Source organism: Rattus rattus, chromosome 15 (genome assembly GCF_011064425.1).
Source record: "Rattus rattus isolate New Zealand chromosome 15, Rrattus_CSIRO_v1, whole genome shotgun sequence".
NCBI lineage: Eukaryota > Metazoa > Chordata > Mammalia > Rodentia > Muridae > Rattus > Rattus rattus.
The window spans coordinates 5171258-5243346 of record NC_046168.1 but is presented as its reverse complement, the minus strand read 5'-3'; positions in this window follow the sequence as shown (position 1 = coordinate 5243346).

Here is a 72089-nt window from a genome sequence, read left to right as displayed (position 1 = left end):
CTGGAGGTTACTGACTGGCTAGACTAGCTGGTCTGTAAGTCCCACTGAGTTCTTGTCTGTTTCCCCTCTCCATGCTAAGGCTGCAGGCATACGCTGCCATGTTGGCTTTTTATGTGGCTGTTAGAGAGCCAGACTCAGGTCCAATGCTTGAACATCACCTCCCTGAACCATCTCTGTGGTCACCAACTGTCCTTCACTTAGGTATGTGTATGTCGTCTATCTCTCCTAGAGGACTTAGCTCTGGGAGGACATAGCCTTTATCATGTCTCTGTCTCTGGTGTTATAAAGTGACTAATGTCAGGCGAAGTTTAGTAAAAGCTGGCTGAATGAATGATTATAAATCCTGGGAATGAAGATGCCCAGAGATTCTGGCTGCCCCCAATTCCCGTCTTTCTTCCACCCTGGATTCCTTTTCTCTGATGACAAATGAGCTTTGTAAGTGAGCTGGGGATATATGACAACAAGTAAAAAAAATTATTCAACAAAAATAGTTGTTGGTAAATAGAGGAAGAAAGTAAAAATTTTCTCATTGTCTTTCACATAGCAGATCACACCAGTTTAATATATTATAATTGTTACACATATTACTCTTATATTACAATTCAAAAAGGGAAAGTGATGCTAGGTATCCTTCAATAATACTACCAATGGAGCTGGGAAACTTTTGGAGAACTTTTTCATGCTTTAGGGTATCTGTTTTCACAGAGGTCAACTGTTCCTATGAGACTTTCTTCCAAAAAGGACTCAATAAAGCAAGGTATTCCCAGAAAGATGAAAACTGTATATGTGTATATACAGAACAAACTATGTAGCCTTTATTAAGTGGACTGTTGAATGTCAAGGTAACTTAACTGTATTAAAGCATAGAAGTCACAGAATTGTTTTCCCTCTGCTGCTAGGCCGATACGGTCTTACCCACCAATGGGCACTGTCCTTTCTCCTAAATGCTATCTGGAACACGAGTACCCAACTGCTCAATACATTTAGATGAGCAACAGGCACCTCCCCTTGTGTTCATGTAAAGCCCTTTTCATGAATCTTTTAGGGTTGAGACAAAGTCTGCTTTCCTTAAGGAGAAACCAACATGATAATGAAGGCTGTAAGGACCATAAGAAGGTCAGATAGCCGCTCCCTAGATGTAATCTTCTTTGAGCTATTTTATAAAGATGATTAATTATAGCATGTGCTTAATCACATGAGTATCAGAGCCAGCTGTCTGGGAATGAGAGCTAGCGGGATATTAGTCAAGCTCTGAATGGAATCTGATAGCTCGGACAAGACTTACGCTCTGGCCTCTCCACTCATCCTTCCACCTGTGCTTTCTGTCCAGCCTCCTGATGAGTCTTGCTTTCCAGTGTGGTCAGCTCTTCGTGCTCTTGGAATCTTTCCCTCTACTGAGCAGTGAACTCAAATCCCTCTTCAGTGGGATTGAGAAGACAAGGCTTTCATACAGTAATTAATTTAACAAATGGCTATTAAGCAGAAGTAAGGGTCTAGGTATTTTAGATATAGGGTGGATAGTGCAGCCAAGATTATTGTTCTCAGGGAATTTATACTTGGGGGAGAAGGAGGCTGATGTGGGACTTGTGCAGGTACAGCAGTCCAATCATAGGTGCATGAACAAGATGTTGTCTGCAGTGTCTAGAACTTTTTAGAAAATAAAAGAGATGATGAGATTGGTAATGATTGGTGAAGTGTGGGCAACTCCTCCCACTTAGTCTAGAGCTCTGCCTCCCACCTCCCATTTGGTCAAGCTTGATCCATTTGGGTCAAAGTTCCAGGAAGTGTGACTTGGTCCACTGGATCCTGAATCCTTCCTACACATTTCTTCCTTTCATGGTTAGTTTGTCACCATGGAAACAACTCCAAGCTTTCATCCTCAGCAGACCTTTGAGGGTCAACACTATTTATGTACCATCTTCACAAAACATGCACAGTAAGCTAACAAGGCAGGTGCTAATCCCCTTCCGCTCTCCTCCTACATCTCTGACTGACATGTTTTTTGACAGGATCATTGCCTTTCTCCCACTGCCCCCTTACCTGGGAATGAGAGCTAGCGGGATATTAGACACCTTACCTGGTGTCTACGTACCGAGCCCCTCAAATCTCTATTCTAATCCCTGGCCATTTTCTAACGCAGTTGTGAGAATACTACTCCAGAATGGTAGGATTTCCAAAGATTTATAATCTGAGGACTGAAAGAAACAGTCAAGCCTTAGGCAGTTTAGCTGGAGCCACAGTCTAGAGTGCTACCTAAACATTACAGGGTAGGGCTGAACCATTTTTTGGGTCTATAGGGCATTAAAACAAACTCTAAACACTTGTCTATCCACATAATCCCATGCATTGCATGTATAGGATTTCCAAATAGGGGAGAGCAAAGACTGCTGTGTGTTTCACTGCTCTCACCTCCCATGGCAGCCATGGGTCTCATCAATCCCATCATCCCTCCTACCCAGCACTTGCAGAGACTCTCCTGAAGCACCCTTGCTATCCTTTGGTTGTGTTTTGTCTCTTCGGGGTTTATAAATCACAAGGTTAATCCATAGTGAGGTGATGTTAAAAGATGATGTGGAGCTTCAGATGGGTCTGGTGGGTGCCTATGCATCACCGAAGGCCGGGCCCTTAGCAGGCAGGCAGGAAGTTCCTCATAGATTCCTGTTCTGTTGAGAGCAGGTCATTACAAGAACAATCCCCATTCTGGAATCCTATTTTAAGAAGCAGTCTTTTCTTTCAGACACGCTCCCACTGTTAGGATTTCATCACAGTGATGTTCTCAGCAGACCTGAGCCAGTGCTTGCCTTGTCTTAGATTTCCAGAACTGCCAGCTAATTAATCACATTTCTTTATACTAGTAACCAGCCTCGCATGTTTTGTTACAGCAATGAAAAACAAACTAATATAACCCTCAACGTAGCCGGTGTTCCTGGGAGGAATTACTGCCAACTGATCAAAATTAATGTAAGAGAAGGAAATCATTCACCATCTTGAGCTGACCATTCCACTCTGTAACTGACTTATTGGATGTGAACTTTAAATTTTAGCATCTTAAGCGTGGCCCAACTTTAACTTACGATTGTAACAAGCCATTCTGAGGCAGATTTCACTAGACTATGTACAGGAATGCCTGCGCCAAATACAAGGGAACGCAATAAAACTATTTTTCTTGCCACACAGAGGAATAAATCATAACATTAACTGCCAGAGATGTCCTAGGCACTGGGAACAAAAAAATCAGTAAGATTGGGACCCCACCACCAAGGAGTATTAGGAAGAGAGCCAATGGAGGCAGAGAGGAGAAAGGCCAGATACGAATGTCTAGAAAGGGGGTTACATGGGGAATGGTGAGGTTCAGGATGCAGTTTTCCTAGAGTAACTGGAAACCAATGTGTGGTATCAGGAAAGACCACAGACAGATCTACTGCTTGCTGGAGAGAAGGGTGGCTTACTTAGTACCTTGGCTTTCAGTTTTCTTGTTTATAGAATGAAAGGGCGACATGGCTCCTCTTCTTATTAGCTGTGGAACTGAGCCAGTATCTCTGAGTCTACACCCTTATCTGTAAAATAAGTTAGCAATGGCGCTTTTACCTCACAAGGCTACCATGAAGACTGAGACAGTCTGGGGAAAGTGCTTATAGATAGTGGGTCACTTACCCTTCCTGTAGCATCTTAATTCAGATTCAAAGTATTGTATGTAGTGAAAGGTAGTTTTTTAAGTGTACACATAAAGTTTCCATTCTTATAGAAGCATCAGTTAATTATGAAAAATAAGGCCTTTTAAATAATTCTCTACCATCACTCTTTACTATGTTATGTTCAATTAGACTATCTTTGTATTGTATTATGTTAAAATACTTGATTTTTAAAATTCGCAGTTTGTAAATGGAGAGAAACTTAAAGCATTTCCACTAAAATCTGAGACAAGACAAGGCTGCCCACTCTCTCCCTCTCTATTCAATATAGTCCTTGAAGTTCTATCCAAGCAGTAAGACAACTGAAGGAGATCAAGGGGATATAAATTGGAGAGGAGGAAGTCAAAATATCTCTATTCTCGGATGTTATGACACTATACGTAAGCAATACAAAGCATTCAACCAGAGAGCTCCTAAAGCTGATAAACACCTTCAACAAAGTGGCTAGATACAAAATTAACTCAAAGAAATCAGTATCCCCCTTTATACAAATGATAAATGGGCCAATAAAGAAATTAGGGAAACAATACTCTTTATAATAGCACAAATAGTATAAAATATCTTGCTGTAACTCTAACTAAGCAAGTGAAAGATCTGTATGACAAGAACTTCAAGTCCCCGAAGAAAGAAAGAAATTTCGAAGATATCAGAAGATGGAAAGATATCCCATGTTCATGGATAGCATAATGAAAATGTCCATCTTACCAAAAGCAATTTACAGATTTCATGCAATCCCCATCAAAATTTCAACACATTTTTTATAGACTTTGAAAGAGCAATTCTCAGTTTTATATGGAAAAACAACAACAACAACAACAACAACAACTACTACTACTACTACTACTACTACTATTACTACTATTACTATTACCACCACCACCACCACCACCACCACCACCACCACCACCACCACCACCACCAAGGATAGCTAAAACAATCCTGAACAAGAAATGAACTTCAGGAGAAATCACCATTCCTGATCTCAAGCTGTACTACAGAGGAATAGTGATAAAAACTGTGTGGTATTGGTACAGAAACCAACACATTGCTCAACAGAATAAAATCAAATACCCTTACACCCAAATCAACCCCCACACACCTATGGGCACTTGATTTTTTGACAAAGAATCCAAAACCATACAGTATAAAAAGGAAAGCATCATCAACAAGTAGTGCTGGACTTACTGGATATCTACGTGTAGAAGAATAAGAATAGATCCACACTTATCACCCTGCACAAAACCCAAGTCCTAGTGAATCAAAGACCTCAACGTAAATCCAGATGCACTAAACCACATAGGAGAGAAAGTGAGAAATACCCTTGAACATATTGGTTCAGGAGACAGTTTCCTGAACAGAACACTGATAGCTCAGGCTCTAAGACCAAAAATTGATAAATGGGACCTCATGAAACTACAAAGCAAAGACACTGTCAATGGGACAAATCAGCAACCTACAGATTGGGAAAGGATATTCATCAACCCTATATCTTGCAGAGGGCTAATATCCAAAATTTACAAAGAACTCAAGGAGTTAGACACCAGCAATGCAAATAACCCAATTAAAAATGGGGGTATGGACATACACAGAGAATTCTCAACAGAGAAATCTCAAATGGCCAAGAAGCACTTAAAAAGATGTTTAAAGTTCTTAGTCATCAGGGAAATGCAAATCAAAACAACTCTGAGGTTCCAGCTTACACCCATAAGAATGGCTAAGATCAAAAACTCAAAAGATAGCACATTCTGGAATGGATGTGAAGAAAGGGGAACACCCCTCCATTGCTGGTGGGAGTGCAAACTTGTACAATCACTTTGGAAATCAATTTGGCACTTTCTCAGAAAACTGTGAATAACAGTTCTACCTCAGCACCCAGCTATACCACTCCTGGGCATAGATCCAAAAGATGCTCCAATACCCCACAAAGACACTTGCTCAACTATGCTCATAGCAGCTTTATTCAAAATAGTTAGAAACTGGAAACAACCCAGATGTCCCTCACCTGAAGAATGGATAAAGAAAATGTGATACTTCTCTACACAATGGAATACTATTCAGCTATTAAAAACTGAGACATCTAGAATTTTGCAGGCAAACGGATAGAACTTGAGAATATCATCCTGAGTGAGATAACCTATGGTATGTACTCACTTATAAATGAATATTAGCCTTAAAAAAGGATACCCATGCTACACTCCACAGACTCAAACAAGATAAACAAGAAGGAAGGCACAAGCAAAGATGCTCGAATCTCACTTAGGGGGAACAATGAAATAGTCATAAGAGGCAGATGGAGGGAGGGAACTGGGAGGGATGGGGTGGGGGTGGGGAGGAGAATGGGGGGTTCAGGATCAGGTGTGGGTAATGACAGAAGAAATGACTTGATGGTCATGAAAATGAATGGAAATCTTCAACTGAGCAAGGTGAAGAGGTGAGTGGCATCTCCTGGACCAGACAGAGACCTTGGATAAAAGAGGCACCCAAGAATCAATGGGGGTGACCATAGCTGTGACTTAACTGCTTTGAGGATGTAGAACCTGAAGAGGCCACCTCCTATAGGCAGGCAGGAACCCCAGTGGGGCAATAGAGACACCAACCCACCCACAAAACTTTCAACCCAAAATTTATCCTGTCTACAAGAAATGCAGGTATGGGGAATGGAGCAGAGACTGAGGGAATGGGCAACCAGTAACTAACCCAACAGGGACCCATCCCAAGGGCAAGCCCCAATCCCTGACACGATTGATATGGGGACTCTTACAGAAGAATAGGAGGAAGGATTTTAGGCCCAAAGGGATAGGAAATCCACAGGAAGACCAACAGAATAACTAACCTGGATCCTTAGTGCTCTCAGAGTCTGAACCACCAGCCAAAGGACATACATGGGTTGGACGTAGGTCTCCCTGCACATATGTAGCAGATGTGCAGCTTGGTCTTTGTGTGGGTCCTGAACAACTAGAATAGGGCTATCCTAAAAGCACTTGCCTGTATGTGGCATATGTTCTTCTAGCTGAGTTGCCTTGTCTAGACCTAGAGGCAGAGGAAGCGCCTTGCCATGTAGAGACTTGAAGTGTCAGGATAGGGGCATATCCATGGGCCCCACCTGCTCAGAGGAGAAGAGGGGGATGAGGAAGGATTGTAGGAGGAGGGACCAACCGGGAGGAGCGGGGAGTGAGCAGGGTGTAAAGTGAATAAGTAAAAGCAATTTTTTTTTAAATTTAGAAAAGTTGCAGTTTTGGTTACTGACTTGATTTTCACACACACACACACACACACACACACACACACACTCACATGCACACACACATGTGCACGTGATACACACACACACTCACATGCACACACACACTCACATGCACACACACACATGCACACACATACCATTGTATGAATTTTGACTTGGAATTAGGACATTTTTGACAATTTCAAAAATGGGCTTACACATATACCTGCCATTTTATACTACACATTTATGCAAAGAGGTGTTCTCATCCTTGACAATTATAAAGTCAACATATCCATGAACTCTGAAGACCCTGAAGACAGTTTACTTCCTGCAGTTTCAATCCCTCAGCCAAGAGTGAACTCCTTTTCTTTTAAAAAATGTATTCATTTTTATTTTGTACGTGTGTATTTCCTGGGTGCATGCATGTATACCATATACATTCATAATATTTAGATGGTTATGAGCACCCAGGTAGGTGTTGGGAACTGAACCAGGTCCTCTGCAAGAGCAACAAGTGACCTTAGCACTGAGTCAGCTTTCTACTCCAAGACTAATTTCTTTATATAAAAATAAGGAAGCATGCTTGCCTCATTAGTATACACATTTACTTTCATGTTTCCTAAATGGCCAAACTACATATCAATTGTTTTAAAATGTATTTCTTTATGATTTATTAGTAGTTCATATTTAATTTGCTCAGCAATTTTCTACACAGTATACCCAAGGTAGTATAAAACTCTCTTGCATGAAATGGGCAGTGAGTATAGGTCTAAGCAACCTGTCTTTGAGTATGTAGCTCATATAAGCCACTCATTAGTCAGGGATATGATCTCTCAAGTCTCAGGCCCCGAGTCTAAAGGTCCAACTTCAGAGATATTTGGATTAAAGGTTTTGGGGATGCTAACAGTTTGAACAAGAAACAAAGTTTTGATTGGGACAAGTGACCTTATCAAGCTTTATGCAGATGATGCACCTCTGTGAGTCTTCACACCACACACTGGTGCCCCCCTCTCCCCTTCTTTCCGGTGTAGCTGTTGCAGGGGTGCTAGCTGCTAATCAATGGTACAGCAGGAGGCAGGCTTCAAAGGAAAACATTCAACTCACTTGTTTTGGGGTGGGGGGAGGTGAATCTGTGGCTATGTATGAACATGGAGCAGAGAGAAAAAGAGTCAGTAAGATGGTGTTACTGACCTAATTATGCCATGTGTAGGGCACTGCAGTACAGAACATATTACTAAAAGGAAGGTATAGGAGAAAAGCCAAAGCTTAGGAAAAAGGAAAATCCACTACGCATAGGTTATAGAGGGTCAATTGAGGCTCAACATTTCCCTCTAAGACAACACCCTGAAGACAGCTTGGGCCGAAAGACAAAACAGATGTCCAGCAGGAAGCTGCCCCACTGATCTGAGCATAATCCTTATTTTACTATTAATGGAGAAACTGCATTATCTTCTTAATTGGGTGGTAAGTGGAGGTGTGAATGAATGATGTGTCTACAACAGGGTGTGTGTGTATGTGTGTGTGTGTGTGTGTGTGTGTGTGTGTGTGTGTGTGTGCACGTGTACGCATGTGTGTGTTAGGGTGGCAAACAGAGGAAATTCATTTAACAGGAGCAGTCCAATGAATCCCAACCTGTTTTGAGGCCCCGGGCAGAGCAAGAGGAGCCCTTAGACAAAAATCATGGCAGAAATCACCCTAAGAAGGCAGATGGCAGAAACTGAAGTTCGTGCTGTGATATCAACTCATCCACCCACATTCAGAGTAAAGTTTTCTTTTGAAATGTCTATTGTTTCTGTCCTGGGTGAGCAAACAGGAGTGTCCCCAGAGCACAGGGAAAGTCACCTATGCTATGGGACTAGTCAGAGTTTGCATTCTGCTCTCTTGCCCCTCTCCTTGAAGGCACCTGTTTGGAGATGCAGGAGAGTGCTCATCGTCGGTGGCTGCCATGAGGACACACATTCCATCTTTTATTGTGTGCCTTCGGGTCTGATGTTATACCTGTGGGTTGAAAGCAGAGATTGTCCCTGAGTCAGAATTAAGAACACATTAACATGTACAGAAGGAAAGGACAAGGGATTCCATTGGGTTAATGTATGTTAAGTCACATCAATATGTATTGTAATTTAAAAAATATTTGTTTTTAGTTTCTGTGTATGAACATTTGCCTGCATGTATGTGTGCAGACCACCTGTTGTACATGACGCTCTCATAGGCCACAAAAGGGCTTCTAATCGCCTGACCGGGGGTTATAGATGCTTGTAAGTTGCCACCTGTGTGCTGAAAACTGTCCTCTGCAAGAACAGTGAGTGCTCCGAGCCTCTGAGCCATCTCTCCAGCCCCGCACTGGGATTTTATTTAACTTCATTCCCCCCGGACATCTCTAACAATGTTGATGCATGCTGAGAGTGGGTTGCCTGGCCCTATGGGTGTCCTCAAGTATTAGTTGCTCATTCAGCGGCCACACTAGAAAAGCATTGCTATTAGTTGTTTTGACAGACTAAGAAACTGAGGCACAACACGATCAACCACCTAGCTATCAATTGAAGAGGGGAGGCCCCTGTTCAGGCCTTCATGTGCTCTGGTCTTAATCTTTGGGGTTAACTTCCAACTTCTTTCTTTTGTTTCATTACCACATAGATTTACACAATGCTGAGCTACCCCTTAGAGAGTCTCTCTTAGTGTTTGCTCAGAGAGCCTAAGGCCTGACACATCTCAGTGACAGAGCTCCATGGCTACTTTTCAAACCAAGAGGATTTTTTTTAGATTTCTGCTAGAGCCATTTCTCCAAGGGATCCAAGAAGTTATTTACCTTTAACCACACTAATTATGAAGATGATTCAAATTCATGATAAGAAATATAAACATCAAAGAGAAAAATCAAACAAAACAAATTCCTTCTCTCTTGTGACATTTTCCCAGAAGTTTTCATATCTGTCTAGAAAGTCTCCACGCATGGCTTGTGCATTCTCACACAGGTAAGGACACACGTCTTTTTGTGTTCATTCAAAGTTATCCACTGAGATCTACTAAGTGCTAGGCATTGGGGGACAGTTGGAGAAATATAAACAAAGATCTCTCTGTGGTCATGAAGCTCGCGTTCCTGAGGGTAAAATGGACAAGAAAGAAATGAATGGATAAGCCAGAGATGAACTAGAAAGGAGGGAAGGAGCCTAGAGAATTTGATATTTATAAATGAGACAGGTCCTTCCAAAACAGAAAATACTGGAGCTGAAAGAAGTGGTTCATAAGACCATTTGCTGCGACTCTTCCAGTGGACCTGAGTTAGGTTCCCACACCCATATCAGGTGGCTCACAACTGCCTGTAACTACAGCTTCAGGGGATCTGTCACTTCACGTGTCACCTGCACATATGTGGCACATACTCACACAGACACAGATGTCTACACATAAAAATTATTTTAAATATAAAAGGCAGTTCTTTACTGATCCTGAGTTAAATTGCAAGATTTTGCTATTATACATAGAATTAGATATCCCTTGTCTGTACAGATGAACAACTTTGGAGGGTATACTGCAGAGTACGTTCCCAAGGGTGATATTGTCAAATCAAAGGCATATTTGGAAAGCCCTCTTCAAAGAAGTGTCCCCTTAAACACGTATATGGGATGATGCTCCCCAATGGCTTATATGGGGTATCTATTTCACACATTCTGATTAGGACTGTAGCTTCTAGTTTTAAATCCTATATTACCTCACCAAGTTATTAAGTTATTTTAATTTTCCATTTTCTTGATGATGATATTTAATGTTTTCTCTTATGTTCATGACTCATTTACATTTGATCATGTACTTTGCTCATTTAAATTTTGAATCTGTCTTTTATTGATTTGTAAGAACTACTCAAATTTTAAGAAACTGGTCCATATTTTTTATTATTTATTTTATTTATTTACATCTGAAATGTTGCCCTGCTCTCCCTTCCAGACTTCTTCTCCATCTCCCATCCCCTATCCCCTTTGTCACTGAGAGGGTTTCCCTACTCCCCTGCATCCCTCTTCTCTGGGGTATCAAGTCTCTACAGGATTGGGCACAACCATTCTCAAAGAGGCCAGACAAGGCAGTCCTCTGCTACATATGTGCCAGGAGCCTCAGACCAGTCCACGTATGCTCTTTGGTTGGTGGCTTAGTGTCTGGGAGCTCCTAGATTGTACAGATTAGTTGACTGTTGGTTTTCCTAAGGGGTTGCCATCCCCTTCAGTTCCTTTAGTCCTCCCCCTAACTCTCCAATAGGGGTTCCCAACCTCCTTCCAGTGCTTGGCTGTGAATATCTGCATGTTTCTCAGTCAGCTGCTAGTAGAGGCTCTCAGAGGACAGCCATGTTAGGCTCCTGTCTGCAAGCACAACATAGCATCAGTAATAGTTTCAGGATTTGGTGCCTGCCCATGGGATGGATCTCAAGTTGGGCTGATCATGGGTCAGCCATTCCTTCAGTCTCTGATCCATTATCATTCCTGCATTTCTTTTAGGCAGGAACAATTTTGGGTTGATAATTTTGAAGATTGGTGTCTCCATCCCTCTACTAGGGTCCCTGTCTAATTACTAGAGATTCCATATCTCCACAGTTGGGACTTTTAAGGTCAATATAAGGTCACTTATATTGAGCCCTAGGAGCCTCCCACATCCCAGGTCTCTGGGACTTTCTAGAGGTTCCTCCCACTCCCACCCTTGGCAGCTGCATATTTCCATTCATGCTTCTCCCCACCCCACCCCATACCTGATCCCGATCCCTCTCCCCTTCTTCTCTCTTCTCCCATTCAGGTGTCTCCTCCCTCTGCCTTCCCCTTCTAAGTGGGATTGAAGCATCCTCACTTGGGCCTTCCTTCTTGTTTATCGTCTTGTGGTCTATGGGGTATATCATGGGTATTCTATACTTTTTGGCTAATGTCCACTTATCAGTGAGTACATACCATGCATGTCCTCTTGGGTCTGGGTTACCTCACTCAGGATGATATTTTCTAGTTTCATCCATTTGCCTGCAAAACTCATGATGCCCTTGTTTTTAATAGTTGAATAGTATTCCATTATGTAAATGAACCACAATTTTCTGATCCATGTTTCTATATTATCTGTTTGAGAAATGCAGCATTTGATGTCTGGAGTATAAAGAGACTATGCATGGGGGTGTGGGATTTGTGTGTGTGTATGTGCGCATGCGTGGGCATGCATGTACCTGTACTATAAACAGTGTCATTTATGCGTCTAGACCAGAAATGTATTTTAATTCATCATTTTTCTTTATTACTTTTGGCTCTATATACCGTCTTCCCCCTTCTGCTATTTTAATGACTTTATTTTTATATTTAAATCTTGGACCCACAGAGACTTGCCTTGGCCTGGGGAGTGAAGGAGGGGACTAACATTGCTGAAATTTCTGATTGCTGTTTTCAGTCCTGCTGTGATGGAGCAGTAAAGTGACACAATTTGAGGCAAGATACCCTTAGGGTTTTTGTGGTACCAACATGCTTTATTTCACTGTATAGTCCAAGTTGGCTTTAAACCCAATATCCTTCTGCTTCAACTCCTGAGCTTTGGATCGCTAGAATGTACCACTCCACAGGGAGGTTGCCCTTGTGTTTACAAAAGATTTCAGACCGAGAGAATGCCCAAGGCTCTAAAAGTCGCCCTCTTACATCTTGGCCATGTTTACATAGAAGCCAGAGAAAATGCACTTTACCAACTCTTCTCTTTCTAGATCTCTCAGGGAGACCTGAGAAGAACTTCAGGTGACCAGCAGGGCAGTCCTTCACCTCCGCAGTCAAGTCTATGCCTTTACTTCTGCTGCATTGAACAAGAAACCCTGGCATCTCTGCCATTTTTAGGAACTCACAATCTGAGGAGGCAAAATCAGCATGGGATGCAGCTTCTGAGACCAGAGGTTTCAAGACCAGCAGGGTTTTCATTTTTATTTGACCAGCTTGAAGCAAGTCCTCAAAAGAATATATCTACTTTACTTTCTTTTATACAATAATGTATTTGTTTTTATTTCGTGTGTATTGGTATTTGATCTTCATGTATGTTTGTGTGATGGAGTCAAATCCTCTGAAACTGGAGTTACAGACAGTTATGAGCTGCCCCGTGGGCTCTGGGAATTGAATTTGACTGCTGAGCCTCCTCTCCAGCCCCAATCTACTTTTCAACGAGATTTTTTATTTATTTTAATGTCAGAAAAGAATTAAAAGTATCTCTATTGCCTTTAATAATTAAGCCGTGGATGGAAGTGCAGTCCCCCTGCTTCAGCAGGGAGCCCACTGTTGAACATAAGCAGAGTTCTAGCTGCTGGGAACGCCTGGCTCCACAACCCAGAAAAAAGCCCACTGCTGCTGAAGGACCTCTGACCCAACACGTGGTTGCGTGCTTCCTAAATAAACATTTGTTGAATGTAGCCATTAATAATAATAATAAAAACTCTCAAGTCTCCCTCTTCAAAAGAAACAGAGAACAAAGTGCAACTTTTCAACCCCGTGTCAAAGGAGCCATCAAGACTCTCCTAGCTAAATCAATAGTGGGGACTTCCCGCCAGAGCAGGGGAGGGAGGCATTTCCCAGCATAGACAGCATTGCTTTGGTTGGAGTGTTTATGTAAGGGCATGGTGAAGCGGGTGATAGAATAATATACAGTTTCTACCTCAGAGAGCACCACATCCTAGCTGTAAAGGTGCTGGGGAAAGGCTCTGTCAATGGCAGCATGACTAAGTTTAAGATGGCTTAGAAGTCTTCTTCAAGGGCTTGCAAGTGCCTTTGAAATAAGTCAGGGTTGATGGAGAATGGTTTCCTTATTCCTTGGATGGACACTGCTAAAATCAATGCAAAACAAGCTATTGGTATTAAGATAGTGAGTTCTTTAGTTTTTAAAGCTCAGAGTTTTGATTAAACACTAGATCACTTCTTTCCATACTTCATCTCCTAAGAAGATGGGCAGGAGGCTCTTGTCCAGGCCATTCTTTCTCTAACGACCCTGCCAAGCCTAGACCATGAGGCATGGGATCTCATCCCCCAGTTCTCTCTTGTGGTCTTCACTCACTATTAAAATCAAACTCCTAGGTCTGAAATTTTATGATACTATCTTAGACTTTTCCAGAATGAATTGAAGATATCCTTGCTTTCTCACATCTCCTGGGCACTTCAATTCTTTTCAAAGAATTGACAGAATAGACACAATTTGAGCTTTCTGTAGAAGTTCTTGTTTGATAGGTTCTGCCCATTGGTGACCATTTCTTCTTCAGTCTACTGTAGAGAGAGGGTTGTCCGGGTCAACGTTTTCTCATTGCTTACACAGCTTGCAGTAAACTCAGTGTGATCTCTCTAATCCTGCCTTGCCCTAACCTGAATAAACCCCAGTAGAGTATCAACAGTGTAGGCCACAAGAATGTGGCTTCCTGCATTTCTTATGGAGATTTTGAGCTTTTTGAATTTAACAGTGTTGAATTTAAAAAAATAAAAACTTTAAACACTTCTGTTTACCAAATGTAAACCATATTCAATTCTTCCTTTTGCTTAGAGCCCATTAGCAGTTGCTCATTATAATCAGAACTTACGGAAGGCATTATTATACCAGTTATTATTATACCAGTGATTCCCAAGACTCTACCTTGATGGGGGAATAGCAAGCCTCAATAATCTTTAAATATTTAAAGTATTAGTTTATCAACTCTGACAGGCATTTATACCCAGGAAATCATCACTGAAATCAAGAGAGGGAAAGAAAGGATCTATTATTCTTTACAGTTTTATCATGTTCTATTAATTTTCTCTTTTTCTCATCTTCCTTTTGTTTTTGACAAACTAGGCAAGCATCCCACTGCTGAGATCATCTTCATCCTGGCATGGCCTCTTTCAATCTGCATCCCACTTTTGTCCCGTTCTCAGCAACCACCAATTGTCTTGCTGTTGCTCTCTGTGAGTTGCTCTCTGTTGTTTCCACCTTTGACTCAGCTACCATCACCTGTGACCCTGGGGGAGGAGATGCCGCCAGGAAGTACTCAAGACAGAACTGAGGAGATGCAAGGATCTAGACCCCCGAGGCATACGTTGCCTTACGCTCAATAAACAAGGAGAATTAATTACAAAGCGTCTACCTACAGTCATAGTTCAGTCTTCTAGACACAGCAGCCCTAACATCCTAATGAAAAAGATTTCTTTTAACACTAACAAATATAATGTTTTATTTGCAAGGTTATACAATTAGTTGTGGCAGTATTTATTAGAAATCTTACTTCTATTAAGACTTAACTGACAGAAAATGTTTAAGATGCAATGCCTTAAAGACTATTTATAGGTACATATTATCCAACTGCCTATCTCTCATCATGTGTGGATCTGTTTCTGTGTCTGGGTGTTAGGCACAGCATTGTGCTCTCTCTGTCTCTATCTCTGAGCAGCACTGGTACTTAGAAGCTATATTTGGGAAAGGAAGTAGGAAGACACAGTTTGACAAGTTAGAATTCACACGAACACCCCAGAAGTGGTGAACAAGAGTCTAGCCTGTGGAAGAGAAGACTCAGTAGGGTACATTAGCCCAAGTCCTCAAAGAGAAACTCAGGGTGCCAAAGCAGGATCCAAAGTGCAAATGTCAGAGACACAATTCAGCCTGAAGCAAGAAAGAAGTTTGACCTTATTAAAATTATATCTGCCTTACGACAAAGAGACTGGATCTTCATACAGTGATCTATCACTAGAAGTTGCGTGGCGATTTCTTCTGAATTAAAACAGTTCCTCTTAGAGAGAAGGGGGAGGCTGCAAGATTCAGACAGCTACTGAGATTTAGGAGGCTCAGAAAAGTTCACGAGGCTCCTCCCCAAGTATCCTACTTTGCTATTCTATTGCTGTGCCAAACACCATGACCCACAGCAACTTGGGGAGGAAAGTGTTTACTTCATCTTTACAAGTGATGATCCATCATGGAGTCAGGGCAGAAACTCAAGGCAGGAACCTGGAGGCAGAAACTAAAGCAGAGGACAGGGAGAAACAGGGCTCAGTGGCTTGCTCCCCATAGCTTGATCAGCCTGCTTTCTTATACAACTCAAGACCACCTGCACAGAGGTGGCATTACCCAGAGTGCCCTGGGCTCCACCCATATTAATTGTTAATCAAGAAAATGTCCTACAGGCATGCTCACAGAACAGTCTGATGGGGACTGTTCCTCAGGGGAGGTACCCTCTTCCCAGGAGACTCTTGTTTGTGTCAAGTTGACAAAACTAACCAGTACAATATGGTTTTAAATGGTTAAAAATTTCTGGGAAGAAGAGATGAACTTTATTAGAGCTTCCTGAAAGTCGTGTATGAAGCTCGAAGGATGCATCTCTCATGAACGGTCACCATGCTGGGGTCAGTTTTTGGTGACATATCTGTGTTCTAGTCACTTAAGTTCCTATAATTAGCCCCAGCTAACTCACTGATTCAACAACTTAGACTCTGGTAGAATAGTTTATTTATATTGTCACTTGCCCTATCTGCGGTGAAGAGATATTTGATCATTCTTTCCCAGGAAAATTGAGGCAATACAAACGTCCTAACAGCGGATCTTCTCATTGAGGGCCCACTGAAAGCTATTGGCTGACAGCTGTAGACTATGAAGATAAATGTCGTCTAATTCCTGACCATAGCACTTTTCAAGTTTACTGTAAGTAGACAATAGGTAAAGAGCTATTCACCACTGTGACAGTGATACTGCAGTGTATGTAAATTTCTGTGGCGTTTCTATGGAGAGCTTGTGTAAACTTTGCCTTGGTGATGAGAAGATACTACATAGTTTGTATTTACAGGGTATTGAATAAGGATTTGGAGTTATGCTGTGACAGTGTAAAATAGCAACACAGGGACATTCAGTAAATAGCAAACCGCAAACCCCTTAAAAGTTCTTTAGAATTTTATCCACTTACAAAGGAAGACAAACGTAGTATAGATTGAAAGGTATAAGACACACAGAGTGGACATGAATTCAATGGACTGCATTAGACAGAGCCCTGTGTGTGTGTGTGTGTGTGTGTGTGTAAGAAGTTGCTTTGTCTGGAATGGATGATGTCTGCAACTCAGGCTCAGAGGGTAGAGAGCAGAGCTCTTTAATATTTCCAGACAAAGGCTTGGAGTTGGACACAGAAGACACACATCAGATAGGCAGGCAAGGCTGTCTGGGGAGTGGCTTTTGACTTGGTTTGCTGCCAAAGGGAAACCTTGCTGCTCTTGAAGTTTGTTAATCTCTTCAGGTGGACTGTGAAATTCGAATGCCCCCAGGCTCACAGATACTTCTTGGTTTACCAGTGGGAATTTAACCAAAACCTATGACTCCAGATCTATTTAGAAATCTATCTGGGAAATGTAGATGAGGTTGGAAGGGGAATTGTCTCTTGATTTTTAAAAGAAGGCTGTGGAGCCATGAGCAACCCGAGATCTAAGAAGAAACTCTCTGTGACCCATGAGAAACGGGGTGGCAAGCCATTCCAACAGACAGCTTTTTTCCTCATCATGAACCTAGAATCAATAGAAAGCCAGTTGGGAATATGATCACTTGAAGAAGAAGATATATCATAGTTGTAGCAACAAGTAGTGATGTGAGAAGCTAGGAAACCCTGGGGAAGCAGTTACTGGTTTACGTCCTAGGTCTTTTGGGTGGTGAGACTCTAGAGAAGTTGCCTAATTTCTGAGTTGATCAGTCTCATAAGACACAGTTATGTAGACCACATAGGGCAGCTATGGGGATTCCATGGCTCAGTGTAGCTCATGTCTGGCTATTTACTGAAAGCAGTACTAGCCATGTGATTGGGCTCATTAATTATAGCCATCATGATTATCTTATTCTTAAAAGTAATGTAGGTCAGAAAATGAGTTAGTCACTTGGTCTTAACGGACTTTGTGGTTAACAGCTGATTCAATATGTATGAATGTACTGGGCACATATGGGAAAATCCCATCCTCTTTCATGAAATTGCCATCTACAGAGAAGATACAGAGATAAGCTGGTAAACATTTGAGCGTGGTGCACCTAGAGCAGAGATTAGAGCTATGATAAACCAAGCAATACTGTCCGAACCACAAAACCATTTACTTGTGCTGTGAATGGGAGTGTTGGCTGACCCTAGGTATCTGGAGAAAGATGTCAGTTCCCGAAAACTGACATGAGGTCTACATTGAAGGTCACACTGACTGGGTGACTTCGTATCCCATAGAGTCACATGCTTAAAATGTCTTAATGAAGTCAGGTTCCAGACACATTGGCTCCTTCATCTCCAAGGCCCCACACTTCTGGTGTGGGGCAAGTTGAATGACTCATTCACTAAGCATTTTGGCAGAACCTTCAACTGAGTGTATTTTTAGAAGTGAGTTTGAGTATGAAAAAAATACGTTTGGAGGGGCTGGATGAATAATGGGAGAGCAGAAGAAAGAAGCAAATGCGTTCTCAAATAGCAGCTCATGGTGATAGAGTAGGACTTACTGTGATTTACAGAGTATGTGAAGCTAAAAGCAAACAGAAGAAAAATGTTGTATTGTTCAAAGTCTCACATACAAGGGTTTCACTCTTGAGGCAGGGGTACGGAGACAAAGAAAGACATGGAAGGAAATCATAAGTTTTAATATTTTATATAACCATGTGAAAATCATCAAAGACTTGACATTATTTGACCCTCAAAGGTTTGTATGTTAAAGGTTTGATCCCTGGGGTGGCTTAGGAGAGCTTAGGAGAGAGAGCTAAGAAAGATTTCCTTAGGAGCCTGGGAACATGCTCTCCAAGTGGATTATAGGACCCTCTGTCTTTTGCTTTTGCTTTCTGACCACAAGGTTTCCAGTTTACCCCACCGTCTCCTCTCTGCTATTGCCATGTGGCTGGCCTGCCTGAGGACCAAACCAATGCTTTAGTCCAATTTTGCCCTAGCCTTTCCAAAACTGTAAGTCAACTTTTTTTCTTCCTAACTTAATCAACTTGACGTTCACATTATAGTGACAGAAAACTGACTAACGTAGAAGTAAAAACCAAAAACCATTTTTGAAGCCTTTGGGCAGTCTCTCTAGAGCCCAAAGGCACATAGGGAGAGATCACATCCTGCCTTTGGGCTTGTCAATTGACCCTGAAAATGTGCACTTTCAGTGGCATAGTGGTGTGAAGATGTTTCCACAAGAGGAAGAGGTGTGGAACGTGCAGTAAATTCTTAGGGATTTCACATGAATGTCTAAAGAGGAGGGGGGGAAACCTTTAATTATAGCCCCATACTGTGAAACCAAAGCTGTTAACTGCATGTACTTCACACTAAAAATACTTTAATACAATTGTGTCATCACTTCAGAGCCCATTCAAGGAAACATCTCCAAGCTTTAGCTCACATTCTTCTACTGTTATGTGTAGCTAAGCCCCTGGCTCAAAGCAAATGAATCATTTATTTTTCTGTAGGTGCCTAAGCCTCTAATCTGCCTTTGATTTTGAAGTCTGTTCGCTTTCTGTGAAGTGCCGCTTTCTCAGTTTCCTACTGGGTTCTCTGCATCCTTCAGAATGTGGATGAGACATCCTGTCCTCCTTCCTCTCCCCATCTTCCTCAAGTTCATTCAATTTCTTCTCTTCCTTCTCTTTTCAATTTTTGAGACAGGGTCTGTCTGCATAGTTCAGCAAGCCTTGAACTTAAAACCCCTTCCTTCAGTCTCCTACATGCTTGCATGATGGGTGAGCAGCATCACAATCATTAGCATCATTGTCAACCTCCTCTTCAGCAGAGTCACCCATTTCCAGATTTGATTTTCTGTGTTATTCTTATATGATTTTCATTTCTCATCTCCCATTGTTTTACCTGTTGTTGTGCTGCTCCTTATATGTTGGATGCTGGATTAAGCATATGAGACAATTTTTCATCATATTTGCTACACAGCATTACACACAACCCATGCAGCCACCTCACCTGGCTCTCTCATATTCATCTAAGTGACAGAGAGGTTCTGGTATTTTATTGATGATGTTAAGTACCTTACTTGATAGCAACCCACTGCTAAGAGCTATAACTGAAATTTGAATCCACTACTCTTATTTAAAAATGTATTTTCTCAAAAACAGTGCTACATGGTTTCATGTACCCATGTAACCTGGCATTCTGGCTTACTCATGTTAATGTCAGTTTCCCTACAATATGCAAGCACATGTTATGATGATTTGCAGGCAGGAGTGGATCCCAGGGCTGAGGAAAAGCTTAAGTACCAGTTCTGTCTATGCTCCGAGACAAAGTTACTGGTGTCAACAGGACCATTGGGAGATCACGTAACCAGAGCTGGTAGCAACAGGATGTGGGATGATACAAATTCAGCAGAATAGCAGCTACATAGGAAGACTTGGTTATGAAAGGCTAAGTGTTTCTTCACTTGGGAAAAATTTTTAAATGGAAACACAATGTACTATTACACATGAAAGAAACTATGCCCTTTTTAACTTAGTATCCTAAGAGAATGGAGAAGTGCTGTAAACTTCTTAGGGGTTACAGATCATAAGCCTCAAAATAAATTTCTAGACTCTTACACTACCTCAATTCCTTCTTATTTAGGACCTCTGTATTTCCATTGTAGTTCTTACTGCCCTGTGTTTCAGAGACAGTTAGTCACCACCACCACCACCCAACCCCAGTCAAGACCATGGGGTAGATTGATCCATCTCCTTGGCTTACGGGTTAGTGCTAGAACCCTGAGATTCGAATGATTAGCTTATATATTAGTGAAACGAACACTAACAGGCAGGTGGGAAAGCAATCCTTTCTAAAAAGGAACTTGAACTTGGGAAAGATGAAATGTATGCATTCTGTAGGCATGGCACACACTACATTTCTAGGGCAGATGAAATTCATTCAACATCTGGCAGATGCTCACAGACAGAACTTCAGAAAGTGTATGTAATAGCTATGATACCATAACTATAGAGTTTCTTCTTTGTTTCCTTTCTTCTGAAAAACACAAGTAAACATCCTTTCACTTTGATAACAGACCATCAAGGCCTTTACATCACTTGAAGCAGTATTTATTATGAAATTAAGCAAAATCAGCATTGTTTTCAGCCTGGAAATATTATTTCTGACTATTAAAGACAGCATTTGCCAATGGCACAAATGATCAAGCATTCATATATTCATCCGTGAATGAACATAAATCGAATGTCCAATGCATGAAACATTTTTAAATAGATAATTAGGGACACAACTGAGAGAAGTAGATACTGTCCATGTTCAGGCTCTCTTTCTGGTTATTTTCAAGCAAGGGTCAAGAAATTTAAGTAAGATTACCATCATGGTAAGTGTTCAGAAGGAGCTGTACAGCACTGTGAACAGAGAATGGTGGAAGGAAGGACATGGGATAAGGGATCCTAGGGACAGGTAGGTCTCTGGATCTGAGAATTTACACTCATCCTAGGATGCTTTGATGATCTTAAGCACTGCTTTCGTAATATTAGGTTGTGCTTTCCAAAGACAACTTTATTGACAGAGAATGAGGTAGAGGGCCGATAGGCAGTGTGAGCAAACTTACTGAGTGGCCTTTCATTGAACTGAGAGTGGGTAGCAACGAAGACCAGGATCTTTTTTTCCTTTTTCTGTTGTTAGGGAGAGGGTACTTGGGAATATGCAAATGAACTCACTTCCTTCCTCTAATTCCAAATGGAAGGCTATGGGTTGAAACATGTTTTGGGGAACTACTTGTCAGTGGCTGGGGTCAATAAGAAGTCCCTTGTGGAAGAAAATTATCATATCTAGTTCATCTGACCTCATCAAGGTGCTTTGGCCTGATAAAATAAAAGGATATTTGTAATACCAGGGAAAAATATATGATATTAGAATATTGATATAGAGCTTGATTTATTTACACTTTCAGCTGTCATTTAATCATATTCCTTTATAAAAAGGTTTCAAGACACCAAGCAGTTTACACTCACTCACTTAGCCACTGAAAAGTTTTTAAAAACTGGGAAGAGGTGGCTCACACGGTAATCTCAGCACTCGGGAGGCTAAGATAATTGCAGTGGGGCTGGCCAGGTGGTTCAGTGGTAAAGGCTTTTGTTCTCAAACATGACAATCTGAGTCAAATCCTCAGGACCATATGGTGGTTGGAGAGAATAAATTCCAGAAGTAGTCTTCTGACTTCCACATGTGCCCTATGGGATGTGTGTGTACCCTTTCACAATACATAAATAAATATAAAAAAATGAAACTGAATTGCAATGAACTAAGACTAGCCTGGGCTACATATGAAGTTCCAGATTAGTCTGGGATATAGAGTGAGAGTTTGTCTCAAAAATTTCTCAAAGGATTGTTATCATATCCCACACATAGCAGGCTGAGGCACAAGGATTGTCATGAGTTCCAGGACAGCCTGGGCTACTCAGCAAGTACTAGGTTAGCTTGGGCTAAAAGGCAATAAGAGTAACAAGAAGCTTTTTAAACTTAAGTCCCATTTTGGAACCATGATTTGACTAGGGCAGGGCTCTTAATTAGCCTTGGTATTCCTCATGTGTAGCTCGAGACTGGGACTTTTTAAATTGAATATATAAAGAAAAGAAAGAGAAAAAACTCACTAAGTGACACACAAGGGACATCAGACAGCAGAAACAAAAACTGAAAGGATTTGGAAACTTACAGTTGTACGGAAATGGAAGGACGTTCAGCCAAGTTTCAATCTTTTCTCCTCCAATTACCAGTGGACGATTGGATATATAATTTGAATTTCTTTCTCCTGCCCTCTTCCCATCCACATGTGCAAACACAATGGATTAAGTGGTTATTGCTGGCCTGGTTATCTCTGGTATTTCTAGAGGTCTTTAGTACAACCATGAAAATAAACACTGGGCTGTTTCTAAAAATTCTTGCATTCTGAGAATTAGATGGTAGGTCCCAGGGAAACGTGATATACCCAGATTTGTCTGTCCCCACAGCTCAGTTTTGATTTCACAGGCCAGCACAGTTCTGGGTAAGCACTAGGAGAGTGAGATATCAGCAGATAGTATCTGAGTCCGGAGGCTGATTCAGGAATATGAGGGCTCATAAAGATGTCTAAGGAGGGAGAGATGACACTGATGAATGAATTCAGACCTGGGATCAATGCTGTGGGGCTAATGCTTTGGGAAATTATTCACAGGGCAGCTGGTGTTTTCTTAGGTTTTATAGCTGCTGGAAGGCAAGGAAACTGGATGAGAGTAACAGAAACAGTGAGTCAAAGAGCAGGCTGGCCCTTGACCAGTGAGGATGAAGCCAGTGTCCTCCCTTTTGGTAAAGCGCCCTCCTGCATTAGACTTCTCTTGCAGACTGGGTCCTCCCTGTCTTCCCACTCAGAAGCATTGCCATACATTATGCTGCCAACCCAGAACCCATCTATTCAGTCTCAGGAGCCTTAGACTCTCACAAGTGTCACAGATACATGAACAACCAAGAATAAGGTGAATGATGTAGAAAAGCCCTTGAGCAACTGGAGGCCTTCAAACATAGGCATGAAATCCCTTCTTTGTCCTTTCCACACCCAAACTGGCACCTTGGACTTGCGCTTGGATTCAGCCACCTGTTCTCTTTTCCCCTCAACCACACCCCTTAGATTACTCTGCTTAATCTTTGATTCTGCCACTGAATCTTGGGCCTTTCTCTCTTTACATTACCACCACTTTAATCATGGTTTTACCTTCCCTTTCTTCCTATCTGACCTCTCTTCACTTTACTTGCCCTGTTTTCCTGTTGCTACCTTGTATTGCCCAAGAGTCATCTTTAGAGTCACAACCTGAGAGTGACTATACACAACTCTATTGGTGAACTAAGAAAGTCTGCCCTCTTCCACATATTCGCCTATGGGCTAAGGGTAGAGCTCAGCCTGGCTGAATCGGTCTACTTCTACAGCCTTGTCTATGACACTAACCCCCTTCTCTCTTAACCCATATTATTGGACTTCTGAGTATAAGGAGGAGTTGGAGAAAGAAAGATGCTACATTAGCTAGTCATATCTGTTGTCATTTCATTGTGATATCCACAGTTTGGTGCATGGACAGGGGCTCTTGGGAATCTTTACTCTCAGAATGTCTGGTGTCAAATCCCGGTGGCCAGAGCTTTGCTGGGGCTATGACCCAAACCTCTGGCAATGTTTTTATTAGGTTTCCTAATATCTAAGAGGTCATCTACATGTCTTGTTTCCCTGACCATGTTGCCTCCCAAGGAGCATCACGCATGTCATACCTACTGTTCTGAAACAACCTCAATACTAGTATCAAATTTTTCATCAATCAATATAGGTAACTCCTGTTTCTTAGAATGTAGTAGAAACAAAGGCATTTGAAAAGAGGAATAATGTATTATATTAGAAAAGCACAGTAGGGGCCTTACTGGTGAGAATTTACATAACACAGAGATCATGAGTACATAGGGTCATTTGTCCTGTATACCATCTGCTTACTGAATGTGCATAATTACATAGCTGTCTACCTATTTATCCATCTCTGCACGCGTGTATTCATATGAGAGAAGACAGCATTCAGCTAGTGTCACACAGGACCAAATAAATGAGGTGTATGTGTACATTTGTACCTTCAGTAGTCCTATCTTCCTTTATCAACGTGGTAGTGTCTGTTTCATGGTTTGGACCTTGCTGTGGTGTCCCTTAAACCCTAAGTATTCACAGTGAGCTTCTTGGACTAGCATTAGTAGCATTGCCTTAGAGTGTGGTCTAAGTGAAGAACTTTGGCCCAACTGTAGAACCAGTGACATTAACAAAAAAGCCAAGGTGTTCTGAAAGCTTGAGAAATGCTTATTTGCTCTGTAAATCCTCTTCTCACCCTCTATCAAGAAGAAAAAACAAGGTTCTGCTCACACACCTGGTGTTTCTTTAGTCTCTATCACATTATGTCACAGGCTATATGGAGGTCTGCTAATTATACATACACTTAATATTAATTAATTAATAAATATTAATTATTAAGCATACATTTAATATTAATCAATTAATTCCTTCTTTCCCTTAGGCATTTCAAACTTAAACTCTGACTTGCTAGCTTTCCCGACATTGAGTCTACCCGCTTCTAGCAGCACGATGTAATCAAGGACTGGCTAAGACTCTCTCCACTGCTTTCTCTTCTCTTGCCTGGGATATAGCTATCCTGTGGGAGGTGCAGCTCCCGCCACTGGGAAACCAAGAAGTACAAGCCAAGGATGGAATAAAAAAGGGGGTTATCTGGATCCCTGAAGGAATCTCTCTGATCTCGGCCTGCTTCTGTGTACCCTCTTATGTGAGACAAACACATCTCTGTATGGCTGTTCTTAACCAATCGAAGTGTATTTCCAACCGCTACACTAATCACTCAGACGGACAAAGCAAACTTGAACTCGTTGTCTTTATTGAGCCTTCCTCGGGTACTTAGGTTAAGGCACAACAGAACAACAGCATATATACATACATGTGTATATATATAAATTCAGTTTTCTAAATAGTTGATTTAGAATAACAATCACTAATAATACTTTACTAATAGAAAATTTGGCCATGAGACATATAGAATTTACCATATTGCTTTTCATAGGTATTTAGTTGAAAGTTTGGTGAAGGTTGCAAATTTTAGATTATTAAAGAGTTGGCCAAAGATTCTTGTCAATATTCAGAATAGACCCCCCCCGCCCCCTGTTCCTGATTTTTTTGGCTGCCATGGAAACAGGAAAAGGAACCCCCATGGAAGTTCTCTCAGGCATGTCTGCCCCATGCCCATCCCAGGATGCAACCCAGCAGAAAATCATACATTACTTAAACCATTACAACCTCTCTTTAGTGACTTAAATAAAGCCCTCCACTGCGTGGTTCTTGAGTGTGGACTTTCAGGATGACTATGCCACCATGTGTGAAGGCCGGACAGGCTCAGACAGACTGTTGCTGGCTGTGTTTAGGATCACCCTGTCTGACTCAAAGCATGAGGATGCTTTGCTGGTCTCGGCCTCCCAAACCAAGTTGTGTACAAGCTCCATTTCCATGGCAAACACTCTGCTGGCTGAATGGGAGTTGAAGGAACTGAGAAGAGTTCTGGGATACTAGATCCCCAAATGATTCCGTCAACTCTCCATGGCATTTTGCCTTGCTGCATGGGTAAATAACTGTCAGAGTCTGACAGCTGTTTTGTGGTCTATCACTGTCCAAACTCCTCTCGGAATCCAAACCAAGTGTGGAGCAGCCCTGGGAGTTTCATGTATCTATTCCCTTGGTGCCAACTGGCTTCTGACCCACAGCCTGGTGCCTCCTGGAATATATAAGTTTCTCCTTTGTAGTGCGTAGTTGAGCCTCATCCCTGCCTAGAAGGGCCACATTCTCAGACTTTTCCAGATGGACTTTATTTAACAAATACACCTAAGGAGACTGGCACTGCAGAAGTCACAAGTCACAGTCTCTAGACAAGTGCCCTGAACCTGTTTTTCCAAGCTCCTTTATCACAGAAACCTTTGTCCTCTGAGCTTCAGTCTGAGTTGGAAAGCCAGACAAAAAGTCATTTAGAGATGGAGCTGAGCCTCCAGCTGTGCGATTTGGCTTTTGGGGAAGATCCACCTAAATAAAGAGACAAGTTAACAAATGACCTGCCCTGTTCATGTTCCCTGCAGTCAGTTCTCAAGGGAAGGCTATTTGATTAAGGAATGAAGTGTCTCCCTAGCCCAGACTCTCTGACTCAGGATTTGTTTGGTTTTGCTATAGAGAAAGCTTGGTCATCAACCCTGATTACTTTTAAAAGTATGACACAGCTACATTCTCATTTGTACTGTACCCCAATTGTCAGTTATCTCTCCTTCCCACACGTGATGTCTACATAGCTCATAGAACATCCTAGATCATGAGTGTATCATTGGGTATCCCATAAAATAGATTTAACTGGAAGTATCATGCTTGTCAGAGACCACAGAGAAGATGGGGTGATGCAATTGCCACAAATACTCACTATGGTGACCCTAAACTTTGGCAGCCACCCATTCTGAACCTTGCCACTGAGACCAGAAACAGATTTTGCTTCTGCCCTTAAGATTTTAGTATCTGTAACTTTTGGCAGTAGCCACCAGTTTGGCATGTGGACTGGTGTTTTAGGTACGCTTTTCTTTTGTCTATTCTTGACTAGGTACAAAATTCCTGGTTGAGTTCCTAATTCCTTCCCCATTGCACTTTGATCATAAAAGAAACCATCCTTGTAACGCTAGGGTATTAGATGTGTGCATTATTTCTAATAGTTTCTGGCCATGTATTAGAAATTGACTTGTCTTTTCAGTAACCCTTCACTATTCAGAGTTTTTCTCGCCTGTATTTTTCCTTTCAGAAAACTCGTTATTGCACTCAGAGAAAATTCAGTGTCCTTCAGCAAACAGCTGCCTTCTACCACAGAGTACTGCCACCTGGTTCCCATCCTAACTTTGCCAGTTGCCCTTTGCCATAGTTGGCTAGTCAACTCCCGTAGATAAAGCATGGTGGCATGCACCATTCTTTAGAATTCCAGGCACTGAAACTTGCCCTCTGGTCTCAGCGACTTAAGATAGTGTTAGGAGGCCCAAGGACAATGGGTGGAAAAATCTCAAATCCTTTGTCCTTGTTCTCTCTTCCTCTGCCTCCAATTCCTCCCCAAGGAAAGCACCATGCTTTGCTTAATACCCCATGGATACCCACCTCAGCAAAAGGACATCTGCCACTAGATAACAGTGCATGCTCTGGTGCAATTTACACACAGAGAAGAGAAATGGGGACCTTCATCTGACAGATTCCTACCTTTGATCCTTGCAGGTCTGGGAATTTCAGAGGTAGGAGTCATTGCTCTTGGTTTGAGAATACAACATGTGTGTTTAGTACTCCAAAGCGAGCTAAACAGCCATGAGGTTTACAAATATTTGCATTCTGTAATTGTCATTGGGTAAGCTCCTCTGGGTTGAGTCACCAGGGCCATGTTTGCTTTCCCTCTCATGGGCTATGAGCTGGGAATGACTAGCAAGACTCATTTCTGCTGCTCAGTGGCTAATGGTTACTCCTTCAGTCTGGTCACGTCTCTCCTTCAAAATGGCACTCTACCAGGCTCCATCCACATGTCTGCCTATAATATCAGTGACCCTAAGGGCTCCTAGAAAAGAGCCTGAATTAATGAGGTTCAAGATCCTCTAGTGACAGCCACTTGTGTTCTTTCTGTTGTCCTTATTTCCTTGACCATCCATAATCATGATGAAGCCAAATAATTTTTTTTGTATTGGGAAATTTCCTTACTGTCTACTGACAGTAGATTAGTAGGGGATTAGACAAAAAATATTGAATGTGGCATTATAATGGGGTTGTAACTCAGCTTGATGGGACAATCCAGGACTAGAAAGGTATCTTGAAATGAAGATATTAAAACTAGATGTTCTGATCTGCTATGAGCTATTTTTTATCTTCAGAAGGAAGGAAAACAAAGTCAGCCATTTTCCACCCATACATGAAAAGATGGAAGGGTGTTTCATCAGAAAGTTTCCTCTCATTCTGACTTTGACATTGATGGGTGGGTTGGACTTCAGAAAATTCCAGATGGATGAGATTGGGAGAATTTCCTAAGGTTAAGGCAGTAATACTCACCCTCAGTGGTTGTTGGCTATTGACCTCCAGAGGCATATTGAGGGCTCTGCCTGAGACCTCAGAAAATGTTAACTTCACAGAGTGAAGTGAGCCCATTCCCTGATGGGTGCCCACACCTATCTGAGCTTCCTAGCAAGCTGTGTTGTCTCCTTTATGGAGAAGCAGTCTTGATGCACCCGCAGTGTGCAAGCATCAGCTTTTGGCTATGTTTTGTTTAGATGAGCCACGTGCTCTCAATGCTTAACCCATCAGCTAGCCTCATAGAAGGTAAACAATGATCAGTGAGGCAGGGTCCTTTCCCCCTTAAGGAAACATGGGAAGCTAAAATCATGCTCAATCACCAATGAATGGTGGCAGCTGATAATACCTGAGTTATCCAGGCATAAGCTTCTTCTAAAACTCTACAGTGTTTCTATGCTACATCCAGCTATTGGATATTGCCCAGAATTCTGATTCTTCTTTGGTATGAGGCAGCCTTGCCCTCAGTACTAGAAAGCTGCTTGGGGTGATGAAGAAAAAGGGGGAAAAAGACTGGGGTTGGGAGGATTGTGTTTGCTTCCATGGAAAATTAGCATGTTTAATTTATATATGTGAACTAAGGAAGTGGGTTTATGGTAAACAACTGAACCAGTAGGTGGGTTTAGCAAATGTTGGTAGGAGGCCACTGTAGAGAGGCAAGAGGAGGGAGCCTTGGTCATACTTTTTGCTTACGTATTTACATTTGGACCAGAGGGAGGCATTGCCATTATTGAACCTGAGAAGGTTTTATTATTACTCTGCCTGTCCTGAGAAAAGCTGTGCCATTCCCATAGGCCTGAGGCATTGTGGTATTTATGTGGCTGCACTCATGTTAACAGTACACGTTCACTCAGAACTTCATCTGTTCCTATGCTGTCTTAGGGCAGAGGACACAAGAGGTACAGAGTCCTGGCTCTACCATAGCCAGTTGACATCACGTTCTCAAGACCCGGTTATGTCTGCTCCTCCTTTTGTCTCAAGTTCTACCCAGAGAGCTTCCTTGTGCAAGGAAGGAGGAGTGCTCACCTTCACACATCTTCTCTTGGTACCTGTACACCGCTCAGGGCAGGGAATGAAGGCCCTGCAAGCTGTTTGGAATGAAAAGGAAGAAAAGTGGAATTTTAGTAACATGCAAAGTGCCAAGCAAAGATAAACTGAAGTGGCTCAAACATAATTCTAGAAAAAAAGTAAAAGTTCATACCTGGAAGACGGTGATGTATACAAAATGGTATCGCAGATGCAAGAGTGTGTCCTCAGGGTGAAGAGACTTGAAAAATAAAAGCATAATCCATCTATTATCTATCTATCTATCTATCTATCTATCTATCTATCTATCTATCTATCTATATCTATCTATCATCTATCTATCTATCCATCTACTTATCTATCTCTATGTAGACAGACAGACAGACAGACAGAAAGAATTTAGTGGTACAGTTTTATGCCAACTGAGTGCTCGAGGGAAAGTAGAGTTTACCCAAGATGCAACAGGAAGGAAGGATAAGGAATGAGAGAGAATAGATGAAAATAAAGCCATATCCAGTAGGAATCTGAGTGACTTGAAAAGGGAATATTATAAAGGGCATTTGGGAAATTGTGAAGTGAAAATAGTCAGGAAGAATCTAAAAAGTGAGTAATGAATTGACATTTATAGGTTCATAAATTATAGTTATTGTTTTGTGAAATATATGCTATTAGTAGGCACCATTCTCAGAAGACATAATACAATCCATAGTTCATGGATAAGGAAAGCAAGATTCACGGCATAGAATAGACATAGAAAGGTGGGGCTGGACTGAGATGTGAACAAGCCTAGCACTCTCTCATCCCAGCAGGGCTCTTCCCTGAACTGCTTCTGAAATTGGAAGGATTGGATACTTCTCTTGGCTCGGTTTGATACTTTTGCCCATACTGTGCCTGGTAGAGGAGTCTATGTAGCCTGGAACATGGGCTGGGAGTGGTAGGTTACTAGAAGAAAACAGAAGGGATTTTATTTAAAGAGAGGCACTGGAACAGCAGGTGTAGCCCAGAGAGAGAACAGCTTTGGAGCCTCATCTGGGCCCCCCTTTTCCCATGCAGTGCTGCTTGGAGCATCCCTCTGGAATGCCTATGGACTAAGGTTAACCTGAAACCGCAGGCTTTGAACCAAGAGGGACAAGGCAGGAATAAACATAGAAATCCCTTGAGCAAGAAAACAGATGTTACCATGTGTAAGCACCAGACCTCAACACTTTATAAAAGAGTTCCTCCTATCTCACCCAGAAACTATTTCTGGTTCTGTTTCAGATAGTTTTAATAGGCTTGGTTATCTGGTTACCCCATCTCAAGCTAACCAGAGTAAACCAAGGGCATCCTCTGTACCCCGGGATATAATATCACTTCCTCATTCTCCTTTCCACTTTCTGATCAGCTAGGATGTAAAGATTGGAATGTAAATCTTGTTCATGTAGCTGTGAGACCTTTAAGTGTCCTCTGGTGAGTCAAGCATTAATGATTTCTCCTCACAGAGGCAGTGTTCCCAGGGTGATTTTCATTCCATTTCAGACCATAATGGTTTGTGAGAGCTCTGAGTATGCTCGGTAATGATGCAAGGTTCAATATTCCATTTGGTGCTTCTCAGCTGGACTGGGGGAGTTTACCAATCTGGGTTTTACAGATTGGTTGGTCATGTAGACTATACAATGCCTAGTTCTTTCTTTCTCTCTCTCTCTCTCTCTCTCTCTCTCTCTCTCTCTCTCTCTCTCTCTCTCTCTCTCCTCCTCTCTCTCCCTCTCTCCCTCTGTCTCTCTTTCTGTGTGTATCTCTCTTCTCCCATTTCTCTCTGTCTGTCTCTGTCTCTATCTCTCTGTCTCTCTGTCTCTGTCTCTGTCTCTCTCTCTCTCTCTCTCTCTCACTCTCCTGTCTTCCATCTCTCTCCCTCTTCCTCCCCTCCTGCTCCCCTTCCTTTCTCTTTCCCTTGCTTCCTCTTTCAATCTTTGTTCATGTCTGTACTTCTGTGGAAGGCTTGCTATGCCAATGTGAATTTTAATCCTCCTAGGTTAACAATGCAAACACATTTGGGCTGTCTGTTTCTGAGTTTCCTAGCCAGAGGCATGCTCTGTCTTCCAATATCCAAAGTGGATAAACATGGACATCAAGAGAGCAGTGGCTTCTCCGTGGTAGAAAGAGCCAAAAATATTCTTCCACTTCACCAAAGGGGCTGGGTCCTCATGGATCTCTCTGCTGCTGGGGTTATCCAGGGTGAAGACTAGGGTTTACCTGGGCTGATGTGGATATCCTAGGTTTCCTCAGCTTTGAACTGGGAGTATTTACAGGACTCTGTAGCTGTGAAGCTCATAGGATAGGAGAGGAAATATAAAATATGCTTAGCAACCGGGGAGGGATCCAGATAGAGAAGCACTCTATAACTGTGAGCTATTCTGGTCATTATTATAATTGCTATGATTTCTGGAAATATTTCGTAGCTGCCCAGGTAACTAAAGAGTAATAGGAATATTCTTGAACAATGTCAAAGTGTGCAGCCAGAGGCTTTGTTTGCTTTTCAGATGAGCTTTGGATTTTGATAATCCTGTACTTGAATCTTGACTCTATCTATTCCTTAATGACAGTTTGCTCAGGAGGAGTGGCTCTCTGACCTTCAGCATTCTTGAAGGAAAGACTCCATTAGTCCATTATAGTGGAGACAACAAAGAACTCCTGTAGGAGGCTCATCTTAATGAGCAAGTACATGCTAAACACTCAGTAAAAGTTACTGAAGGTTTACTGAGAAATAATTTTGAACTCCAGATACCTTCTTTTCTTTGACTCTTGAGACGAACAACCAACTCATAAAAGCTTGGACCCCTGCCTCAAGTCTAATTAGATTTGCTCCAGTGTTTGTGGCTGTGAGTTGTTATTGCTTTGAGAATTAGTAGTACTGACAACTGGATCAGTGTACAGGATGAGCCTTTCTTGTCACTGGACTATGATTTACTGAGACAGACCTGGGTTTCAGTCATAGCTCTGCTACTTAACTAGGTCTGTGGTATTGTCACATTTCCCTCAAGTTCAGTTCTCCATGAACAATGGGAAACCTGTTAGTATCTTCCTTGTGGTATTGTAATAGTTCAAAGAGGGACAGGGGGCAGTGTGATGGCTCTGTGGGTAAAAATGTACCCACAAGGTAGAATGGACTCTTACAAGTTGTCTTGTGATCTCCAGGTCTCTCTCTCTCTCTCTCTCTCTCTCTCTCTCTCTCTCTCTCTCTCTCTCTGTCAGATGCATGCACACAAACATAAATAAAAATGTAAATATGATCTAATTATTATGTTTCTAAAAGTGGATAATATATTTATATAATTTTTATAATACATGTAATCTACATTACTGCCTAGTAATAGCAAAATAACTGTTCTTGTTGGCAAAACTTTGGGTGTGATGAAAGTTGATAATGAAAGAAAGGAAAACAGTACCAAGTACATTTTAATGCCTCTATTGAGGACAATGGACAAATGGTCTCTCATTCTCCACCAATTGAACTGCCTGGTCTCAGAGCCGATAACAATACTGTTGTTAAATCAGAGCATTTGGATTAGCGTATGACAGTTATTTTATGATTAAACTTCAGACCACAGGGAAAAATAGCACAATCATTGTATTTAATCAGAAGCTACATCGGGGTGGGCCAAAGGCACTAAATATGTCTGGGAATCATTGGGAACCAGGCAACAATCTATTTAATTATGAGCTGCATTTGTGCAAGTGGTACCCATACTGAGGTCAGTGGGCTGAGGCACTTTGCTTGGTTGCTAGGCAACAAGGGACCTGCTATTCTGAAGCCCATCAATATCAACACGGAGCATTAACTAAACCACACTCCTGTTTCCACTTACGTGATGGCTGCATGGAAATGCTGGATAAGAGAAGAAGATTATGTAATGTGGAAAAAGTGAGAGTTGGCACAGCACTGTGAAGCTTCATCTTTGAAGTAGAGTGATTCAGTGTGTAGGATCATCTGCTCACTGTGGTTTCTGCTTAAACTTCAGATGTCGGTGCAACCATGTTAAGTGGTCCCAGGCCAAGTCTCTAACCATAAGCTGAAGAAAAATAAAGGAGTTTTCAGTTAACATGACTTCCTTATACAAATAAGTAACTAATTCTTGTCCAAAAACATAGTTTATAAGACTGGATTACTGTCACCCGTTTATCAGTGTCCTTTGGTAAGAGTCACTTGTACTTTAAACTATCCCAACAACCAATTCAGTGATGGATTTAGCTCTTATTATGCACAGAAAAGTTTAATTTATGTAGTCTCAAACAGATGCCAACATAGTTTTATTTTAGAATATTTTAGATTATAAACCTACTTGCATTAGAATTTGTGGGGTTCCTTACCTATGAATGAAATTAGCATAGCACCAGGCAATCAAATCATTCACTTAATCAGTGGTTCCAATTGTCCTTTTCCTAGGCTAAAGGAGAGTTGGTTACATGAACCATAAACCCTAGTGTTTTAACCCCTATCTATTAGATAAGGAATTACAAACAAGGGCTTTTTTTGGAAATAAAAATTTCAATCTGAGAGTTAGTATACTTCAAATATTTCTTGCTTAAGTATAAGATACCTATGGCTATGTCCTAAAGTCAAATAGCAGGTCCATTTTGCTGTTAAAAAAACCCAAAGAGGATAATTAGAAAAAGTCATGGAAGGGTAAGAAAAAGAAGCAGATATATGGAGGTTTTTGATAAATTAATTAATTAATTAATTAATTAATTAATGTATGACCCCAGTAGAGTCACAGGTAAAGATAGCAGAAACACTGTTGCATACAAGGAATTGTAACAACTAGTGGTGAACAGAGTGGTCAAAGTTAATCAGTGCTTGTATGTAGATCATCAATCTAGCTGTTTGACACAAAATAACCTTCAGTTGTTTCTTTTAATAGTTGTTTCCCACTTGCTTAATTAGGGAGCTGGTGAGTCTCAGCGTTCCTGGGTTCTTTACGGCTGTCACTACAGCTGTTTGTGATGATACCAATGGGTTAGGTTTCATTTGCCACTGGCTGGTAGGTGGATAAGAAGGTGAAGAAAATGTCCCTATAGGAAATACATTGGTAGACTTCACAATGGCTGTTTGGATTCCTGGCTAGGTAATTTAGGTTGTGCCAATCAAAATATGATCACTAGGCTAACCTCTGGCATCTGCTAGTTTAGCTTAGCTCTTCTTCAAGCTCTGTGTGGGCTTGGTTCAGGGCAGACATTTTAGCCATCCCTCAGAGACGTCTGTGCGGGAAGACTGCTCAAGGAAAAAGTTTGTCTAGTCAAAACAGGGGAGAAGAGATCCTAAACAGCTTATGAGTAATTTCACAGGGCATGCAAAAACAAGAGTTTTCCAGAGGACCTGGATGCGTCCTCACACGACCAATTTCTTGACCTTTATGCTTTTCTTAGTCATGGTTTCTCTTTCTAGAACAGACTAGAAGAGTTTAGAGAGAACCCAGCAAAGTGACTCACAGTGCCACTCAGATTCTCACAATTATTTATTGAGAAGCTCTTGTTCTAGGTCAGGCACAGTGTTAGAATCAGTGTGCTAGACGTGGACTGAACCAAACAGACATGACTCCTGTTTATTATGAAAACTTGGAATCTCTTTTAGCTACATTAGCAAACAGAACCAACATAACATAGTTAGAACATAGTGTGTCCTAAGGAACTCGTAGTGACCAGTGAATGCAAGGATGGTTCAACTGGAGAAAATTGGAATATAATTAAACCCAATAATATGTCAAAGATTGCGAGAGGTCCCAAGACCTTAGCATGATTGACACCATGGTAGAAGTAACATTGAGGCCTTCGAATCTAGCACATAGGCAGAAACATTTGCCACAATGAGTATAGAGACCCAATACATCAGAGTACTAGTGGTACACATTGGGAAAGTCCCATATCAACCAAGCTTGCCTTTTGGCTTCTGTAGTTCCGCTTCTGGCTAACAGTTCTTGCTACGGAGGTGTGTCAACCCAGGATGTGGTTTGTGTGCTTAAAATCTCACCCAGAGAAAGGTTCAGGACTGCACTCTGGTACCAAACACCCAGTGTAGTTGCCATCTGGCTAATAAAGACTCTCTATTCGCTTGAACCAGGATCTGAGTGGTCTTCTCTGGTGGTTACTCAACAGCGAGAGAACAGATAACATTTTGCTTTTACATATGCCAAAGATACATTTAATCGACTTTTTTAACCAATAGGTTTGCTAATTAAAGTCTTCCAAATTAGATACAGGTTATAAACATAATAAGGTTATAAAGTATCTCAAATGGGCTTAGTAAAAAAAAGTATAAGACATAGAAAATGATAAGACTCTGCTTCTACAAAGAAAAACTTGAACAAATTCAAGCATCTGGGGCGGAGATAGGTAATATTACAGAGGCATTATTACTGTGCTCTCTATGGAGCACAGAATTATAAGAATCCTGTACTTACCCCAAAACTAATTCATTGTTTATGGAAGAAAAATATACAAAGTAAAATATAAATGAACTTATAAAGGCAAAACTCTGACAAGTCTGAAAAAATAATTAATATTCTTATAAGGCGAACTTGCTGGGAAGATTTAAGGCAAGGCAGCTGCACAGTTCTGTGGTGACATAGATGGATGAAGCAAGAAGTGGATCACATACTCAGATAGCGTGGGCTGTGGCAAACAGCAAACATTTTCAAACTAGAAGGGAAAACACTATTACTAAAACAAATGGTTTTGAAACAACTAACCATTTCAGAAAAAGGTAAGACCGCATCCTATTTTTCCTTAGACGCTTCAAAGATACATCTCATTTAAAGTGTGGTGAACAGAAAGTCCTAGGAGAACTCAAGGAAAGAGCAATCTTTCTAAGCAGACACTGAGCCCAAGATAGACAAAAAAATTCATACACTCAAATTCACAAAATCAAGACATTTGTGTGTCAGAAATTAGCACAAAATGGTCAGAATATTTTTAGTACAAATACTAAGACAGAACAAGCTTCCTTAATATAAGAACTCTTGTAAACCAAAAGGTCAAAAGCTAATCACACAAAGAAAAATGGGATGGGGAAACTATGAATGTTCAGTTTGTAGAAAAAGAAACTCAAGTGGCTTACATACATGGTAGACTTTAAACTGATGCCAACAGTCCAGAGGAAATCTGGGACATATGTGCCAAATTCTAGATGTGCATATTTTTTGACTTGGCAGACACATTTCTAGAAATTCATTCTATCAATATGGTCATTTGTATACATGAAGTGAAAGCTGTATGTAATTCATTATATTTCACTTCAACACTCTAACCCAAATAGAAAACACCAAAAATATTTATCAGTAGAAAGCTTAATAAATGTATTTGTAGCTTTGTGAATTAATTTTAAGATGCAAAAAATTAAATTTGTATTATTCTATTTGTTAAAAATTAAAACACTGGATATGTACTTGGTACAAACATGTGATTTCTGTAGGGACTACAGTATTTTTCTCAGAAATGGGTGTGCAGTGAGTGGTGAGGTGTGGAAGGACAGTGTTTGCGTTCCTTTGTATCTTTTTGTATCATTTAGCATCACCGCCTTGACACTTACACGTCATCATGAAGACATGATGTCTTCCTTCCCAGCTGCATTGTGCTTCTTCCCGAGGATCACACATACTCTAGTGCTGTTTAGGACAAATGCTTCTCTGCTAAAAAATGTCAGATTTGCCGTCTCAGCCCTCCCCTACTGTTTAAAACAAACTTCAGTCTTTGGGAAAAATAGATTTGAGAGGTAAACTGGCATATAAGGTGTTGTAAAAGAACTTACTTTAAAGACATAAAACTGGATACATTTCAAGTAATAGTTTAAGAGAAATGATATTATTCAATCGATATCATTTACAAGCTATGATTTATACAGTGTGTATGTGTGTGCACCCACGTGTGGATGATGATGATGGTGCTCACGAATTAAAAACACACCTAAATTTGAAGTAGAGGCAGAGTGCAGTAGTAGGATAGGAAGATGGTGTCCCCATCAAAGTACATCACCGAAGATGTTGAGACTTTACAGGGAAATGAAATAAAAAGAGGCATGGGGCTATGGTGTGCTACAGGTAGAATGGAACTTCCAAAATAGTTCCTGCTTTCCACACCCTGTGGCCTGCTTATTGTTTAAGTAATAACCTCACCTGAGTAGCATGTACTTACTCTAGAGTCTAGAGTCTAGAGGCTTGGTGAGAAAGTGGCTTAAGATTTTTCTGTTTGGACTTGTAGTAAGTAACTTAAATCTTTTTTTTTCTTCTTCTTCTTTCTTTTTTTTGGAGCTGGGGACCGAACCCAGGGCCTTGTGCTTGCTAGGCAAGCGCTCTACCACTGAGCTAAATCCCCAACCCCAAGTAACTTAAATCTTAAAGCACATTCTGTGTTGCTCAAAATCTCAGTATCCAGGAGGATTTTGGGACGTTTTGGGCATAATGGCTCTATAGGCCTCTTACTAATGATCCGATGTTTCATGTTGGGCCTAATAAGGTGGGGAGGGAGAACAGCCAGTTCTCTATTAGGCTGCAAAGTCAGAGGACAATTGGTAAGCAAGAATAAAAAGTAAGAGACAAGCCTCCATTTTATCTGAAGTATAAACTCAGGAATACTGAGCTAATGTGAAGTCTGTAAATATTCCTCAAATTGCTTTCTAATTCATTGATGTTCCCCTGAGTTACACAAAGATGTGATTTATTACTGTTTCTACTCTAATACAAATTGAAGTTGGAATGGAAAATAATCCTATCAGTGGACTTGCTAGGACACTCAGAAGGTTTTCATTAAGAGTCAGATTTATCAGCAATCTGGACCCCATGAAAGGCATTTTCTTTTGGAAGAGATGGACCTCATTCACCTGCTTGGCTCATCTGTACTAATGCAGTGAGGATGTTGTGAACATCAGGGTACAGAGAGACGCTCTTCTAGGCTACAGAAGAGGGGCTCCTGTCCAGATTCTAGCCTTCTGGGGTGTTTTTAGAATGACTTGGGGGGTGAATCATTCAATCTCTTAGTTACTAAATTTTGGATATGACATAAAATGTTTCTAGGAACAATCTTTAGCCTTTTCTTCATAAATAGCACATGGTTTTGGGGGGAGAGGGTCTGGAAGATGTATTTTAATAAAATAGTAAAGTACCTGATTTGCTAGTGGTTGTTCTTCTAACCAACAGTTATTGTGACCACAGAGAAGCTGGACCTCTCTGTAACTCTCAATAAAACACACAAGAAGTCCAAAGCACTCATGCCTGTATATACACATACCTCAACCCTGGGTCGTTTACCTCACAATCTACTGGTAAATGAAAGGCAAGATCCTTACCCATGGAACATATATTGTCCTGATACCAAGTTAGAGTAGAGAGCAGTGGAGTGAGGCCCAAATAATAAATTAGGTGAGCCATTAAACAAAATTACCAAAAAATGGACTCAATAGTTTACCAAGTAAAGTCTTGAGACTTGATGAAGTCTCATTAATATAATATAGAAAATTAAGTCTGGAACATATGAACTTTTTTAACAAAGGGGAACAAAGGACATGATTTTGACATTTAGGAGTCTTATTGCCAGTGGTCATATTAGGTAGGCTCTTAGTTTGAAATTGTTATAAGTACAAATAATTTACAATGATGATAAACAGCTTTATTTTCAGGAGAGAGAGAGAGAGAGAGAGAGAGAGAGAGAGAGAGAGAGAGAGAGAATATGAGGATTAAAGAGGCTAAATATCTTTCTAGTATTATTTGGAAATATTTACAGGAAAGCATTCCTTTTCTTTTTTATTGGATATTTTTTAAATTTACATTTTAATTGTTATCCCCTTTCCTGGTTTTCCATCCATAAACCCCCTATCCCATCCCTCATCCCCCTTCTAAGGGTGCTCCCCCACCCACCCACCTACCCACCCCTTCCCACCTCCCTGCCCTGACATTCCCCTACACTTGGGAGGGGGTGTCTAGCCTTGGTAGGACCAAGGGCTTCTCTTCCCATTGGTGCCCAACAAGGCCATTCTCTGCTACATGAGAATTCCTTTTCTTTTACTTATTAAAAATGTTTGGAAACAATGAATGCCCAGACTCACCTTAGCACTCAGATCACTTATTAATGCTGCTTCTTTGTAAATGGAACTGGAGTTCTGAGAGAAGTGGTTGATTACAGGCCTATGGGAGAGAATGAATTAAAATAAGCCTGGGAATGCTTTAGCCAGAGAGCAAAGGAGCCACAAAGACCAGGAGAAATCATTTCAAAAGATAGAACGCCTAACCACACAATGCACCCAGTGCTCAAATGGGACAGTTTGAGTGTCAGGAAGAATGAACATAAGGAGATATACCTTCCACAGTGTAATCACTAAGAAGAATAAACCATCTCATTTCTTAGAAAACTGCTGAACATCACAAATTTATTCTGCCTGCTTAAGGTTGGACTAGAACTTGCAACAGTCCAGCTGCCTCTGCCTCTTGGGTGTAGGGATTACAGACCATACTTGGCTGATCTTGCCTTTCTTGAACAAGTTAAATTTCAGGGTAATCTCACAGCTGATGAGAGAATGTTCAACATGGAAGAATTCTAACAGAGAAGGAGTCAAGATTGAGATCACTCCTCGGCAGGATATAGCCATGCTATGACACAGAATTGTTAACGAGGGTAAGGAGGATTCGGAGAGGGCTCAACTGGGCTTACCACACATGGACCTACTGAACGGTTCTTGAAAATGATACTACATGTCTCAGGATATGATAGAGTAAGCATGTAAGGTGCCCCCATATTGCATTCTTGCATAAAAAATGTGAACACATGTTTAAGTTCTAGATCTAATTGTCATTTGTACCAATGTGAATGTGGTAGCAGCAATGTCAGTGTCATCACAACAAACCAACAGTCCAGACCAGAATGTTTGACATTCTTTCACATTTAGTTTGCTATGAAGGACAAAGATGAACAGCTAGAAGGAAGAGATACACAGGGAAGGCGTCCCCAGTTTCACCATCCTTCAGTAACATGCACAAACTCAGCAACCAAGAAGGTTTCTGAAGTCTATAATTCAGAGGTGTGCAAGCGCATGCGTGTGCATGTTGGACACATTTGCATATGTACTATTGCATGCTGGGAGCACATATGACATGTGAATTTGCATGTAAAGATCAGAAGTCAACCTCAGATGTCATTCTTCAGTGCAGTCTACCTTCTTTTTATTTTTTGAGATGAGTTCTTCTCCTATCCTAGAATTTGCTAAGTACACTTGGCTGACTAGCCAGCAGGCATCAGGGATCTGCCTTTCCCTGTGTCTTCAGCCTGAGATTACAAGAGCATGCTACCACACCCATGTTGTGTTTTTTTTGGGTTTTCATTGTTGCTTTTTACATGTTTTCTGAGCGTTGAACCCAGGTCTCCAGGCTTGCACCATGGGTACTTCATTGACTCAATTATATCTTCAGCAGGGTTCAGAGACTGTTCAGAAAGCTTTGGCACATGGGCAATGCCCAATTCTTACCAAAATCCACAGGTCCTCTGTCTCCAGGTCATATTAGTAGGGTAAGGATGAAGGCCCCAAGTTTCCAATAATAGTCTTTCTTTCTGGGACCAGCCTCACCTAACAACAGACAGGTCCACAGGGTTTAGCAGTCTAGCGAATAAGATGGGAAAAGATCTGTGTGGAGAAATGCAACGGGAGAGACTGAGAAGACAAGATGAATGCTTTATAAACCATACTGTAATCCTGATTCAGACCAAGTTTTACAGAAATGTCATTGAAACTGCTTGAGAAAGGAGGTTATTAGATAGTGCTTAGGAATTTCTACTGATTGACTTAGAAGCAGAGATGGGATGTAATTGTGGAAAACATTGCCGACTATTTAAAAATGTCACAGTGCCATTTCCTTTATTCCTCTTCAAAGCATGTTTGAGGCCAGATGGATGAGAAGGGCTCAATGTCCATCAATTGCAGAGAACCATGTGCTGTCCTGTGCACATTCTGCCAAGTTTCAGCTGTCCACATGTGCTGGCCTCTCTCACTTTTTTCTCTAGGAATGATCTCTGACTACGCAAGTTTCCATTTTCATGAAACACAAGCTTTTCTTAAGGCAATAAATTTCTTTTTTTCTTTTATTGGATATTTTTTATTCACATTTCAAATGTTATTCCCTTTCCCAGTTTCTTGGACATAAGCCCCCTATCCCATTCCCCTCCCCTTCTTCTATAAGGGTATTCCCCTCCCCATCCCCCACCCCTTCCTGCTCTCCCCCCCCCTCCTTCCATTGGTGTCGAATAAGCCCATCCTCTGCTACATATGCAGCAGGATTGCAAACTGGTACAACCACTCTGGAAGCCAATACATTTGCTTTTATCTCTTCTTATCCTCATTGGAATCCTCAGGTAGGCTTTAATCAATAACCATTTGTCGATGCTTCTTTATAACGCTCAGAGTCTATTTTCCCAACCGTGCCTGGTTGCCCATCTTAATTTGTTGTCTTTTCAAGATGCATCCTCAAAGTGTGTTGGATTTGGTATAGAGGACTTTGAGTGTCCAAAGTTTCCCTCTCCTCCAAGCCAAACTGACCAATGAGGACCATATTCGTTCATCATAGGAGAAGCAGGGCCTGCGTTGTGCATGGTGGAGGTTGCTCGCTGTCTACAGGGTTTTCTGTGTCTTCAGTATACATTCCTCCTGCTGGTGATATTGGTCGCCGTTCATGTCTAATTCTTCATACTACATTAACCATATACGGTACTGTCTTCTCAGTCATAGATCCTACAGATCTGGTGAAGGAAGCTACCTCAGGGAGGGAGGGGTCATCCAGATGCACCAAACAACTGCTTTATGCCTGGTTCCATGCCAGGTACTTCATTCGCAGTAATAAAAGTTATCATCACAATAATTTATTGGGTATGTGCTATGCTCTAGCTGAAAGATTCTTTTTCCACTTGAAAGATCTTAAGCCTGCTGCTGGTGAAAACAGAGGTCTTGAAATCAGAGTTCAGGGGTTAAGAATGGAGGGAACTAAACCTCTGTTTTCTTCAGCTGTCATTTACATACGATTTGCATTATTTTGTCACTCTGTTTACCCCATGTATACTGTAAATAGTATGTTTTACATTTGCATTTGTTTGTTTGTTTCTATAGAATATGTTTGAATAGGACATGCGTTTTCTTTAAGTATTTTCACCCAAGAAGAAAACTACTACTGTTTAAGTGGAAAGCTAATATCACTTGCTATGAATGGAAGGAAATGTAAATGGATACCCGGTGAATATGGTCCCTGGAACCTGCACCTGGATCCACTCTGGAAACCCACAGAGTCTACAACGGTTTTCCCACCTCATCTCTGTGGAGGGTCCCACATAAATCACCCTGTGCTGTCAATGGTGTGGGGTTCACACTTCAGTGAGTCCTCTACTTAATGTGATCAATGAGGGACACATGGGTGAAGCTGTTACGAGTCCATCTCCACTATGAAACAGAAACAGAGTGAAATGAATCTGATTTTGACAAGTACATTCTTGACTAAGATATAAAAATTTGAAGATAATCCTGGCTTCCAGAACTAAATCAGAAAACAGAAAAGCAAATAGGAACTTAGCAAATAAATCCGCTCACTATATCTCTTGCCAATATATTTTGAGCATGTTCGGTTTCTAGTGAGATATCATTTTATATAGTTTATACGATTACATAGTTTCTATGTGCATGTGATCATAGATAAATTTGCTCATGAATATACCCATGAGCATATATCATTCTATTTATACTTAGAAGGCTTACATTGGATATGTACCTCTTGAAGATTATAAATATCTGAACCAAAACAGTCTTATAAATTATATTTACATACAGGCTACAGTCTTGATTTATACACACAGGAAGCCAATTCATGAGCAATTATAATGAAATGTTAATCCTAATCATTAAACAATATGCATTCATTAACCCCCATGAGCAATTTCTCCTTATGGTTTTGAGTTTATACATATATAGTGATTAAGGATGTCAAACCCACTTAACAAGTAATGGAAATTCTATTCTTTAACTAAAAAGTATATCCAATAAGACAGCATAATTAAGAATTTTGATCTAAGTCCAAAAAGTTCTGTAAGGTTCAGTGTTTCTGGATATTAAAAATAGTATAAAGAATTCTATTTTATGAAAAGTCTCTCACTTCTAAGGCAATGCGATTAGGTAGGAATAACACAGTTTGTGTATCAAAGGGACCTCAATGGAAGCCCTTACTCTCTACTTTTGTGTGGCCATACCTGGACATTTGTTTTTATGTCCACCAAGGGAGGATAGTAGCTCTTTTGTCAGAGAATTCTTAGAAGTCTACAAAAAATGTGAACTCTAAAGCATAGTGATTGGTCTGCTGTCTCATTCATTAATTTATTCATTAGTCAAACGCTGCATGCTAGGTGCTGGGGCACAGCAGTAAATAAATCGTGTATGGTGTTCAAGCAAATAAACCAGATTAAGGAGATTGTATTATGCACCATAAAAGCAACTAGGAAATAAATTGATTGAGCCAGCAGTAAGCAGCGGCGCAGCTGTGAGAGGGGGTTTCTTTGGGAAGTGGCATTGAGTCTGGTCCTGGTAGTTGAGAGGAGACCCTTCATAGAAGAGCTAGGAGCTGTCCTCTGGAGCTGTGTGAATAGGGATTGGGAAGATGCCCTCTCCGCAAACTCTAGAGACAATGACTGATTGGGTCAGGGAAGACAGCAGCAAAGATACAATTAAATCTCATAACATGTGTGCTGTGTTCCTTCCAGCTCAAATGTCCTTAGAGAAAAAGTTGCATTATTTAACATTTCCCACGAAGTACAAATGAAAATGAAGAATGCAAAAGTTCATCCTTATACAGAACACAGGTTCTGAAGACCTTGGATCCTCCTGGCCCTCATCTGTATGCGTAAGTTTTCCTCCTCACCAGGCCCTGAAATCAGATATGTTTCTGTGACAAATGGGCCTGCTTTGTATTTAATTATTGTTTTCATTTCATATCTTGTGTCCAGAGTCATGGTAATATAAATTTTCAGAGATAAAATTATCAAAAATTTAAGTGATTTTTCCCCCTTTCCCTATGGGGGAGTCACATCGTTGACTCATAGGCAGAAGAATTAAGTTGAGGAAATGAATTGGTGTATTGTGGTCTCTCTACCATGGATAAGGGCAATCTTTCAATGTTTATAAGGACAGTCCTGAAAACTGAAGGTGAGATAAGACGTGCTGTGCAGGGAGAATCAACTCAGCCCACACCCTGTCCTCCTTGTCCTTTCTCAAGGTGGCTTAATTTAGGGAAGGGACACGGAAAAGCCAAACCCTTTATTTGCTTCTGAGATGAGCAGGTCAACATATAAACAAAAGGCACAGGCGAAAACAGCCTCTATTGATGGTCAGGGCTTTCTTCGACTGTTTTGGCCTTTGCAGGGTTGGCCCACTCCCTTTGCCAGCTGCCCGTCTCTTGCCTCAGAAGGTTGATTCCTAGCTCAAAGCTAGACTTCTGTTGTCTTAGACTGCTATTGAATCTGTGGAAACCACTTACTAGTGATGACAGCAGGCATGAACAGGCAAGGCCTGCTTGCTTTTAGTCCTAATTGCCTTACAATGGATTCAGAAGCAGCATTGGAGGGTAAGCACTGATCTGGAGAGAGATAGGTCACCCCAGCACTTCCAGTTCACTCTGGGCCTCTGGATCTTTCTGTGGTTGTTTCTTTGAGTGCGTTTCTCCTATCTCACTACTACATTAGTCTTTCCTCAGAGTTAGGGTACCTATAAGCAGGAGGGATGGAGGAGTGAAGACACACCCCCCAGAGGAAAACACCAGGTATCTGTAAGAGAGGATGGGGAGTGTTTTTAAACAACTTCTTTTCAGTGAGACTGGAATCTGTCCAACACACTGTAAGAAGCTCTTCAAGGCCCCAAAAAGACAAAGAATGGTACCTAGAATTTGGGCACACTCTGTGTCCTGAAGAGTGCCATGTGCATAGTTGCTCAATGTCCGTTTGTTGAATTAAAAAATGTGACATGTACAAATTATCTTCTGTAGTCTCAGACGCTAAAGGGGATGAAAAGAAAATCATAATTTTTGACAGGACCAAAGTGATGCTTGCATATTTTAAATGCTGCTGAATATGGAATCACCATTGGCAAATTCTATTTTTCTTTAAGATATTTTTAAAACTATATTTTGGATTCTAGACAGTTGTGTTTAAAACAATTGCAGACTATCTCCTTTAAGCTAAGCCTTTCAACATCTGAATAAAAAGAAACCAGAGAAACAATTATTGTTGACAAAATGCTTGGCTGATTTTCTTTCATACAGAGACTGACAGAGATATCAAAGAACAATATTTTTAAATTATTTAAAAATTGGTAAGCATTTAAGAGAGATAACTAATTAACTTAATTAACTCATTACTAAATAAATGGTAGTAGAACAATCTTACTGAGATTTTTTATATTCATGTCTGTGATGCTGGTTATTTGGGAGGCTGAGGCATGATGACAATGAGTTCAAGGACAGCCTGGTGGCCATAGCAAGTATAAAGCCATCAACTCAATGGGACCCTGTCTTAAAAGAAAGAATATGACTCTAGATGAAACCCAGTGGCAGAGCTCTTACTGAGCATGTGCGAATTCCCAGGTTCCATCTCTGATATGCAGAAGAGAGATAGAAATAGCTGGACAGATAGACAAATACACACAGAGAGGTTGATTTTCATCTTTCCTTCTCCTAGAATGGCAAACTCATCCATAAAGAAAGAATAAGGCCTTTGTCCACAGAGGTCTTCTTGAAGAATTTTAGGAAGATCTTTCTGAAAGAGCTTAGTGTCTCTCAAAGAGAAGGTTTGGAGACTAAGTCGAGTAAACTGAAATTTGATAACTGAGGACACATCTAAGGTCTAACCTGGGGCTCTGTGTATCTATCTGAAACCAAACAAGGGCCTCAGAAAGTAGTAAACCAAATGTTCATTCACAAAATTGTCCCTCTTGTTTACTCTTATTTTTATGATTGCTTCCTTGTCTTTTATCACTGTAATCCAGACAACTCCTACTCGACCTCAAAAACCCAACTCAAATGTCCCATCTTCAATAGAACCATTTGCAACCCCCCTTTTGTTGTAAGGCAGAATGAACCCCACCTTCCCCCTGCACTTTGAACAAACACTGTATTATAAGGTATCTTTTCACTTCCCACTGCAAAGCCATAAACTCTGGCCCACTGGTCAGATATGACTCATTTTACAATGTGTGGGTTTTACATTTTCTTTTTAGTTTTTAAGTGTGCTGTTCTTTAAAAATATTTGTGTTTCCCTGTGTGTGCCTGAATATGTGCATACACACATTTGTGTGGGTTCTTATAGAGGCCAGAAGAGGGTACCTCATCCCCTGGACTGGAGTTAAAAGCAGCTGTAACCACTGATGTGAATTCTTTGGAATTGGACTCTGGTTCTCTGCGAGAGGAGTAAGTCCTCTTAACCACTGAGCCACCTCTCCAGACTCATTTGTAAATGCTTGTTAAAAAAGCTGAAAGAAAAATATTTAATAACACGCGCAACTGTTATGAGACTCACAGTGTAGCTCCTGCAGTTACTTTCATGGCAGTTGAGTTGTTCTGACAGACTTTTGTAGCTCACAAAGTGTTAAGATATTTATTATCTAGTTCTTTACAGAAAACACTGCTAACATCTGCTGTATGGACAGAGATTGTCAAGTTGTGGTTCATGGCTGACACTTATTGTTATCATACACCGAGTGTTATGCTAAAAAGTTCACACGAACTAGCATCTTATTTAACCCGCCACAACTCTGAGCTGCGTGCTAAGCTGAGGCATGGAGGCTTTGAGAGCTTCTAAAGTTACAGGAGTCACAGTTTACAGAAGTGCGATTCAAATCTAAGTGCTTCTGCTTCCAGCTCATACATGGTCAACCTACAGCATGGTCACAACAGGACCTGAGAGTAGTATCTGACAATCGTCACAAAGTACATTGTCCATTTCTTCTTCATTGGCTTCAGTTACATTTCTCTATTGAATGTAGCTCAATGGGAGGCTCATGTTAGTTTTGCTGGCTTGAGTGGAGGCTATGGCTAGAGGTGCTGAATGTTGGCAGAAGAAGCCCAGGAGCTATGGCATCATTAAAGATGTCTCACAGAGTTCTAGCTGCTGGAATATTTTTCCAGGTAAAACACTGCTCAGAAATAGCCTTACCTGAAATGTCTCTCATCTTCAGCCTACAGAATCTGCTTAGAAATTAATGTTTTGTTCTTGGAAGGCTGTGAGCCCTAGCTTCACATCTAATACTTCTTTCCACAGTCCCTGTCTGGTTACAGGTGACAATCACCATCGACCTTCCATGGTGTTTCATTTTGCCCCATGGTTTCCTTAAACACCAACACTCTGGTATGTAGGGTCTACAATCCTGATCTGATGCCTGAAGAGTCAAGTCTTCCTGCTTTAGCCTGTGAGGTCGAACCCACAATGCAGAATCACTGGGAACTTATTAGAATTGTCAGCCCCATGTAGAACTACCAAATCACATCCTACACATATGAAGATTTCTAGAGGCATCCAGGAACATTAAAATTTGAGAATGGCTGTTGCAAAGCAAAGCTATCTTAAGACAGGACATCTCCAGGAACCTTGGGATCCGTGTTAGAATCAAGACATGAGTGCAGCAGAAAACAGGTGTCTCCTCCTAGGAGCTCCTCTGGGAGCTAAGCCCTCACACATTATAGGTGTGCCACAGTCCATGTGGAGGAAAGTCTGGCAGTCCTGGGTTTGATTGTGAGATCTGTGTAACAGCTGGGACACTCCTTCCTTCTAGAGCTCAGTGAGAGAGATCAACCAGGGCTCAACACTGGCCTTTTTTTATAGACAACTTTCAGATTGCTGCTAACACATTTTTTCTACTGTGGCAATAAATACACTGCTTGGCTACTACAATGTGTGAGGCCGAGAGGCACATTAACAACATATCCATCCCCAGGATGTGGGGCTTCTCACTACCTTTGTTTTGAGGACAGCATTATCAATAAAAGCACCTCAGGTTCTCTGAAGCTTGCTTGGTTTTGCACAGAGCATGGGTGGGCAGGAGAAATTATCTTCACATTAGTAGAGATGAGGGAGTTAAGGAGTTAGAGATTATTTCTTTAGGTATTTGAGAGAAAGATAGTGGCCTGAACTTGGGTTCATGATCACCACAGTGACCCATAGAATGTACTTATACTGGTCTCCTAGAACTGGACACACATTGCTTGTTCACATCTTCCCTCAAACCTACAAATAAAGTCTTTGTTTTTGAGCCAATCGGTTACTTTCTGCAGATAATGGGCAATCAAGACCTTGGTAGGTCCAGCTAGAAACCCCAGGCTCTTTATGGTCATGAAATCTCTGCCTACAATACAATAACCAGCCAAATTAGAGGGTTCAACTTTCTGTGCTTTAGGATTATAAAGAAAAATTATTTAAGGAGGTAGAACACAGCACTTTCGGATAAGAAAATGCCTAATCAAGAGGATAATCAGCCTATTCATGTTCCCACAACTACTGATGCAGTTCAACGCTTCAAATTTTATCTGGTTTTTTTTTTTTTTTTTTTTTTTTGGTCTTGTTTAAAGGCAGAAGGAACTTCCAGAGAGAGCCAAGCATAGATGGCACCTTAGAGATTCGTCTAGGATGAAGGAACCAGAAAGGATGGTATTTGTTGATAAACCATTTGTAAGGCTCCTCTCCCTGGGTATGTATCGCATTCCAGGCATTATGTTAAACAATGTATACATGCTAGCTCATTCATGTCGCCTGTCCCCTCTGCAAGGCCAGCATTAACTTCCCCATTCCAAGGCCATGTAAACGAAAGATTAGAGAGTTCTGCTTGAAGTTGCACATAAATGTGTGACACAACAGAGATACCCCAGCACTAGGTGGTGGGCACTGACCTGAAGGCTGTGTCACCCAGAGTTTCTTAGTGTAGTTTTAGAGGAGATAAGAAACAAGGGGCTTAGACCTGAAGCTTCTGAAGGGCTAAAGGCATTGGGGATTTTTCCGGCTGGAATGATTCAGGCCAATGGTTCTCAGATTTCCATGACTCAAATTTAGACAAGTTTCTAGACCAGGACCAACTCACTGGAGGGGCCCAGAGAAAAGTGAAACATAGGACTTCTTACTCAAGAAGCATGAGAAGGGTGCCCTTAGAGAAGACATTGAGAGAAAACTCTTTGTTTTCATCATCTTCCCCAACTAGTCATGGTGGTTTAAATGTACTATGCAATGTACTAAGTCTAAACAAAATTAAAGCAGCAAACTGTCAACAAGAATTTTATCATCCAGCATAAATTAGGAAATGCTTGTTTTACAAAGTATTAACTCCTTTGGGGTTGTTTCTCAAAACAGTCAGAGCCATCTAGTGATGAAGCTAAAACTTTCCCGTCTGGGACATCACATGAGTCATCATGTCATATTGCACTGCATTGTCATGTGTTTATAGGTTGGCTTTTGGTATTTCTGGTTCTATAAAGGCACAACATACACAATTACATTCTTCACACAAGTGGCTATATCAGCTTAATGTATTTACTGCATTATATTTTTCAACATTATTTTAGACTTTCCTCAGCTATCTACATATAAAAAACAAAGTCTTTTTAAAACGTCACAGTGCTTTATGCCAGCAGTAGACCTCTCTGCTGGCACTACAACTAGACCTCTAATACTTGGTTGCCTCAAGGACAAATCTAAAGGTTGATCTTTGATAGGCTGGTTCAAATGCTGAGATGTAACATAGACAAAACCACCTAGCAATGTACTTCTCAGTATATAGCCTTTTGTATAAGCAACATATAGCTATTCATATGTAGTCCATTCTTACCTGAAAGTCTGCAGTTGGTGCACCAGAGTAACTAACCGAAATTTCATTTCTTGCTGTGCACCTTTTCAAGTCTCTCTACTGATGAATTAAGAGTTTTTGAAGGGACAATGAACTTGGGGTTGCCCTGTATTCCCGGTCCTTTCAAGAGTATAAGAAGATGGCTAATACACACGTCAGAAAGGAGATTATGATCTTTCTTGGTTCATAGTTCTCAGAACATCCCAATCATTTTTTTTCTTGCCTTCAAAGAAAAATCTTGTGCAAATGCAAAATGTGGCCTTTCTGGGCTGTTAGCACTCATTAGCCCTTCTCTTCTTTGGAGTTTACTCACCCACACAGCTTTTGCCTACTCACCCTTAAGCTTTGCTTCTCGGTTCTCACTGAACTTCCTCCGGCAGGTCCACTGGAGGCCTGTGCTCACTCCAAAGGGTGCAGCCATGTCGTAGATACATATTGCCAGGCGTCTCTGCTCACATTCCTTCTTGCTTGAGGTCCATCAGTGTCCCAGCATCTCTCTCATATCCCTTACAAAAATCAATCATTAAAATTTTCAATAGGGAAATAGTATTAAAAGTAAGAGTTCCTTCTCGGTGTAAGGGTCCTGGATCCATGCGTGAAGGGTACTAGCCTGGGGTCTATGCCTCCGGTCCATATCATTTTCATAATTTTCCAGTTCACTTTGAATGTATAGACTCAAGAATAAGCAGAAATTTGCTTCTGATCCCAACAACAAAGGCTTTCAAAGATTTTCCAAAAGGCTCAGATTGCTTCTCAAACAAATGGCTCCCACATAATAACATTTTAATGAGTTAAAGGGCAAGAAAATAAGAAACATCCAAATTGAATTTGTTCAAAAATACATATGGTTTTCCAAAAGTAATGGCTTGAGGCAAAAATCCGAATCATCTTTTACTGAATCCAGAAGTTTGGGAAAATTCTGCAAGACTTAGCTGCATTCAAGGCGCCCGAAGCATTCTCTATTTCTAGAATTTCACTTTGGCGGGTTACCTCCTGGCCTCAACTTGTTCCACTCAGGGGTGTAGGGTTTCAACAGCACAGATGCGAGGCCATTTGCAGAGTTCAGACTTCTTATTTCTTGTTAATCTTCTCTTATGTTTTAGGTTAATGCAATTCGTTTAGGCTATTTCTGTCCTTTTCTCGAGAAAGAATGTCTCTCTCTCCACCTTACACATGCCTTTTCTTCTTTTCTATGATCTAAGGATAAAACTGGCAAGTTCCAAGGCACATTCCCTCAGTTCTGAAGATTAGCCCCTCACCTGAGAGGAAGATTCTGCTCCTGGCCACTGTTCCCATTTGTAGCAGATTCGCAGGGGTGGCTTACAGAGGAGAAAGGATCTCTCAGGCGGAGCCCATTCTGCAGAGGTGCAAAGCATCGCCCCTGGTGTTTGTAACCAAAGCGAAGCATGGCTCTCCAGGTACACCACACATGTTTCATGTTTCAAATCCTGTCATTTGGTCCAGCTGAGGACTGGTAAGGTCTTCTCCAGGCTTTCATTTGCTTTAAGTTTCTGGGTGTGAAACATTAGCAAATTTTCACTTGTTTGAGTTGCTTCCTTTTCTCTGGGAGCCCATATTTCACCTTCCCTGTCTCTGGCTTTGTTTGATTCAAATAAAGCGTGGAGCAGAGCATGTGCACACTCACACCTATGTTAGGGTCCCGGCTAACTCACTTGCTGATTCTCATCTGGGCCCTGGGGAAGGAGACAGTGGCACACTGGAGGCTCAGGCATGAATCCTTCTGCATAAAGATCTCCCACTCCACAGATCCACCTGCTTCCCCCAGTGTGGAAAGGAAGAAGGCAGCCACGTTTCTGCCTCTAACTCACAATGGTCTCTTCTTACAGACATGCTAGCACCTAAGCCACTCCACTGTAACATCCCCAGCATTCAGCAGGCTCTGTCATCACAGCTGACACTGTGGAGGCCACTTTGAAGCTGGCCGTATGAAATGCTGAAGCTCTAAAGAAAGGCCTGGGTAGGAAGGCAGCGCTCTTAGAATAACTGCCAGCTTTCAACCCTTGTTAATCATGCTGGGTGCAGAACAATCATGCCTAAGTGCTGGGTAAAGTCATTGCTTGTGTTTTTGTTCTCTCTCTCTCTCTCTCTCTCTCTCTCTCTCTCTCTCCCCCTCCCTCCCGATGTTCCCCCTTTCTGAATAGCAGCATGGAAAAACTCAGGTCCTCTTAGTTAAGACCAAGGACCAAGGGCCCCTTCTACTCTCCAGTAACCAATCTCCAGTACTACCCTCTGTGGTCCCCTGTTGTAGGCATCCAGCACCTGATGGAGCCTTTTGGATAATTAAGAGAGTTTTCAGAACCCAGAGAAGACCAGATCTCACATTGTTCATAAAAAGAAAGCCTAAAATGCTACTTTTATCTCAAGGATAAGGGAATAGTCCAAGGTCACATGACAAGTTAATCACTAACTCTCTTTGGCAACTATGCTCACGGCTCACGTCTTTTAAATGCTCAATGGCATCTAGAGAGTTTTTCCTTTAAAAGGGGTCCACCATCTTGCAGTCAATGCAGAGAGAGAAGCAAGTCAATGAAAGAGACTAGGGAAATGCCTGCTTCACTTAGACTGATTAGCTGTAAGTAACTGTGGGCATTCGACTCCAGACAGGCATAACTTGACTTAGTCACAGAAACCCCTAGCTTTAATCTGTAGGCATGAGGTTTTGGGTTGTCACCAAGATGACATTTGCCTGCACAAAGCATTGCTATGTGTGTTACCCATAGTGCTCTTCTGTTGCACACCACTCTTCGGGAGCTGGTTAATGCATCGTCACGAAGAGACTTCTAGATAGCTAAAAATAAAAGTGTAGGCTCATAAGGAGCTTAGATTACAACATATGTAGAAACCCCCAGTAAGGGCAGGTAGAGATGCACAGAGGACCTAAATGTGAAGAAAACTTTCAAATGAAAGCATTATGTGGTTAAGCTAGTTGGTAAAAGTTCAGCTCACTTGATTACACGTAGACAAATGGTATGTATATTTCAACATCCTGTGGATGACTTAGGTCTATGAGAAGTCAACTTTTCGATCTTTGGGGGTTCTTGAAAAATGACTATGGCATTACTCATGTTTACTGAATGTTTATTTCACTTCTCCTCTCAACTTGAACTTCATCTAAGACCCCAACCTGCTAGCACTACAGATACCAAGTTGCTCTCCTAGATAGCATTTGTAGACACAAACTGTGGCAGCTGAACTTCCTGTGGGTCTGTGCTAATGGATCCCCAATTTAGACCTCAGGCAACTGGAGATGGGATATACCTAATGGGGCCATCAGCTATGGAATCCCAGCATGTCTTGGTCTATCAAAGCTCCACTCGCCCATCTTCTGGGCTTGGCGCCAAGCCTGTATTTTTAGACTAATAGGAGCAGCACTCGGGAGCTGCAGCTTTCAGAATGATATTTTATTAAAGAATTATTTCACCTAGAGCTAGATGTTTTCAATCATTTAAATTAATGTATTTTATCACCTTACACTAATTATTTATTTAATGGATTTCTTCAACTTTTAAAATTATGCCTACTGCAATGTGCCCCTAAACACGAACGGAAAATGAACACATTAATTACAGTAAAATGCCCAAGAACTGAAACAAATTAAGTAGACTGCAGCACATGCTACCCGAACATTGATCATACATCCATATACATAGGGCTCTCTTTTCTTGGCAAAATGCAGCTTCGTGTTCTCTAGTATCTGCCTGCTGGGAGGAACTCTTTGAACAAGGAAGGGAGTGATAGAGTCCTGTTAGGCCACTCCCATTCTCCTGGTGACCTGTGCCCCTGTGTCTGCCATGGTCTGAGGTGCTTGTACCTCACCTCTCAGAACGTTTTTAGATTCATGCCATCCGTGAGATGTACAGTAATTACAGGTTGGGAAGGGGCCTGGAATGCCGTGAGGGCACATTCCATGCCCATGGAAAGGACCTGGGTGCTTGTTGTCTGAGTTTACCCTCGTGCAAGCTCTCATTGCTAAGTGCACACTTCCTCCTGCCGGGGCATTTTTCTTTATGTTTGCCATTCCAATGAATTTAGACCATTCTAAGGTCCTTCCAAAAAATGTGTAAGTGCAGTCACAGCACACGGAAAGAAGGGCATTTTCAAATCGGTGTGTGACAGGTGATTACCTTAATAGTAATCTAGCTTAGTAACACTAGACTGAAACGTCTATACTGTCAGTCAGGTGACTTATCTGAGAAGTTGTTCTTTGAAAGCAAAAGATAGCCATTGCTCCTTTTCATTCACCTCTTGCTTTCCAGTTTGCATTTAATCCTGTATACAGATATCTGTGGTTTCACATTTTAAAAAAAATTATTAAAACCAAGTAAATTTCCCTTCAAAAACAGTAGAATTATAAATGTCTTGGCATACAGACAAAACACTGAAATGCTTTTCATTATTACTGCTTTTATCATTATTAAAATCTTGTTAAAGAATGTATGTTAGGGACTGGAGAGATGGCCTGTAGTTAAGAGCAATTGTGGCTTTGGCATAAGAACCGGATGTAGTTCCTAGCGCCCATGTGGCCGCTCCCAAGTATCCGTGATTTTATTCCTAGAGGATGTGATACCTTCTTCTGGTCTCCATTGGTACTAGACATGCATATCATGTATACCTGTATGCAGACAAAACACTCATAAACGTAAGGTAAGAAATAGAAAGTAAGAGTATGTCACTGATATGCTAATTAGACCCCAACAGACTACAAGCCATCTCAGAGGGTACTAGCTAGCTATTTTGAGCAGTACCTCCTTGGCTTTTAGAAGCAGAAGCTTTCCCACTATAAAAAGACTGGCCATTTTTCACGCTGATGCTGTTGTGATTATGATAGTGAAGTAGGGCAAATGCACACATACGTACATACACATATATGTTGCAATATGGTAATTAGTTGGTGACTGCTTTTCTGCTTTAATTTCGCCTTCTATTTAAATGATTTGAAAATACAGATTCTGAACTTTTCTTCTGCATGGACAGAATGAAATACAGAAAAAAAAAATCATCATTCTGCTTGGCTCCCAACACTGATGTACAAGAGAGAGAATCTTGGCATGTGTTTTCCCTAGAGGTTCAATATTAAGATACAATGAACAGTGGGGGAGAGATACATAGAATGCTGCGATCCAAAGGAGGTGGCCAACGCATCTTTGAGCTCTAATTTGAATACTGGCTCATATAGATAGGAAAAGAGTAGAGAGAGCTTAAGAAGAAAAATTCCTGGTTGATTATATTGTCAATTTTGGAGAAGGTGCCATGAGGTCCTGAGAAGAAGGTATATTCTTTTGTTTTAGGATGAAATGTTCTATAGATATCTGTTAAATCCATTTGGCTCATCACTTCTACCAGTTTCACTGTGTCTCTGTTTAGTTTCTGTTTCCATGATCTACCCATTGATGAAAGTTGACTGTTGAAGTCTCCCACTATTATCTTGTGAGGTACAATGGGTGTGTTGAGCTTTAGTACTGTTTCTTTTATAAATGTAGGGTGCACTTGCATTTGGAGCATAGATATTCAGAATTTTCATCTTGGTAGATTTTTTTCCTTTGATGAGTATGAAGTGTCCTTCCATATTTCTTTTTGATAACTTTTGGGAAAGTTGATTTTATTCAACATTAGAATGGCAACTCCAGTTTGTTTCTTGGGACCATTTGCTTGGAAATTTTTTTCCCAGCCTTTTACACTGAGGTAGTGTCTGTCTTTGAGCTCCTAGTGACTAAACCACCAACCAAAGAGTACACATGTACAAACCCATGGCTCCAGCCGCATATGTAGCAGAGAATGGCCTTGTCCAGTATCAATAGGAGGAGAGACCCTTGGTTCTGTCAAGGCTTGATGCCTCAGTGTAGGAAATGCCAGGGCAGGGAGGTGGGAGGGAGTGGGTAGGTGGGTGGGTGCAGAAGCACCCTCATAGAAGCAGGGGGTGGGAGGATAACATAGGGGGTTTCTGGATGGGAAATTAGAAAAGGGGATAACCTTTGGGATATAAGTAAAGAAAATATCCATTAAAATGAAGTTATAAACTATTTAGACAATGAAACAAAATTAAAGGCTAGTTTAAATAAGTTTAAAAATTTAAAAAATTTTTTTCCTTTTTTTTGTGGCAAAAAAGAGTCTAGACTAGACTAGACTCTGCATTTGTGGTACAGACTTTGTATTTTCCTCAAGCCAGTTCACAGTAGCTGGGAAGGAGGAGAGCTTCAGAATGGCACAAGTGAGACACATTAATTACACATGGCATAGTAGTTTTGATGCTATGGATGTTGTACAACTCTGGTCATAGGTCTTGTTACTCAGCTGATGGTTTCCAGAGGACAAAAGCTATCCTACACATCTCTAGATAGCATGCAGCAAAAGGCTACACCCAAGCCATGTGAAAGATGAATATGTCTGTTAAATGCAGCATCACTTGAGTTGTAGAAGAAGTGAGATAAGAGGCTCCAGGGAATATTTGTAAGTGCAGCTTTCTATAGCCCCATGAGATGTTTGTTTGTGTGTGTGTGTGTGTGTGTGTGTGTGTATCTATATGTCTATGTGTGTATCTGTATGTCTGTGTGTGTATCTATATGTCTGTGTGTGTGTTGCTTGGGATTAGTCAAAACAAGGCTTTCATACATGTGAGGTAAATGTTCTACCACCAAACTACATCCCAACTTCTATATATAGTTGTGTGTGTTTGTATCATGTACTTTCTTTTAAGAAGACTCAGCCCAATTTGCCAGCTATTTACATATAGCTGGTTGCCCTCATTCCCCTATTACCTGGCTTAACATTGCTGCCTTTGGGATTACTCAAATGGCTATGTGATGCTAGGAGGAGATTCAACCCTGTGCCAGTTAATAATGGTTGAGTTGTTGGTGACCCTCAAGATACCAAAGAGGGATGGAAGCTTATGCTATGTCTGGACTGGGTAAACTGTGATAATCATGGTGATGGCTTCATCTGTTTGGGAGCATGGCCCTTTTCCAAGAGTCATCCCTCATCTTTCTTTCAAAGCCAGATCAAACTCTGTGTCTTCTAGGATGACTTTCATATCCTTGACCTTAAGCCAGAATCAGTCATACTCCTTTGGTAGGTGTACATGGTCCTGGGCTTTGTTCTTACATTTGTTACCTTTTCCTCTTCCACACATCCTAACGCTACCCACCTACCTACCTGGCTAATTCTTCGTGTCAGTTTTCTAAGGGTAGCTGGTCTTAGGGTGCAGAGAGAATGAACAGCCAATGAATGGATGAAAGACCCAAGAGATCATTACAGGCAAGTAGGAGTGGATGGGAGGTAAGGGAGTGGAGTGATCCTGACTTAGCTACGGAGGTGAGTGTTAGAGGTCCAAGACCCAACTGTTTCTCTGACTCAAGCTCATGCTTTGGCTTTTCTTCAGTTCAAGAGGAGGTTGACAGCAGCCTGAGTCATCCAGCACTCTAAATGCTATTCTACATTGTCCTCTCTCAGTGCAGAGGGGGTGGCCAGTTCTACTCAGTCATGAAGAAACAAAAGAAAATGTACAGTAAATAATCAAGGCTATGCTGAGGATAGAGCTCAGTGATAGAACAACTTTCCTAACATATATGAGGCTCAGAATTTGATTCCTAGCTACACACACACACACACACACACACACACACACACACACACACACACGAGAGAGAGAGAGAGAGAGAGAGAGAGAGAGAGAGAGAGAGAGAATGAATATATAGAGTGTTTATACAGAGTGTTTATGGTGGTATGCTAAAACAGTCACAGTATGAAGAGGATGAATGTACCCACAATTCCCTTTACTTTGTTTCCATTTTGTTTCTGTCTTAGTGAGTAAAAATTATGTAAGCATGAAAACAATGTCATGAAACATCACTGGAATGAGAACTGAGACCATGTGATTTCCACATCTTTCTGAAGAGGCTGTGTCTACTGATGTGCACATGTCTAGAACATTCAACACAATGGCTATGAATCATAAGCCCTTTACTCCACTGATGCCTATGAGTCAGTGAGGTAGGGAGGTGCACCTGGAGATGCACACCACACTGGCCTCCACATCACTCATAACCCATCCCACTTCCTAATGGAGCCTACGTCATCAGATAGGCAGAGAAAAACATAAGCCAGAAGCTCATTTTATGTGTAAACCAGACCTAATCATTTTCACATGTGATAAGTTTTGTGCAGAAACAGGGCTATCCATCTTTGTTTATTAAGAAACCAAAGCCCAAAAGGTTAGGTAATATCACCATAGCAACCAACCTAACCAATGGGTAATTCTGAGTCGAGAATAACTCTAAAGAGCTGAGTTGCTTCAGGAATGGGCTAGGTAGCATTTTTCTCTCAGGGAGACACAGGTATGGTCATGGCCATTTAGCATGGTTCGTTATTACACGGTGTTAATGAGCCAACAGAAAAGCTATGGAAGCTGTGAACATTTCTTAAACACTATTTTTTGAGCAGAGTCTTCAGTCCTTGCTGTGCATGCAAGAACTGTATAGTCTTAGTGAAACTTTGAGATAGGTGATAACAACTGTCTAAATGAGGAAACAGGCTTAGAGATATTAACCTACTGTCCAAGCATCAAACAAATATTCACGTTTTTTCTTCTGACTCTAAGGTTATATTCTTGACGAGTGTACACACTGCTTCTCTTCCCCAGTCAAGTATGCTCGAGTGCTTCTGTTCCAGTCACGTTTTACACTGACTTTGTCCCAGCATTTTGGAGGAAGCTGGGAGCATTGGAAGAAGGTGATGGCAGGAGGAGGACACGCAGTCAGGCTATGCCTTTTACCTTTACTCACTCCTGCAACCTGCCGGTGACACTCCAGATGTCAAGTCAGAGCTGTGAAGACACAAAACTTTCCAGATTTTGTGAGGCTATTTCTCCTAGTGTGTGATCTATCGATAGGATGTCGGTGCCATGTTGTGACATCACCTGCAGTTTTCTTTGGACATGTCCTTGTTAGAGACAAGCTCCCTGACTGCTGGGCACAGTAAAGACTAGTCACAGAGATACATAGCTGTTTCTCTGAAAGCCAATTTGGAGTCTTCTGTTTTAGAACACACAGAGTGCCCTGTCTATCTCCTCCCTCGGTGTGAATCAGATCATATTACAGTCCATGAAGTTGTACTGAACCATATGAAGCAGCGAGCACAGCACTCTGCCTTGGCTGATGTCTGTTTCTAATAACAGACACATGCAAAGACACAGGGTTCTGAATGCTTGCAGGACATAGGAAGGGGCCTCCTAGCTTTTTGTCACCAAGGGTGGAGGTGGCTTGAGGCAGTGTGTGTGTGGGCCTTTTCCCTATGGCTTTTCAGATGAATCTCAGAGGCTCCCTAGGGATGAGCCCGCCTTTCTTCTGTCAACTGTCAGTCATGAAGCATTCTTAGACAGGAGGAATGGTGACAACTGTAGATCCCCCAAGCATGCTCTGGCTTCACAGAGCAATCCCTGAATATTTCCCTACAGCATTTGTTTCTATCAAACTAAAATAGAAATATAAAAGGAAACAACAACAACAAACACCATGCTTGTGTAAGAGTGAAGGATAACACATTTTATGATAGCATTTGTAAGCCTAGGCAACCATGCCAATAAATATGTATATGGCTGTCAAACAGCTTACTCAAATGACACCAGACACATTGCCCAGTGATCTTTAAATGGATAGGTGCTGGAATCTGTTAGGGTCTGAATTTCAGAAACCCCTTTGGAAAGAGCTCATAAGGGACATACAAGCTACAACAATCCTGAGCTGTACATTGCTTTGAGGAAGGCAGAAGCCTGGGGAAGCTTAGAAGGTGGTCTTCACGGCTTGCCAGAATCTTCGTGTGAAGTCACTCCACTGTTCCTTTTCCCAAGGGGACAGAAAAAACAGATACTTGTGATGGCAAACCAATAAAGTTTGGAGGGAACAGATGTTTGCAGTATGCAGCCCAGCGGAGTGAGCTGGCTTTCCAGGGATAGAAGGTAGCAGAAGATATCTTGGGAATATGGGGGAAGAAACTCATAAACTAAGCATTGCTTCCACTCCAGGATTGGATGAAAAAAAATCTTGTTTTGTGCCACCCACCAGAAATTCCCCCAGCTCCTGATGTGAAACTAGTTCATGTAGACCAGGAAGTGCTCAGAGATTTGGTGCCATCTGCACCTGGGATGATGGTAGGAAGACTGTCAACACTTTGTTTGCATGTGAGCATTCACAGTGTATCCTGATGTACATCTTTTTTTCCCTTCCTGATTTCTTAGCCTCGTACCAACTACTGCCTCCTACCTTTCCCCTTGAACTCACCTTTTCCTGAGTTGATATCACCCACCTGTGACACAGCCAAGGGCCTTGCCTGGTCTTGGAGTCAGCTGAATACACAGCCACCTGTGCTCATTCCAGTGCATGTAAATCATGTTTGTGATATTCCTGCTCTTTCGTTTTCTGCATTGGTATACACTTAAGCTAACCTTTGAATCACCTCAGAGAATAGTGTCTGACGGCCCTATCCCTATGACCCAAGAGGATTGCTTACAGTACATTAAGGAGACCTTTATCCATGAGTCAAAATCTGTTGTGTCTTTTCTACAATGTCATTTTAAGAAAACTTAGTATCTGAACTTTCAGATTGAGATAAGAATGTAAAATGTGTATATAGTGTTTTAAGAACCCAATGCATTGCAGAAGTAGAGACCACCTCATCAGAGTTGTGGGAATTTGAATGACATTTTTACTAATGGTATTAATTGAGGCACTGTGATTGGTATTTTGTGAGGGAGATTAAGGGAATTAAGGTCAGATTGTATCATAGAACAAAGACATGTCTCAATAGATATCCTGGAGCCTAAAACCCAACTCCCAGACAGGAACATCAATGACTTTATGTGGCTTATATCCATATTTATTTCTCTGAACAAACCTAGACTGGAATTTCTAGCGTTGTAACTACAATATAAACCAGAGGGGTTGTATTAAATGAATTTGGAACTTTACTAGGAGATTGTCAGACTCTTGATGGAAAGATCCCCACTCACTTCAATGTGTGAGGACTGGAGGTGGTGATGATTATTGAGTGACCAGTATACTATGCCTGTCCCTCTGTCTGTGGCATCCACTGTGACACTATCAGTGCTGGTAGAAGCAATATTCATGGCAATATACTGTGAATTTAAGAATTGACTATTCTAGGGGTATTTTGCCTGAGTTCCTAATCATGTGTTATTTTATTATGAATTACGTTTGTCTCTTTCATATTATATGTAAGATATTTTGTTTTTAGATTATTGGATATATTATATACAACTTTCTGTATAGAATGATAAAGTAACTATTACTAATTTCTAATGTATATAAAAGTGGATCTTCTATGGAGACAAATAATACTGACAGAAAACAATATCTAACTGCTAGTTTGACAAAAATATTTTTTCTTTTTGTGCAGATAGAAGACATTTCTTGTAAGACTAGGTAAGAACAGAGACAGCAATATTTTCAACAAATGTTATGGTACAAAAGGTTGTTAAGAGGTGTTCAATTTAATGGAAACTTAATTTAGCTGACAACAAATCAGAGAATGCTTAGCTTGTATTTACTCTAATATTTCTTGAGAGCCTTCCAGATTCTTCATTTTCTAGACATAATGGGCCTTTAAAAACCTTGTACCATGACCATCTGAAGCGTACACTGTGCTCTCTTAGAGGTCAATCTACAATTACGGGTGCTTCACATGCTTGACATTCACAATATGGCACCAATCATATCCAATGTTGTCTCTTAGACTGAAGTTCTGACATGCTCCAGAAACATTCAACATCAACAAGGTGGTTGTAACCCAATGTTGGGGTTACCTAACCAGTCTGGTGACAGAGAGGAGAGAGGAAAGAGAGGGAAGGAGGAAGAGAGAGGGAGTGATCAGGATATATCTGGATCTACCTATTGATTTTCCCATTTACTGCCTATCGGCCTGTTGAGAAGACAAGGTGCATTCTCTGTAAGATGGGCATAAAGTCACCTGTCCTGTCTTTCTGGGCTGATTTGAGGATTTAGTGTGCTCATAAACAGAAGGCCCTGAGTAGAAAAATCTGGTATCCAAATGAGACCAAGCCAAATCCCCCAATCACATCTACCTTCTTTTCTGTGTAAACGTCCTTTGCCATTGTTTAGTCTGCATGTAGCAGGATATAGTAGATGAGGGGTCAATCCTAGGACCCAAGAATGGAAAGTGATTGCAGATATCCAGTTAGATGATGGTGTGCTGGGCTCCTGCTGAGGGCTTTATGTCTGATCTCATCAGATCCTGGAACCATGTATGCCCTCCTCTACACACAGTCAATGGAAAACTCAAGCCACACTGGTTCTATAGTTTTTCTTCTCTTTATCAGTGTGCGAGCTGAGTATCTTAAGTGTTGCAGACTGATAAGAAAACATCTGAATATAATTTTTTAAAACTATAATCCATCCTTCTTGATTGCAACCATCTCCATTTCCTAAGCCAGGCAAATGAAAGCAAATTACAAAATCAATGGGTGGTCAGTTCAGCTATGATATCTATTGTTATTGATTTGCCTTTTATTATTTTGAAGCTTAATATGTTAAGGATGAATTGCTCTATACAATACTCTCTAAGCCTCTTTGTATGTGAGTTTAAAATAATAAAGAATAAGATAAAATAGACTGATTTATTCATTGCCACCCATGCAAAATAAGTTTTGGTAAAATCCCTTTAAGATTTCTCAAAGATCACTAAGAAGAGATGGGTCTAGATGGTATTAAATGTGGACACAGGCATCTTCCATCACATTACGTTGATAGCAAGGGCAATATACCCTACTTAAAGGGGCCCAGCCTACAGGTTATTTTCTATTTCTCTGGATTAAAACAAGTGGATTTTCCCCTTGAAAAATAAAATAAAACATGATTAGTTAAGTTTAGGGTTCTCCTATGCTCTGCCTCTGATGTCCTCTCTATGATCAATCTGCTCTGTGCCTAAATGAAGCCTCCCTGAGAAATAATACAGTCAACAATAGAAGATATTTGTCTTAGGGTTTTACTGCTATTAACAGACACCATGACCAAGGCAATTCTTATAAGGTCAACATTTAGTTGGGGCTGGCTTACAGGTTCAGAGGTTTAGTCCAGTATCATCAAGGTGGGAACATGGCAGCATCCAGGCAGGCATGGTGCAGGAGGAGGTGAGAGTTCTACATCTTCATCTAAAGGCTGCTCGCAGAACACTGGCTTCCAGGCAGCTAGGATGAGGGTTTTAAAACCCACACCTGCAGTGCTACACCTATTCCAACAGGGCCACACCTACTCCAACAAGGCCATGCTCTCTAATAGTGCCATTTCTTTGGCTGAACATTTACAAACCATCATAATATTCAATGGAGAAGTGGAAAGAGAGTGCAAGAGAGTCACTGGGCAACTGAAGGCTGCATGTGACTTCATGAAGTGCTTTTGGCTTAATGTGTTTGTGTAATAATCCATTGTTTTCTGTCTAGCTATATCACTTTCCAGAAATGGAGTAAATCCAGGATTTGAATTTTGTGAGGATATGTGGAATGCTACAGTGTGCTTCCATGTTATCTAATTTGTATATACCATAAAATACTATAGATGACATTAATAGGGTAGAAAAGTCCATGATACTTAGGGAAACCCAACAATATGGAAACATTGGTATACCTTTTAGTATGGAGCCTTTCTTGGGAGCCAGAAACTTGATAGCCACCAAACCTGCTCTGAGTCAGTGACTTTTGGGTTCTTATCTTGTGAATTCGAAGAATTAAATTTACAGAGAACAGAGGATGAGATTTAGAGAGAAGGTTTTTTTTTTATAGATTCATAGGTGGGAGAGGCAGGGAGGTAACCAAAGCTCCTGTACAGAACAGAGGGTCCCAGGAATTAGGGTACCATGTAGCTGATAGTATAGCTTTGGGGGCTTGGTCACAGGCTATAACAGAAATGGGGAGGGATGAGCTGGTCAGTTTGGTTGGTCCACCCAAGTGTCCAGGTGCCTCCTCTTGCTTCCAGTCACATGGGAGGCCTACAGGCAGAGTGCTCGTATAGGAGAGGACAAAGACACAGGAGTCAAAACTCTCTTCTGATATGCTCAGAGCTGCTGCTGTGGGATCACCCTCCCTGCCTAGTTTTTTTCTCTTGTTATCATCAATGAAGGTCTTCTACACCATTTCTGAGTGAGTTCCTCTAGTCTTTCTTTGAGTTAAACTTCTGTCATTTTGTAATGTAGTTCCTTCATCCTTATTATGCATACTGTTTGTATACTGAATCTTGTATATCTGTGCACTTTCAGCCCATGCCAGTCTTATTTAAAGCATGTCCCTTGAGGGTAGAATGTTATTGAGTTGTATCCTTAATCACTTTTGAAGAACTCTGCCTTTTAATTTCTTTCCTTTAATGCTTAATGAAATTAGGCTTGAATGGTCTGAATCTTCTGTCTTCTTTCGTTTTCTATTTCTGTTCACTTCTTTTTTTCTTCATGTATTTTTAAATTCTTTGAGTTTATTTTTAGAAACCTATTGTTTTTATTTTTTTTCTTTTTTTTTCTTTTTTTTTTCTTTTTTTTTCTTTTTTTTGGAGCTGGGGACCGAACCCAGGGCCTTGCGCTCGCTAGGCAAGCGCTCTACCGCTGTGCTAAATCCCCAACCCCTGTTTTTATTTTTTTAGTCATGTTTCTTTATATTGTTAAGGTTATTTTTGTTTGTTTGTTTTTGTTTGTGTGCCTGGCAGGGACCATAACATACATCTTTAACACATCGTCCACTTGCAGCTAGTATTTCCCTAACTTAAATAAGCAGCAGAAGGATTTATATGTCAGTTGGTCTACTGTCACCTTTCCTTTAATGCTACAATGCTTGTTTGCACTACATCTAGATAAACTACAAATGCATGACATTTGTGGCTTTTACTTTCTTCGGTTGTATTATTTGCAAATAAGCTAAAAGGGAAAGGCACTGGCTTTTAAGTAGTGCATTTGTTTTCCCAGATTTGCACTAATTGGAGGTGTTATCACTGTGATAATAAACCATTGCCCAAAAGAGCGACTTTGGAGGAAAAGCTTTACTTTAGCTTATAGTTCCACATCTCAGTCTATCATCAAAGGAAGTTAGACCAGGAACTCAAGCATGGAAGAAACCTGGAGGAAAGAACTGAAGCAGAGGCCTGGAGGAGCCCTATGTACTCATAACTTATTTAGAGTATATTCTGATACACCAGGAACCACCAGCTCAAGGGTGGAACCAACGACAATGAGCTGAGCCCTCCCATCCATAGCAATCACCAATTAAGGAAAGGCACCACAGGCTTACCCAAAGGTCAACCTATACAAACATGTTGTCTATTGAAGTCCTCCAAAACTATTGTAACTTGTGTGGAGTGGACATAAAAATAGCCAACATGGTGATGAATGGGTTTATTTGGCTTACACTTTCACTGTCTAATATATCAAAGGGATTCAGTGCAGGAACTTAAAGTAGGAAACCAAGAGGCAGGGACTGGAGCAGAGAAGAATGCTGCTTATGGGTTTGCTCAGCCTACTTTCTAATACATCCCGGGACTATCTGCTGAGTGTTGGTTCATGTACAATGGGATCCGGTCTTCAACCTCAATCACTAATCAAGAAAATGCCCCACAGGTTTGCCCGTTTAAGAAGGCATATTCTTCTTTTGTTCCTCTTCTATGATAACTCTAGTTTGTGTCAAGCTGATATCTTCTCCCCCTTCCCCCCCCCGCCAAAAAAAACCCCTAAAACCAACTAGGACAAGATTCTTACAATTTTAGGATTACTTTCCATTCTTTCTGAAGGATCTAAGCTTTCATCTGGCTTCAATCCCTCCAAACCCTAGAACCTCCCCCAGCATATCTAGACTTTAGGCCAGTTGGTGACAACTTACTTTAGCTTCGTGTGAAGATGTCAGTAGTTATTCTTCAGTTTTTAGGATGCATTTGCAGGATGGTGAATTCTAGTTGGACAGATTTTATTCTCTTTTGGCACTGTATAGCCCTGGTTCAGGCTCCTGTAGCCCTCAGATCTTCTGCAGAGAGATCAGCCATTAATCAGGAGATGTTTCTTCTGGAGCACAAACCCCTTTTCTCTTGCTACTTTCAAGTTTTACTTCTCATCTTGAGATGACAGCAGCTTGACCATGATACAATGCGGTGAGGGGAGGGCTCCCTTAGGTTCATCAGTCACTGCCCACCTATACCAGTTCATATTTGATTACATATTGATCATTGATTTTTTAAATACTTGGGGGTTCTATTTACTCATGTTTTAGTCCTTTTTAACGTATCTAATAGCTCTGGGAAGCTTTATGCCTCTGTTTGTCTTTTTATAGGAAGATGGATCTGTTATTCAGATTGTGTTTTTCTTACTTATCTTCAAGTTCCTGCCCTCTTTCTTTCAGTCAGCAGTTACTTGCATCCCGGTCGTTTGGTGCAGGACTTTTGTATTGCAGTTATGTGTATGAGAGTGTTTCCATGTGAGGTGTGCTTCAGGCCATCCTCACAACCGTGTCAAAGTTAAAGTCTTTGTCTTTCAGTTTCTTCCTCTCACAGTAAAATCAATAGGTATCTTTGGTCTTCAAAACATGCCCTGCTTTTCAGGTGGATGATTGTCTTTTAATGTTGAGTCATTTTGGATTGTATCCTAAACTTTATGAATATTGAGCAGTATTTCAAGTCATGGAAATGCTACATGCTGTTATTGTTTTTTCAGTAGGAATTGTTTCTTCCAATGAGGCTGGCTCTTAGTGCTTAAAGAGGAATTGACTCCAAATTAGTTGTTAGGGTACCTGACATCTTCATGAAGGTCTTTGCTTTTAGATTATCTTCTCTGAGTCTGCATACCTTATACTCACTTATACTTTTAGGAGGCAGGGCTATGAGGACATAGAATTCGGATTCCCTTTCTCTGGATCTTTCCATTAGGTGGTTACTTTATTAATTTCAGTGTATCTTGGTTCCTCTTGCTCTGCCTTGAAATGTCTTAGTTATTGCACTTAGCCTTAGGCTATATAATCTGTGGATGTGGGACACACAGGATTTGATTTCCATAGTATTGCCACTCTACCAACACTCTCCTAAGTGTGGACTCTTGATGACAGACCGACCTTCTGTATACTATCCAGTAACTCCATCCTAAGTCAAGTTGACTGTTTTTGTTGTGGTTTTTAGGAAAGCATATCTTACAAAGAATTACTCTCTTTGACTCTGTCTCTTCGCCTCACCTCTCCCCTCCCCCTGTGTGTGTGTGTGTGTGTGTGTGTGTGTGTGTGTGTGTGTGTGTGTGTGTTTATGGAAGCCAGAAGAAGATGGAGGTGCCCTGCTCTAACACTCTTTGCTTTAGTCCCTTGAGACAACATTTAACATTGAACCTGGAGCTAGGCTGGCAGCAAGCTCCAGCGATCCTCCTACCTATGTCTCTCTCATGATTCTGGGCTTACAGGTACATAAACAGTTATACCCATATTTTCGATGGGTGCTGGGGGCGGCGGTGACTCCACTCCTCACACTTGTGCAACAAGTGCTCTTTACCCACTGAGCATCTCCTCGGCCTCACAACTAGGGTCTTATTCCTTCATCTCCAGAAACAGAAGAAGCTGCCAGCCAGCATCTGATTACTGAGGGCAAGTAGGTTGTGCAGGAGAGCTCTTTCAAATCCGAGCAGTTTTCTTTATGAGTATCATCTAAAGTCTCCTCTTCCCTGATCAATGTTGCCGTTTAAAGCTGACTTGCCTTCTTCTTCATTTCCTAACTCAATTTGATAGGACTTTGCTCACAGCAAAGTACTGGGTTAATGGCTCTATTTCCTAAAGCCATCCCCAAGTTACTTCAAAGCTAGGGTGGGTGGTAGTTTGAAATTTCCAACTCTGTTTCCCATGAGTATCAGCCTATAGTTTGAGAAATACATATGAAAGAAAACTTAAATGAGTTCACATAGCCTAATCCTACCACTGCCTTCATTTTTCTTCTTAATTGGATTTAAAAAAAAATAAAATAAAACCACTGGAACTTTTCAGCCCAAGGTTTTATGCCTGTTGGTTATTTACTCCCTGAAGCCACAATCATCAATGACATATAATCATTTCCACAGTCACTAACTTGTGGGTCACAGCTGAGAAGTAATACATTTAGATGAAAAAATATAGAACAGAAGATGGGCTGGTAGCAAACAACCTGTTTTTAATCACATACATGTCATTTGCAATAAGACACAAAGGATAAGAAATATTAAAAATAGAAATAAATGAGAACTTTTCTCTACTAGTTTTCCATTTGGCCTCAGTAGTCCTTTGAAAATGATTGAATTGACTTTTCTATTAAGTATGCTCTTTGGAGGGTCACATAGATGATTACTGAGCATTTGTAGAATAATGTCTGTTTTATTACTTGGGCAGCAACATCAGTATCTATTTAGATTAAGGCGATCATTATGATTTGAAGATAAAGGTATTCAGAGAAGACTAGGGTCCTGTTGACATGTGGAACAGCCATCTCTGAAGCAGGTGGATGGAGGCAGGAGGCTGATTCTTTTATTTCTTCACTGGCAGGAAAATAGTTTTGTACTCATGAGCCTGAGAGCAAAGCCAGGACCAGCATCGTCCTAGCAAAAGGGTAGTGTGTCAGAGTTTTGTGTAGGTTGTAAGGACTTGGTATATGAAGACCCTGTTGGGCTAGAAAGAGAGGTACCAAACAGAAACTCACCAGCACTAACAACTTTTTCAAGCATTTATCTTTATCGTCAACTCAGTGTCCATCTCTCCCACTCCTGCCCTGGAGAACTGATAACCTTATAAAATGTACTGGTATCCTAGCAGAGTCTTAGGAATGAATACAAGCTTGCCCAAGGCTCTAAGATACAGCGATGGGAAAGACAGAGTCATCTACCCTCTGAGCTTGTGCTCTGGAGGAGGATGTTGTTAACACAGAGACATGGACAGGCAGAGACATAGAACATTTCTGAAGAGTAAAACAGAAGAGGGGATGTGACAAAATGTAACAGAAGGATGAGGGTGTGGGGTGCCTTGAAAAGATGAGCAGGGAGGTTTATCTGAGGTGGCGGCATTCAAGTCGAGGAAAACGTCAGGATTTCAGATTAAGACGGTGTTGTGTTTTTACAATAGAAGCAAGAAAAAAGCATATTTGATAATTTTTTTAAGGAAATCAACTCACGATGGTTACTCTGGGTACAGATTAAAACCTGGAAATCCATTTGTCTTTGGATACTTTTCCACATTTTTGGAAATGAGAAAAAAATTAAAGGAGAATTCAACACATATCCAAAGAGGACGTACAAACCAGCAAGGGCAACACTACACCACTGTACGTGCCATCAAAGTACTGTAAACAATTGTGCACTGGAGGGATCGCCCAGTGGAGCTGCAAGAATCCTGAAGAAGAAGCATCAGCTGGCGGCCAGGCAGTGCAGGAAGGGCTGCAAGGTCACACAGGCACAACATGGCTGGCTCAGTGTTGAGTTCAGCCCCTGTTCACACTCACAAGGTTCGCCATCCATACAGCAAGCCTCCCCATGAGGAACACTGCTTTCTCCTGGATCCTATTTGCAGAGAATTTTGTTGTCAGTAGAGAGAGGAGGGAAGAGAAACAGTAGCTCCAGCGAAGCAGGTGGGAGGGACAGACTTCCAGACAAAGAGCTTGGTCACACTCAAGTTTCATGACATGTGCTGAAATATTTTAACCATGAATCTTTAGCTTAACAAAACTCACTTGTCTCTAACTTAAACCATAGCTCTTTAAAGAAAATGAAATGAAAGAAAACACATTCTTTTCCACGGACAAAAGCTTGCGCTATGCAAATAATAGATACTCTTTTGTCTTCATTTTTTATTTTACATTTTGCATTTCATTCCAGGAGTGCCCTAAGACTGAAGCCTGGTGGGGGCTTTAGGGGTGAGCATCTGCTTATAGTTCAGTCTTGACATAGGCCTAAGGATAAATACGAACGAGGTTTGACTTTAAGCCTAAATTTAGACAACAAAGTCTTATAATCTTAACAGAAGGGTAAAACAATTCCTTACTGATAAAATTCAGGTTTTTTCCCCCCTTATTCAAGAAATTCATTAGCATATATAGAAAACAAAGACTGGATATTTTCATAGTTAAGCCATATACTTCTACCTAGTCTGCATTCTGTCACAGACAGAAAATGAACAGCACAGGAACCGTGTTTGACTGCAGTTTGACTCAGAAGCCCCACTGTCTTTAGCTCTGCTCCAAATGTGGAAGCTATTAATGATGTTCTCTGAGGACATCCTATTGCACTGGCTTCCCTGAATGGACTCTTGTGACTATGACACAGTGGCCTTGGATGGATCACCCATAGGCCCAGTGCGGCCTGGTGAATCCATCAAACATGATCTGCCTCCCACCCCTCCTTGCCCTACCTTTAATTGCCCCCAGTATTTAAAAATTGGAAGAGTGGTCCAGGCTTCTGGATATTTTGTTTTGTTTTTAATTGGAAGATTTGGCCATTCTGGGCCTACATTGTTATATGGTCATACTTGGCAAGAATAATAGTGGCTGTCCTCAACTGTAAGCCCCTCCCACCTGGCCCTGGCCTTCATTTAACGTTATTTTGTAAGGACTTTTGTTTGTTCCCTCAGCTGGAGCTAAGGCCAGACCAAAATAGCCCTTTTAACACTGGCTCACAATGCTTGTTATATAAGCAGAGAAGTCTTGGTTATGGCCAGCTGAAATGACTGAAGTTCATGTGTACACCAATTTGGTGTCTGCTCTCTGAGCAGGAAAGACATGCTGCTTCCACTTGAAAGCTGAGAGGAAAGGTTTTTAAAATGCTAGAGAATGGCCCGGCAGCCAGGAACAAGCTCGATCAGGGAGAAGCATGCGTTAAGGAGTCGCTGTCCGCATTTCCTCCCTGTGATTCTTTATTTGGGACACTTTTGTTTGTTTGTTTGTTTTCTAATGCATCCTAGGGGGAAGGGGAGTTTAAGAAATATTTGAGTGGGAGCTTTATCAGTGAGCTTCTCTTCCTTCCTTCCTTCCGTCCTTTCTTTCTTTCTTTCTTTCTTTCTTTCTTTCTTTCTTTCTTTCTTTCTTTCTTTCTTTTCTTCTAAATACCTTAGTCAAGTGCCAGATTATATTTTAACTCCATTTCCTGGTCTGAAAAAGACTGGGCAAGTGGCCAGAGCAAAGCAGGGGATTGTCAAGAATGGAAATGACTCATGCATGGAAGACTGTGGAGAAGATAATCCAAAAATTTGGGCAAGCTAGTATTAGTGCACAATAAGAATTAGTCCCAACCTACAATGTACCTGTACATGGGGCTTTCTAAAGCAGAAACAATGGGACACATTCCATAGAGTCAGTTAGATTCCTGCTTAAAAATCAACACATGTGAGTTAAAAAGCTCAACACCAGCTGATTTTGTGTGGCTTCCAAACACTCAGCCAGAGCTTTAAGTAGATGAGGACTCACTTATTTGGCAAGTAGGGCAGATAGAAACCTACTTCTCCTATTTAAACAATTAAGTTACTGAACTGGTTCCATTCACAGTGGCAAATTGACTGGAATTATTAGCAATTTTTGTTGGTAATCTAGTTATATATTTAAGTATAGACTTTACCCCACACTAACAAAATGTTATCTCTGAAGTAAGTCATGAGTTAAAGAGATTAGTAAGCAGTAAGTTAAAAAGGAAGTCTTTGTGTATTAAGGATCATATTTTAA